Consider the following 70,672-nt stretch of genomic DNA (forward strand, 5'->3'; position numbering starts at 1 on the left):
GTCTTTGTTACTTGGTGTCATTGTATGTCTGTGTTACTTGGTGAAAGTGTGTGTCTGTGTTACTTGGTATCAGTCTATGTCTTTGTTACTTGGTGTCAGTGTATGTCAAAATACTTGGTGTAATTGTATGTCTTTGTTACTTGGTGTAATTGTCTGTCTTTGTTACTTGGTGTCAATGTATGTCTGTGTTACTTGGTGTAAGTATGTGTCTTTGTTACTTGGTGTAAGTGCATGTCTTTGTTACTTGGTGTCAGTGTATGTCTTTGTTACTTGGTGTCAATGTGTGTCTGTGTTACTGGGCATCAGTGTATGTCTTTGTGACTTGGTATCAGAGTATGTCTTTGTGACTTGGTGTCAGTGTATGTCTTTTTTGTTGGGTGTCAGTGTGTGTCTGTGTTAACTTGGTGTCAGTGTATGTCTTTGTTACTTGGTGTCAGTGTATGTCTTTGTTTCTTGGTGTCAGTGTGTGTCTGTGTTACTGGGTGTAAGTGTGTGTCTGCGTTACTGGGTATCAGTGTATGTCTTTGTTACTTGGTGTCAGTGTATGTCAAAATACCTGGTGTAAGTGTATGTCTTTGTTACTTGGTGTAATTGTCTGTCTTTGTTACTTGATGTCAGTGTACGTCTGTGTTACTTGGTGTAAGTGTGTGTCTTTGTTACTGGGCATCAGTGTATGTCTTTGTGACTTGGTATCAGTGTATGTCTTTGTGACCTGGTGTCAGTGTTTGTCTTTTTTACTGGGTGTCAGTGTGTGTCTGCGTTACTTGGTATCAGTGTCTGTCTTTGTTACTGTGTATCAGTGTTTCTCTGTGTTACTGGGTGTCAGAGTATGTCTGTGTTACTGGGTATCTGTGCATGTCTTTGTTACTTGGTGTCATTGTATGTCTGTGTTATTTCGTGTAAGTGTGTGCCTGTGTTACTGGGTATCAGTGTATGTCTTTGTTACTTCGTGTCAGTGGATGTCAATATACTTGGTGTAAGTGTATGTCTTTGTTACTTGGTGTCAGTGTATGTCTGTGTTACTTGGTGTAAGTGTGCGTCTGTGTTACTGCGTATCAGTGTATGCCTTTGTTACTTGGTATCAGTGTATGTCTTTGTGACTGGGTGTCAGTTTATGTCTGTGATACTGGGTATCTGTGCATGTCTTTGTTACTTGGTGTCATTGTATGTCTGTGTTACTTGGTGTAAGTGTGTGCCTGTGTTACTGGATATCAGTGTATGTCTTTGTTACTTGGTGTCAGTGGATGTCAAAATACTTGGTGTAAGTGTATGTCTTTGTTACTTGGTGTCAGTTTATGTCTGTGATACTGGGTATCTGTGCATGTCTTTGTTACTTGGTGTCATTGTATGTCTGTGTTACTTGGTGTAAGTGTGTGCCTGTGTTACTGGATATCAGTGTATGTCTTTGTTACTTGGTGTCAGTGGATGTCAAAATACTTGGTGTAAGTGTATGTCTTTGTTACTTGGTGTCAGTGTATGTCTGTGTTACATGGTGTAAGTGTGTGTCTGTGTTACTGGGTATCAGTGTATGTCTTTGTTACTTGGTATCAGTGTATGTCTTTGTGACTGGTTCTCAGTGTATGTCTGCGTTACTGGGTATCAGTGCATGTCTTTGTTACTTGGTGTCATAGTATGTCTGTGTTACTTGGTGTAAGTGTGTGCCTGTGTTACTGGGTATCAGTGTATGTCTTTGTTACTTGGTGTCAGTGGATGTCAAAATACTTGGTGTAAGTGTATGTCTTTTTTACTTGGTGTCAGTGTATGTCTGTGTTACTTGGTGTAAATGTGTGACTGTGTTACTGGGTATCAGTGTATGTCTTTGTTACTTGGTATCAGTGTATGTCTGTGTTACTTGGTGTCAGTGTATGTGTTTGTGTTACTGGGTGTCAGTGTATGTCTTTGTTACTTGGTGTCAGTGCATGTCTTTGTTACTTGGTGTCAATGTGTGTCTGTGTTACTGGGCATCAGTGTATGTCTTTGTGACTTGGTATCAGTGTATGTCTTTGTGACTTGGTGTCAGTGTATGTCTTTGTGACTTGGTGTCAGTGTAGGTCTGCGTTACTGGGTATCAGTGCATGTCTTTGTTACTTGGTGTCATTGTATGTCTGTGTTACTTGGTGTAAGTGTGTGCCTGTGTGACTGGGTATCAGTGTATGTCTTTGTTACTTGGTGTCAGTGGATGTCAAAATACTTGGTGTAAGTGTATGTCTTTGTTACTTGGTGTAATTGTCTGTCTTTTTTACTTGGTGTCAGTGTATGTCTGTGTTACTTGGTGTAAGTGTGTGTTTGTGTTTCTGGGTATCAGTGTATGTCTTTGTTACTTGGTATCAGTGTATGTCTTGGTGACTTAGTGTCAGTGTATGTCTTTTTTACTGGGTGTCAGTGTGTGTCTGTGTTACTTGGTGTCAGTGTATTTCTTTGTTACTGTGTATCAGTGTTTCTCTGTGCTACTGGGTGTCAGTGTATGTTTGTTTGTGTGACTGGGTGTCAGTGTGTGTATGTGACACTAGGTGTCAGTATTTAGTTTAGTTTGGAGATACAGCACTTCAACAGGCCCTTCGGCCCACCGAGTCTGTGCCGACCATCAACAACCCATTTATACTAATCCTACACTAATCCCGTATTCCTATCACATCCCCACCGGTCCCTATATATTTCGCTACCACCTACCTGTACGAGGGGCAATATATAATGGTCAATTAACCTATCAACCTGCAAGTCTTTGGCATGCGATAGGAAACCGGAGCACCCGGAGGAAACCCACGCAGACACAGGGAGAACTTGCAAACTCCGCACAGGCAGTACCCAGAATCGAACCCGGGTCCCTGGAGCTGAGAGGCTGCGGTGCTAACCACTGCGCCAATGTGCCCCCGCCACCCCAGTGTGTGCCTGTGTTACTGGGTATTAGTGCATGTCTTTGTTACTTGGTGTCAGTGTATGTCAAAATACTTGCTGTAAGTGTATGTCTTTGTTACTTGGTGTAATTGTCTGTCTATGTTACTTGGAGTCAGTGTATGTCTGTGTTACCTGGTGTAAGTGTGTGTCTTTGTTACTTGGTATAATTGTCTGTCTTTGTTACTTGATGTCAGTGTATGTCTGTGTTACTTGGTGTAAGTGTGTGTCTTTGTTACTGGGCATCAGTGTATGTATTTGTGACTTGGCATCAGTGTATGTCTTTGTGACTTGGTGTCAGTGTATGTCTTTTTTACTGGGTATCAGTGTATGTCTTTGTTACTTGCTGTCAGTGTATGTCTGTGTTACTTGGTGTAAGTGTGTGTCTTTGTTACTTGATGTCAGTGCATGTCTGTGTTACTGGGTGTCAGAGTATGTCTGTGTTACTTGGTGTAAGTGTGTGAATGTGTTACTGGATATCAGTGTATGTCTTTGTTACTTGGTGTCAGTGGATGTCAAAATACTTGGTGTAAGTGTATGTCTTTGTTACTTGGTGTCAGTGTATGTCTGTGTTACATGGTGTAAGTGTGTGTCTGTGTTACTGGGTATCAGTGTATGTCTTTGTTACTTGGTATCAGTGTATGTCTTTGTGACTGGGTGTCAGTGTATGTCTGCGTTACTGGGTATCAGTGCATGTCTTTGTTACTTGGTGTCATTGTATGTCTGTGTTACTTGGTGTAAGTGTGTGCCTGTGTTACTTGGTATCAGTGTATGTCTTTGTTACTTGGTGTCAGTGGATGTCAAAATACTTGGTGTAAGTGTATGTCTTTTTTACTTGGTGTCAGTGCATGTCTGTGTTACTTGATGTAAATGTGTGACTGTGTTAATGGGTATCAGTATGTGTTTGTTACTTGGTGTCAGTGTATGTCTTTTTTACTGGGTGTCAGTGTGTGTCTGTGTTACTTGGTGTCAGTGTATGTCTTTTTTACTGTGTATCAGTGTTTCTCTGTGTTACTGGGTGTCAGTGTGTGTTTGTTTGTGTTACTGGGTGTCAGTGTGTGTCTGAGACACCAGGTGTCAGTATTTAGTTTAGTTCAGAGATACTGCACTTAAACAGGCCCTTCGGCCCACCGAGTCTGTGCCGACCATCAACAACCCATTTATACTAATCCTACACTAATCCCGTATTCCTATCACATCCCCACCGGTCCCTATACATTTCGCTACCACCTACCTGTACGAGGAGAAATATATAACGGTCAACTAACCTATCAATCTGCAAGTCTTTGGCATGTGGGAGGAAACCGGAGCACCGGGAGGAAACCCACGCAGACAGAGGGAGAACTTGCAAACTCCACACAGGCTGTACCCTGAAACGAACCCGGGTCCCTGAATCTGTGAGGCTGCGGTGCTAACCACTGCGCCAATGTGCCCCCCCCCTCTCCGTGTGTGCCTGTGTTACTGGGTGTCAGTGTATGTCTTTGTTACTTGGAGTCAGTGTATGTCTGTGTTACTTGGTGTCAGTGTATGTGTTTGTGTTACTGGGTGTCAGTGTGTGTCTTTGTTACTTGGTGTAAGTGTGTGTCTTTGTTACTTGGTGTCCGTGTGTGTCTGTGTTACTGGGTGTCAGTGTATGTCTTTGTTACTGGGTGTCAGTGTATGTCATTGTTACTTGGTGCAAGTGTGTGTCTGTGTTACTGGGTATCAGTGTCTGTCTTTGTTACTTGGTGTAAGTGTGTGTCTGTGTTACTGGGTATCAGTGCATGTCTTTGTTACTTGGTGTCATTGTATGTCTGTGTTACTTGGTGAAAGTGTGTGTCTGTGTTACTTGGTATCAGTGTATGTCTTTGTTACTTGGTGTCAGTGTATGTCAAAATACTTGGTGTAATTGTATGTCTTTGTTACTTGGTGTAATTGTCTGTCTTTGTTACTTGGTGTCAATGTATGTCTGTGTTACTTGGTGTAAGTATGTGTCTTTGTTACTTGGTGTAAGTGCATGCCTTTGTTACTTGGTGTCAGTGTATGTCTTTGTTACTTGGTGTCAATGTGTGTCTGTGTTACTGGGCATCAGTGTATGTCTTTGTGACTTGGTATCAGAGTATGCCTTTGTTACTTGGTGTCAGTTTATGTCTTTTTTGTTGGGTGTCAGTGTGTGTCTGTGCTACTTGGTGTCAGTGTATGTCTTTGTTACTTGGAGTCAGTGTATGTCTGTGTTACTTGTTGTCAGTGTATGTGTTTGTGTTACTGGGTGTCAGTGTGTGTCTTTGTTACTTGGTGTAAGTGTGTGTCTTTGTTACTTGGTGTCCGTGTGTGTCTGTGTTACTGGGTGTCAGTGTATGTCTTTGTTACTGGGTGTCAGTGTATGTCTATGTTACTTGGTGCAAGTGTGTGTCTGTGTTACTGGGTATCAGTGTCTGTCTTTGTTACTTGGTGTAAGTGTGTGTCTGTGTTACTGGGTATCAGTGCATGTCTTTGTTACTTGGTGTCATTGTATGTCTGTGTTACTTGGTGAAGGTGTGTGTCTGTGTTACTTGGTATCAGTGTATGTCTTTGTTACTTGGTGTCAGTGTATGTCAAAATACTTGGTGTAATTGTATGTCTTTGTTACTTGGTGTAATTGTCTGTCTTTGTTACTTGGTGTCAATGTATGTCTGTGTTACTTGGTGTAAGTATGTGTCTTTGTTACTTGGTGTAAGTGCATGTCTTTGTTACTTGGTGTCAGTGTATGTCTTTGTTACTTGGTGTCAATGTGTGTCTGTGTTACTGGGCATCAGTGTATGTCTTTGTGACTTGGTATCAGAGTATGTCTTTGTGACTTGGTGTCAGTGTATGTCTTTTTTGTTGGGTGTCAGTGTGTGTCTGTGTTACTTGGTGTCAGTGTATGTCTTTGTTACTTGGTGTCAGTGTATTTCTTTGTTTCTTGGTGTCAGTGTGTGTCTGTGTTACTGGGTGTAAGTGTGTGTCTGCGTTACTGGGTATCAGTGTATGTCTTTGTTACTTGGTGTCAGTGTATGTCAAAATACCTGGTGTACGTGTATGTCTTTGTTACTTGGTGTAATTGTCTGTCTTTGTTACTTGATGTCAGTGTACGTCTGTGTTACTTGGTGTAAGTGTGTGTCTTTGTTACTGGGCATCAGTGTATGTCTTTGTGACTTGGTATCAGTGTATGTCTTTGTGACCTGGTGTCAGTGTTTGTCTTTTTTACTGGGTGTCAGTGTATGTCTGCGTTACTTGGTATCAGTGTCTGTCTTTGTTACTGTGTATCAGTGTTTCTCTGTGTTACTGGGTGTCAGTGTATGTCTGTGTTACTGGGTATCTGTGCATGTCTTTGTTACTTGGTGTCATTGTATGTCTGTGTTATTTCGTGTAAGTGTGTGCCTGTGTTACTGGGTATCAGTGTATGTCTTTGTTACTTCGTGTCAGTGGATGTCAAAATACTTGGTGTAAGTGTATGTCTTTGTTACTTGGTGTCAGTGTATGTCTGTGTTACTTGGTGTAAGTGTGCGTCTGTGTTACTGCGTATCAGTGTATGCCTTTGTTACTTGGTATCAGTGTATGTCTTTGTGACTGGGTGTCAGTTTATGTCTGTGATACTGGGTATCTGTGCATGTCTTTGTTACTTGGTGTCATTGTATGTCTGTGTTACTTGGTGTAAGTGTGTGCCTGTGTTACTGGATATCAGTGTATGTCTTTGTTACTTGGTGTCAGTGGATGTCAAAATACTTGGTGTAAGTGTATGTCTTTGTTACTTGGTGTCAGTGTATGTCTGTGTTACATGGTGTAAGTGTGTGTCTGTGTTACTGGGTATCAGTGTATGTCTTTGTTACTTGGTATCAGTGTATGTCTTTGTGACTGGTTGTCAGTGTATGTCTGCGTTACTGGGTATCAGTGCATGTCTTTGTTACTTGGTGTCATAGTATGTCTGTGTTACTTGGTGTAAGTGTGTGCCTGTGTTACTGGGTATCAGTGTATTTCTTTGTTACTTGGTGTCAGTGGATGTCAAAATACTTGGTGTAAGTGTATGTCTTTTTTACTTGGTGTCAGTGTATGTCTGTGTTACTTGGTGTAAATGTGTGACTGTGTTACTGGGTATCAGTGTATGTCTTTGTTACTTGGTATCAGTGTATGTCTGTGTTACTTGGTGTCAGTGTATGTGTTTGTGTTACTGGGTGTCAGTGTATGTCTTTGTTACTTGGTGTCAGTGCATGTCTTTTTTACTTGTTGTCAATGTGTGTCTGTGTTACTGGGCATCAGTGTATGTCTTTGTGACTTGGTATCAGTGTATGTCTTTGTGACTTGGTGTCAGTGTATGTCTTTGTGACTTGGTGTCAGTGTAGGTCTGCGTTACTGGGTATCAGTGCATGTCTTTGTTACTTGGTGTCATTGTATGTCTGTGTTACTTGGTGTAAGTGTGTGCCTGTGTTACTGGGTATCAGTGTATGTCTTTGTTACTTGGTGTCAGTGGATGTCAAAATACTTGGTGTAAGTGTATGTCTTTGTTACTTGGTGTAATTGTCTGTCTTTTTTACTTGGTGTCAGTGTATGTCTGTGTTACTTGGTGTAAGTGTGTGTTTGTGTTTCTGGGTATCAGTGTATGTCTTTGTTACTTGGTATCAGTGTATGTCTTGGTGACTTAGTGTCAGTGTATGTCTTTTTTACTGGGTGTCAGTGTGTGTCTGTGTTACTTGGTGTCAGTGTATTTCTTTGTTACTGTGTATCAGTGTTTCTCTGTGCTACTGGGTGTCAGTGTATGTTTGTTTGTGTGACTGGGTGTCAGTGTGTGTAAATGACACTAGGTGTCAGTATTTAATTTAGTTTGGAGATACAGCACTTCAACAGGCCCTTCGGCCCACCGAGTCTTTGCCGACCATCAACAACCCATTTATACTAATCCTACACTAATCCCGTATTCCTATCACATCCCCACCGGTCCCTATATATTGCGCTACCACCTACCTGTACGAGGGGCAATATATAATGGTCAATTAACCTATCAACCTGCAAGTCTTTGGCATGTGATAGGAGACCGGAGCACCCGGAGGAAACCCACGCAGACACAGGGAGAACTTGCAAACTCCGCACAGGCAGTACCCAGAATCGAACCCGGGTCCCTGGAGCTGAGAGGCTGCGGTGCTAACCACTGCGCCAATGTGCCCCCCCCCCCCCCCCCCACCCCACCCCACCCCAGTGTGTGCCTGTGTTACTGGGTATTAGTGCATGTCTTTGTTATTTGGTGTCAGTGTATGTCAAAATACTTGGTGTAAGTGTATGTCTTTGTTACTTGGTGTAATTGTCTGTCTATGTTACTTGGAGTCAGTGTATGTCTGTGTTACCTGGTGTAAGTGTGTGTCTTTGTTACTTGGTGTAATTGTCTGTCTTTGTTACTTGACGTCAGTGTATGTCTGTGTTACTTGGTGTAAGTGTGTGTCTTTGTTACTGGGCATCAGTGTATGTCTTTGTGACTTGGCATCAGTGTATGTCTTTGTGATTTGGTGTCAGTGTATGTCTTTTTTACTGGGTATCAGTGTATGTCTTTGTTACTTGCTGTCAGTGTATGTCTGTGTTACTTGGTGTAAGTGTGTGTCTTTGTTACTTGATGTCAGTGCATGTCTGTGTTACTGGGTGTCAGAGTATGTCTTTGTTACTGGGTGTCAGTGTATGTCTGCGTTACTGGGTATCAGTGCATGTCTTTGTTACTTGGTGTCATTGTATGTCTGTGTTACTTGGTGTAAGTGTGTGCCTGTGTTACTGGGTATCAGTGTATGTCTTTGTTACTTGGTGTCAGTGGATGTCAAAATACTTGGTGTAAGTGTATGTCTTTGTTACTTGGTGTAATTGTCTGTCTTTGTTACTTGATGTCAGTGTATGTCTGTGTTACTTGGTGGAAGTGTGTGTCTTTGTTACTGGGTATCAGTGTATGTCTTTGTGACTTGGTATCAGTGTATGTCTTTGTGACTTTGTGTCAGTGCATGTCTTTTTTACTGGGTGTCAGTGAGTGTCTGTGTTACTTGGTGTCAGTGTATGTCTTTGTTACTGTGTATCAGTGTTTCTCTGTGTTACTGGGTGTCAGTGTGTGTCTGTGACACTAGGTGTCAGTATTTAGTTTAGTTTAGAGATACAGCACTTAAACAGGCCCTTCGGCCCACCGGGTCTGTGTCGACCATCAACAACCCATTTATACAAATCCTACACTAATCCCGTATTCCTATCACATCCCCACCTATCCCTATATATTTCCCTACCATCTACCTATAGTAGGGGCAATTTATAATGGCCAATTAACCTATCAACCTGCAAGTCTTTGGCATGTGGGAGGAAACCGGAGCACCCGGAGGAAACCCACGCAGACACAGGGAGAACTTGCAAACTCCGCACAGGCAGTACCCAGAATCGAACCCGGGTCCCTGGAGCTGTGAGGCCGCGGTGCCAACCACTGCGCCAATGTGCCCCACACCCCCCCACCCCCACCCCAGTGTGTGCCTGTGTTACTGGGTATCAGTGTATGTCTTTGTTACTTGGTGTCAGAGAATGTCAAAATACTTGGTGTCAGTGTGTGTCTTTGTTATTTGGTGTAATTGTCTGTCTTTGTTACTTGGTGTCAGTGTATGTCTGTGTCACTTGGTGTCAGTGTGTGTCTTTGTTACTTGGTGTCCGTGTGTGTCTGTGTTACTGGGTGTCAGAGTATGTCTTTGTTACTGGGTGTCAGTGTATGTCTTTGTTACTTGGTGTAAGTGTGTGTCTTTGTTACTTGGTGTCAATGTGTGTATGTGTTACTGGGCATCAGTGTATGTCTTTGTGACTTGGTATCAGAGTATGTCTTTGTGACTTGGTGTCAGTGTATGTCTTTTTTACTGGGTGGCAGTGTGTGTCTGTGTTACTTGGTGTCAGTGTATGTCTTTGTTACTTGGTGTCAGTGTATGTCTTTGTTACTTGGTGTCAGTGTGTGTCTGTGTTACTGGGTATAAGTGTGTGTCTGCGTTACTGGGTATCATTGTATGTCTTTGTACTTGGTGTCAGTTTATGTCAAAATACTTGGTGTCAGTGTATGTCTCTGTTACTTGGTCTAATTGTCTGTCTTTTTTACTTGGTGTCAGTGTATGTCTGTGTTACTTGGTGTAAGTGGGTGTCTTTGTTCCTGGGCATCAGTGTATGTCTTTGTGACTTGGAATCAGTGTATGCCTTTGTGACTTGGTGTCAGTGTATGTCTTCTTTACTGGGTGTCAGTGTGTGTCTGTCTTACTCGGTTTCAGTGTATGTCTTTGTTACTGTGTATCAGTGTTTTCTGTGTTACTGGGTGTCAGTGTGTGTTTGTTTGTGTTACTGGGTGTCAGTGTGTGTCTGTGACACTCGGTGTCAGTATTTAGTTTAGTTTAGAGATACAGCACTTAAACAGGCCCTTCGGCCCACCGGGTCTGTGTCGACCATCAACAACCCATTTATACAAATCCTACACGAATCCCGTATTCCGATCACATCCCCACCTATCCCTATATATTTCCCTACCAACTACCTATAGTAGGGGCAATTTATAATGGCCAATTAACCTATCAACCTGCAAGTCTTTGGCATGTGGGAGGAAACCGGAGCACCCGGAGGAAACCCACGCAGACACAGGGAGAACTTGCAAACTCCGCACAGGCAGTACCCAGAATCGAACCCGGGTCCCTGGAGCTGTGAGGCCGCGGTGCCAACCACTGCGCCAATGTGCCCCCCCCCCCCAACCCAACCCCAGTGTGTGCCTGTGTTACTGGGTATCAGTGTATGTCTTTGTTACTTGGTGTCAGAGAATGTCAAAATACTTGGTGTCAGTGTGTGTCTTTGTTATTTGGTGTAATTGTCTGTCTTTGTTACTTGGTGTCAGTGTATGTCTGTGTCACTTGGTGTCAGTGTGTGTCTTTGTTACTTGGTGTCCGTGTGTGTCTGTGTTACTGGGTGTCAGAGTATGTCTTTGTTACTGGGTGTCAGTGTATGTCTTTGTTACTTGGTGTAAGTGTGTGTCTTTGTTACTTGGTGTCAATGTTTGTCTGTGTTACTGGGCATCAGTGTATGTCTTTGTGACTTGGTATCAGAGTATGTCTTTGTGACTTGGTGTCAGTGTATGTCTTTTTTACTGGGTGGCAGTGTGTGTCTGTGTTACTTGGTGTCAGTGTATGTCTTTGTTACTTGGTGTCAGTGTATGTCTTTGTTACTTGGTGTCAGTGTGTGTCTGTGTTACTGGGTGTAAGTGTGTGTCTGCGTGACTGGGTATCATTGTATGTCTTTGTTACTTGGTGTCAGTTTATGTCAAAATACTTGGTGTAAGTGTATGTCTTTGTTACTTGGTCTAATTGTCTGTCTTTGTTACTTGGTGTCAGTGTATGTCTGTGTTACTTGCTGTAACTGGGTGTCTTTGTACCTGGGCATCAGTGTATGTCTTTGTGACCTGGTATCAGTGTATGCCTTTGTGACTTGGTGTCAGTTTATGTCTTTTTTACTGGGTGTAAGTGTATGTCTGCGTTACTGTGTATCAGTGTATGTCTTTGTTACTGGGTGTCAGTGTATGTCTTTGTTACTGGGTGTCAGTGTGAGTCTGTGTTACTTGGTGTCAGTGTATGTCTGTGTTACTTGGTGTAAGTGTGTGTCTGTGATACTGTGTGTCAGTGTATGTCTTTGTTACTGGGTGTCAGTGTATGTCTTTGTTACTGGGTGTAAGTGTGTGTCTGTGTTACTGGGTATCAATGCCTTTCTTTTTTACTTGGTGTCAGAGTGTGTCTGTGCTACTGGGTATCAGTGCATGTCTTTGATACTTGGTGTCATTGTATGTCTGTGTTACTTGGTGTAAGTGTGTGTCTGTGTTACTGTGTATCATTGTATGTCTTTGTTACTTGGTGTCAGTGTATGTCAAAATATTTGGTGTAAGTGTATGTCTTTGTTACTTGATGTAACTGTCTGTCTTTGGTACTTGGCGTCAGTGTATGTCTTTGTGACTTGGTGTCAGTGTATGTCTTTTTTCCTGGGTGTCAGTGTGTGTCTGTGTTACTTCGTGTCAGTGTATGTCTTTGTTACAGTGCATCAGTGTTTCTCTGTGTTACTGGGTTTCAGTGTGTGTTTGCTTGTGGTATTGGGTGTCTGTGTCTGTCTGTGACACAAGCTGTCAGTATTTAGTTTAGTTTGGAGATGCAGCACTTCAACAGGCCCTTCGGCCCACCGTGTCTGTGCCGACCATCAAACACCCATTTATACTAATCCTACACTAATCCCGTATTCCTATCACATCCCCACCTATCCCTATATATTTCCCTACCACCTACCTGTACTAGGGGCAATTTATGACGGCCAATTAACCTATCAACCTGCAAGTCTTTGGCATGTGGGAGGAAACCGGAGCACCGGTAGGCAACCCACGCAGACACAGGGAGAACTTGCAAACTCCGCACAGGCAGTACCCAGAATCGAACCCGAGTCCCTGGAGCTGTGAGGCTGCGGTGCTAACCACTGCGCCAATGTGCACCCCACCCCCAGTGTCTGCCTGTGTTACTGGGTTTCTGTGTATGTCTTTGTTACTTGGTGTCAGTGTATGTCTGTGTTACTTGGTGTCAGTGTGTTTGTCTGTGTTCCTGGGTGTCAGTGCGTTTGTCTGTGTTACTAGGTGTCAGTGTGTGAATGTGTTACTTGGTGTAAGTGAGTGTCTTTGTTACTTGGTGTCCTTGTGTGTCTGTGTTGCTGGGTGTAAGGGTGTGTCTGTGTTCCTGGGTGTCAGTTCGTGTGTCTGTGTTACTAGGTGTCAGTGTGTGAATGTGTTAATGGTGTAAGTGAGTGTCTTGATTACTTGGTGTCCTTGTGTGTCTTTGTTACTTGGTGTAAGTGTGTGTCTGTGTTACTGGGTATCAATGTCTGTCTTTTTTACTTGGTGTAAGTGTGTGTCTTTGTTACTGGGTATCAGTGCATGTCTTTGTTACTTGGTGTCGTTGTATGTCTGTGTTACTTGGTGTAAGTGTGTATCTGTGTTACTGGGTATCAGTGCATTTCTTTGTTACTTTGTGTCAGTGTATGTCAAAATACTTGGTGCAAATGTATGTCTTTGTTACATGGTGTAATTGTCTGTCTTTGTTACTTGGTGTAAGTGTGTGTCTTTGTTACTTGGTGTAAGTGCATGTCTTTGTTACTTGGTGTCAGTGTATGTCTTTGTTACTTGGTGTCAGTGTGTGTCTGTGTTACTGGGCATCAGTGTATGTCTGTGTTACTTGGTGTCAGTGCATGTCTTTGTTACTGTGTCTCATTGTTTCTCTGTGTCACTGGGTGTCAGTGTGTGTTTGTTTGTGTTACTGGGTGTCAGTGTGTGTCTGTGACACTAGGTGTCAGTATTTAGTTTAGTTTGGAGATACAGCACTGAAACAGGCACTTCGGCCCACCGAGTGTGTGCCGACCATCAACCACCCATTTATACTCATCCTACACTAATCCCGTATTCCTATCACATCCGCACCTATCCCTATATATTTCCCTTCCTCCTACCTATACTAGGGGCAATTTATGATGGCCAATTAACCTATCAACCTGCAAGTCTTTGGCATGTGGGAGGTAACCGGAGCACCGGGAGGAAACGCACGCAGACACAGGGAGAACTTGCAAACTCCGCACAGGCAGTACCCAGAATCGAACCCGGGTTCCTGGAGCTGTGAGGCTGCGGTGCGAACCACTGCGCCAATGTGCCGCCCACCCCCAGTGTGTGCCTGTGTTACTGGGTATCAGTGTATGTCTTTGTTACTTGGTGTCAGTGTATGTCTTTGTTACTTGGTGTAATTGTCTGTCTTTGTTACTTGGTGTCAGTGTATGTCTGTGTTACTTGGTGTAAGTGTGTGTCTTTGTTACTTGGTGTAAGTGTATGCCTTTGTTACTTGGTGTCAGTGTATGTCTTTGTTACTTGGTGTCACTGTGTGCCAGTGTTACTGGGCATCAGTGTATGTCTTTGTGATTTGGTATCAGTGTATGTCTATGTGACTTGGTAACAGTGTATGTTTTTTTTACTGGGTGTAAGCGTGTGTCTGCGTTACTGGCTATCAGTGTATGTCTTTGTTACTTGGTGTAAGTGTATGTCTTTGTTACTTGGTGAAATTGTCTGTCTTTGTTACTTGGTGTCCGTGGATGTCTGTGTTACTTGGTGTAAGTGGATGTCTTTTTTACTGGGTGTCAATGTGTGTCTGTGTTCCTGGGTGTCAGTGTGTGTTTGTTTGTGTTACTGGGTGTCAGTGTGTGTCTGTGACACTAGGTGTCAGTATTTAGTTTAGTTTAGAGATACAGCACTTAAACAGGCCCTTCGGCCCACAGAGTCTGTGCCGACCATCAACAACCCATTTATACTAATCCTACACTAATCCCGTATTCCTATCACATCCCCACCTATCGCTATATATTTCCCTACCACCTACCTGTACTAGGGGCAATTTATGACGGCCAATTAACCTATCAACCTGCAAGTCTTTGGCATGTGGGAGGAAACCGGAGCACCGGGAGGCAACCCACGCAGACACAGGGAGAACTTGCAAACTCCGCACAGGCAGTACCCAGAATCGAACCCGGGTCCCTGGAGCTGTGAGGCTGCGGTGCTAACCACTGCGCCAATGTGCCCCCCAACCCCAGTGTGTGCCTGTGTTACTGGGTTTCAGTGTATGTCTTTGTTACTTGGTGTCAGTGTATGTCTGTGTTACTTGGTGTCAGTGTGTTTGTCTGTGTTACTGGGTGTCATTGTGTTTGTCTGTGTTACTGGGTGTCAGTGTGTGTCTGTGTTTCTGGCTATCAGTGTATGTCTGTGTTACTTGGTGTAAGTGTGTATCTGTGTTACTGGGTATCAGTGCATGTCTTTGTTACTTTGTGTCAGTGTATGTCAAAATACTTGGTGCAAGTGTATGTCTTTGTTACATGGTGTAATTGTCTGTCTTTGTTACTTGGTGTAAGTGTGTGTCTTTGTTACTTGGTGTCAGTGTGTGTCTGTGTTACTGGGCATCAGTGTATGTCTGTGTTACTTGGTGTCAGTGCATGTCTTTGTTACTGTGTCTCATTGTTTCTCTGTGTCACTGGGTGTCAGTGTGTGTTTGTTTGTGTTACTGGGTGTCAGTGTGTGTCTGTGACACTAGGTGTCAGTATTTAGTTTAGTTTGGAGATACAGCACTGAAACAGGCACTTCGGCCCACCGAGTGTGTGCCGACCATCTACCACCCATTTATACTCATCCTACACTAATCCCGTATTCCTATCACATCTGCACCTATCCCTATATATTTCCCTACCTCCTACCTATACTCGGGGCAATTTATGATGGCCAATTAACCTATCAACCTGCAAGACTTTGGCATGTGGGAGGTAACCGGAGCACCGGGAGGAAACGCACGCAGACAAAGGGAGAACTTGCAAACTCCGCACAGGCAGTACCCAGAATCGAACCCGGGTTCCTGGAGCTGTGAGGCTGCGGTGCGAACCACTGCGCCAATGTGCCGCCCACCCCCAGTGTGTGCCTGTGTTACGGGGTATCAGTGTATGTCTTTGTTACTTGGTGTCAGTGTATGTCAAAATACTTGGTGTAAGTGTATGTCTTTGTTACTTGGTGTAATTGTCTGTCTTTGTTACTTGGTGTCAGTGTATGTCTGTGTTACTTGGTGTAAGTGTGTGTCTTTGTTACTTGGTGTAAGTGTATGTCTTTGTTACTTGGTGTCAGTGTATGTCTGTGTTACTTGCTGTCAGTGTGTGTCTGTGTTACTGGGCATCAGTGTATGTCTTTGTGACTTGGTATCAGTGTATGTCTTTGTGACTTGGTATAAGTGCATGTCTTTTTTACTGGGTGTAAGTGTGTGTCTGCGTTACTGGCTATCAGTGTATGTCTTTGTTACTTGGTGTCAGTGTATGTCAAAATACTTGGTGTAAGTGTATGTCTTTGTTACTTGGTGTAATTGTCTGCCTTTGTTACTTGGTGTCAGTGTATGTCTGTGTTACTTGGTGTAAGTGTGTGTCTTTGTTACTGGGCATCAGTGTATGTCTTTGTGACTTGGTATCAGTGTATGTCTTTGTGACTTGGTGTCAGTGTATGTCTTTTTTACTGGGTGTCAGTGTGTGTCTGTGTTACTGGGTGTCAGTGTGTGTTTGTTTGTGTTACTGGGTGTCAGTGTGTGTCTGTGACAATAGGTGTCAGTATTTAGTTTAGTTTAGAGATACAGCACTTAAACAGGCCCTTCGGCCCACAGAGTCTGTGCCGACCATCAACAACCCATTTATACTAATCCTACACGAATCCCGTATTCCTATCACATCCCCACCTATCCCTATATATTTCCCTACCACCTACCTGTACTAGGGGCAATTTATGACGGCCAATTAACCTATCAACCTGCAAGTCTTTGGCATGTGGGAGGAAACCGGAGCACCGGGAGGCAAACAACGCAGACACAGGGAGAACTTGCAAACTCCGCACAGGCAGTACCCAGAATCGAACCCGGGTTCCTGGAGCTGTGAGGCTGCGGTGCTAACCACTGCGCCAATGTGCCCCCCACTCCCAGTGTGTGCCTGTGTTACTGGGTTTCAATGTATGTCTTTGTTACTTGGTGTCAGTGTATGTCTGTGTTACTTGGTGTCAGTGTGTTTGCCTATGTTACTGGGTGTCAGTGTGTGTCTGTGTTACTTGGTGTAAGTGTGTGTCTTTGTTATTGGGTATCAGTGTCTGTCTTCTTTACTTGGTGTAAGTGTGTGTCTTTGTTACTGGGTATCAGTGCATGTCTTTGTTACTTGGTGTCATTGTCTGTCTGTGTTACTTGGTGTAAGTGTGTGTCTGTGTTACTGGGTATCAGTGTATGTCTTTGTTACTTTGTGTCAGTGTATGTCAAAATACTTGGTGCAAGTGTATGTCTTTGTTACTTGGTGTAATTGTCTGTCTTTGTTACTTGGTGTCAGTGTATGTCTGTGTTACTTAGTGTAAGTGTGTGTCTTTGTTACTTGGTGTAAGTGTATGTCTTTGTTACTTGGTGTCAGTGTGTGTCTGTGTTACTGGGCATCAGTGTATGTCTTTGTGACTTGGGATCAGTGTATGTCTTTGTGACTTGGTGTCAGTGTATGTCTTTTTTACTGGGTGTCAGTGTGTGTCTGTGTTACTTGGTGTCAGTGCATGACTTTGTTACTGTGTATCAGTGTTTCTCTACGTTACTGGGTGTCAGTGTCTGTTTGTGTTACTGGGTGTCAGTGTGTGTCTGTGACACTAGGTGTGAGTATTTAGTTTAGTTTAGAAATACAGCACTTAAACAGGCCCTTCGGCCCACCGAGTGTGTGCCGACCATCAACCACCCATTTATACTAATCCTTCACTAATCCCGTATTCCTATCACATCGCCACCTATCCCTATATATTTCCCTACCTCCTACCTATACTAGGGGCAATTTATGATGGCCAATTAACCTATCAACCTGCATGTCTTTGGCTTGTGGGAGGAAACAGGAGCACCGGGAGGAAACGCACGCAGACACAGGATGAACTTGCAAACTCCGCACAGGCAGTACCCAGAATCGAACCCGGGTTCCTGGAGCTGTGAGGCTGCGGTGCTAACCACTGCGCCAATGTGCACCCACCCGCTCCCCAGTGTGTGCCTGTGTTACTGGGTATCAGTGTATGTCTTTGTTACTTGGTGTCAGTGTATGTCAAAATACTTGGTGTAAGTGTATGTCTTTGTTACTTGGTGTAATTGTCTGTCTTTGTTACTTGGTGTCAGTGTATGTCTGTGTTACTTGGTGTAAGTGTGTGTCTTTGTTACTTGGTGTAAGTGTATGTCTTTGTTACTTGGTGTCAGTGTATGTCTTTGTTACTTGGTGTCAGTGTGTGTCTGTGTTACTGGGCATCAGTGTATGTCTTTGTGACTTGGTATCAGTGTATGTCTTTGTGATTTGGTGTCAGTGTATGTCTTTTTTACTGGGTGTAAGTGTGTGTCTGCGTTACTGGCTATCAGTGTATGTCTTTGTTACTTGGTGTCAGTGTATGTCAAAATAGTTGGTGTAAGTGTATGTCTTTGTTACTTGGTGTAATTGTCTGTCTGTGTGACTGGGTGTCAGTGTATGTCTTTGTTACTTGGTGTAAGTGTGTGTCTTTGTTACTGGGCATCAGTGTATGTCTTTGTGACTTGGTATCAGTGTATGTCTTTGTGACTTGGTGTCAGTGTATTTCTTTTTTACTGGGTGTCAGTGTGTCTCTGTGTTACTGGGTGTCAGTGTGTGTTTGTTTGTGTTACTGGGTGTCAGTGTGTGTCTGTGACACTAGGTGTCAGTAATTAGTTTTATTTAGAGATACAGCACTTAAACAGGCCCTTCGGCCCACAGAGTCTGTGCTGACCATCAACAACCCATTTATACTAATCCTACACTAATCCCGTATTCCGATCACATACCCACCTATCCCTATATATTTCCCTACCACCTACCTGTACTAGGGGCAATTTATGACGGCCAATTAACCTATCAACCTGCAAGTCTTTGGCATGTGGGAGGAAACCGGCGCACCCGGAAGAAACTCACGTAGTTAGAGAGACAACTTGCAAACTCCGCACAGGCAGTACCCGGCATCGAACCCGGGTCCCTGGAGCTGTGAGGCTGCGGTGCTCACCACTGCGCCAATCTGCACCCGCCGACCCCCGCCCCCAGTGTGTGCCTGCGTTACTGGATATCAGTGTATGTCTTTGTTACTTGGTGTCAGTGCATGTCTGTGTTACTTGGTGTAAGTGTGTGTCTGTGTTACTGGGTATCAGTGTATGTCTTTGTTACTTGGTGTTAGTGTGTGTCTGTGTTACTGGGTATCAGTGTATGTCTTTGTTACTTGGTGTCAGTGTATGTCTGTGTTATTTGGCGTAAGTGCATGTCTCTGTTACTTGGTGTAATTGTATCTCTTTGTTACTTGGTGCCAGTGTATGTCTGTGTTACTTGGTGTAAGTGTATGTCTTTGTTACTTGGTGTCAGTGTATGTCTTTGTTACTTGGAGTAATTGTGTGTCTGTGTTACTGGGTATCAGTGTCAGTCTTTGTTACTTTGTGTAAGCGTGTGTCTGTATTACTGGGTATCAGTGTATGTCTTTGTTACTTGGTGTCAGTGTATGTCTTTGTTACTGGGTGTCAGTTTATGACTTTGTGACTTGGTGTCAGTGTATGTCTTTGTTACTTGGTGTCAGTGTATGTCTCTGTTACTTGGTATAAGTGCGTGTCTTTGTTACTTGGTGTAAGTGTGTGTCAGTGTTACTGGGTATCAGTGTATGTCTTTGTTACTTGGTGTCAGTGTATGTCTTTGTTACTTGGTGTAAGTTTGTGTCTGTGTTACTGGGTATCAGTGTATGTCTTTGTTACTGGGTATCAGTGTATGTCTTTGTGACTTGTTGTCAGTGTATGTCTGTGCTACTTGGTGTAAGTGTGTGCCTGTGTTACTGCGTATCAGTGTATGTCTTTGTTACTTGGTGTCAGTGTATGTTTGTGTTACTTGGTGTAAGTGTGTGTCTGTGTTACTGGGTGTCAGTGTGTGTCTGTGTTACTTGGTGCAAGTGTGTGTCTTTGTTACTTGGTGTCCGTGTGCGTCTGTGTTACTAGTTGTCAGTGTATGTCTTTGTTACTGGGTGTCAGTGTATGTCTTTTTTACTGGGTGTCAGTGTATGTCTTTGTTACTTGGTGTAATTGTGTGTCTGTGTTACTGGGTATCAGTGTCTGTCTATGTTACTTTGTGTAAGCGTGTGTCTGTATTACTGGGTATCAGTGTATCTCTTTGTTACTTGGTGTCAGTGTATGTCTGTGTTACTTGCTGTAAGTGTATGTCTTTGTTACTTGGTGTCAGTCTATGTCTGTGTTACTTGGTATAGGTGTGTGTCTTTGTTACTTGGTGTCAGTGTATGTCAAAATACTTGGTGTAAGTGTATGTCTTTGTTACTTGGTGTAATTGTCTGTCTTTGTTACTTGGTTTCAGTGTATGTCTGGGTTACTTGGTGTAGGTGTGTGTCTTTGTTACTTGTTGTAAGTGTATGTCTTTGTTACTTGGTGTCAGTGTATGTCTTTGTTACTTGGTGTCAGTGTATGTCTGTGTTACTTGGTGTTAGTGTGTGCCTGTGTTACTGGGTATAAGTGTATGTCGTTGTTACTTGGTGTCAGTGTATGTCTGTGTTAATTGGTGTAAGTGTGTGTCTGTATTACTGGGTGTCAGTGTGTGTCTGTGTTACTTGGTGTAAGTGTGTGTCTTTGTTACTTGGTTTCCGTGTGTGACTGTGTTACTGGGTGTCAGTGTATGTCTTTGTTACTGGGTGTCAGTTTATGTCTTTGTTACTTGGTGTAAGTGTGTGTCTGTGTTACTGTGTATCAGTGTATGTCTTTGTGACTTGGTGTCAGTGTATGTCTTTGTTACTGGGTGTCAGTGTGTGTCTTTGTGACTTGGTGTCAGTGTCTGTCTTTGCTACTTGGTGTAAGTGTGTGTCTGTGTTGCTGGGGATCAGTGTATGTCTTTGTTACTTGATGTCAGTGAATGTCAAAATACTTGGTGTAAGTGTATGTCTTTGTTACTTGGTGTCAGTGTTTGTCTGTGTTACTTGGTGTAATTGTGTGTCTTTGTTACTTGGTTTAATGTATGCCTCTGTTACTTGGTTTCAGTGTATGTCTTTGTTACTTGGTGTCAGTGTGTGTCTGTGTTACTGGGTATCAGTGTCTGTCTTTGTGACTTGGTATCAGTGTATGTCTTTGTGACTTGTTGTCAGTGTATGTCTTTGTTACTGGGTGTCAGTGTGTGTCTGTGTTACATGGTGTCAGTGGATGTCTTTGTTCCTGTGTTTCAGTTGTTCTCTGTGTTACTGGGTGTCAGTGTGTGTTTGTTTGTGTTAGAATTAGAATTAGAATATTACAGCGCAGTACAGGCCCTTCGGCCCTCGATGTTGCGCCGATCATCTGACCTACTATTCCATTTACATCCATATGTCTATCCCCTTAAAGTTGGCGAGTCTACTACTGTTGCAGGCAGGGCGTTCCACGCCCCTACTACTCTCTGCGTAAAGAAACTACCTCCGACATCTGTCCTATATCTTTCACCCCTCAACTTAAAGCTATGTCCCCTCGTGTTTGCCATCCTCATCCGAGGAAAAAGACTCTCACTATCCTCCCTATCTAACCCTCTGATTATCTTGTATGTCTCTATTAAGTCACCTCTCCTCCTCCTTCTCTCTAACGAAAACAACCCCAAGTCCCTCAGCCTTTCCTCGTAAGACCTTCCTTCCATACCAGGCAACATCCTAGTAAATCTCCTCTGCACCCTTTCCAAAGCTTCGACATCCTTCCTATAATGCGGTGACCAGAACTGCACGCAATACTCCAGGTGCGGCCTCACCAGAGTTTTGTACAGCTGCATCATGACCCCTTGGCTCCGAAACTCGATCCCCCGACTAATAAAGGCTCACACACCATATGCCTTCTTAACAGCCCTATTAACCTGGGTAGCAACTTTCAGGGATTTATGTACATGGATACCAAGATCTCTCTGCTCATCTACACTACCAAGAATCTTCCCATTAGCCCAGTACTCTGCATTGCTGTTACTCCTTCCAAAGTGAATCACCTCACACTTCTCCGCATTAAACTCCATTTGCCATCTCTCAGCCCAGCTCTGCAGCCTATCTATGTCCCTCTGTACCCTACAACACCCTTCGACACTATCCACAACTCCACCGACCTTCGTGTCATCCGCAAATTTACTAACCCACCCTTCTACACCCTCATCCAGGTCGTTTATAAACATGACAAACAGCAGTGGCCCCAAAACAGAACCTTGCGGTACACCACTAGTAACTAAACTCCAGGATGAACATTTGCCATCAACCACCACCCTCTGTCTTCTTTCAGCTAGCCAATTTCTGATCCAAAGCTCTAAATCACCTTCAACCCCATACTTCCGTATTTTCTGCAATAGCCTACCGTGGGGAACCTTTTCAAGCGCCTTACTGAAATCCATATACACCACATCCACGGCTTTACCCCCATCCACCTGTTTGGTCACCTTCTCGAAAAACTCAATAAGGTTTGTGAGGCACGACCTACCTTTCACAAAACCGTGCTGACTATCGCAAATGAACTTATTCTTTTCAAGATGATTATAAATCCTGTCTCTTATAACCTTTTCCAACATTTTACCCACAACCGAAGTAAGGCTCACAGGTCTATAATTACCAGGACTGTCTCTACTCCCCTTCTTGAACAAGGGGACAACATTTGCTATCCTCCAGTCCTCCGGCACTACTCCTGTCGACAATGACGACTTAAAGATCAACAACAACGGCTCTGCAATCTCCTCCCTGGCTTCCCAGAGAATCCTAGGATAAATCCCATCTGGCCCAGGGGACTTATCTATTTTCACTCTTTCCAAAATTGCTAACACCTCCTACTTGTGAATCTCAATCCCATCTAGCCTAGTAGGCTGTATCTAAGTAATCTCCTCGGCAACAGTTTCTTTTTCTACTGTAAATACTGACGAAAAATATTCATTTAACGCTTCCCCTATCTCCTCTGATTCCGCACACAACTTCCCACTACTATCCTTGATTGGCCCTGTTCTAACTCTTACCATTCGTTTATTCCTGATATACCTATAGAAAGCCTTAGGGTTTTCTTTGATCCTATCCGCCAATGACTTCTCGTGTCCTCTCCTTGCTCTTCTTAGCCCTCCCTTTAGATCCTTCCTGGCTAGCTTGTAACTCTCAAGCGCCCTAACTGAGCCTTCACGTCTCATCCTAACATAAGCCGCCCTCTTCCTCTTGACAAGCGCTTCAACTTCTTGAGTAAACCACGGCTCCCTCGCTCGACAACTTGCTCCCTGCCTGACAGGTACATACTTATCAAGGACACGCATTAGCTGCTCCTTGAATAAGCTCCACATTTCGTTTGTGCCCATCCCCTGCAGTTTTCTTCCCCATCCTACACATCATAAATCTTGCCTAATCGCGTCATAATTTCCTTTCGCCCAGCTATAATTCTTGCCCTGCGGTATATACCTGTCCCTGCCCATCGCTAAGGTAAACCTAACCGAATTGTGATCACTATCGCCAAAGTGCTCACCTACATCTAAATCGAACACCTGGCCGGGTTCATTACCCAGTACCAAATCCAATGTGGCATCGCCCCTGGTTGGCCTGTCCACATACTGTGTCAGAAAACCCTCCTGCACACACTGGACAAAAACAGACCCATCTAAAGTACTCGAACTATAGTATTTCCAGTCAATATTTGGAAAGTTAAAGTCCCCCATAACCACTACCCTGTTACTCTCGCTCCTGTCGAGAATCATCTTCGCTATCCTTTCCTCTACATCTCTGGAACTATTCGGAGGTCTATAGAAAACTCCCAACAGGGTGACCTCTCCTCTCCTGTTTCTAACCTCGGCCCATACTACCTCAGTAGACGAGTCCTCAAACGTCCTTTCTGCCGCTGTAATACTTTCCTTGATTAACAATGCCACACCCCCCCCCCCCCCCCTCTTTTACCCTCTTCTCTGTTCTTTCTGAAACATCTAAATCCCGGAACCTGCAACATCTATTCCTGCCCCTGCTCTACCCATGTCTCTGAAATGGCCACAACATCAGGATCCCAGGTACCAACCCATGCTGCAAGCTCACCCACCTTATTCCGGATGCTCCTGGCGTTTAAGTAGACACACTTTAAACCAAGTTCTTGCTTGCCAGTGCTCTCTTGCGTCCATGTAACCTTATCCCCTACCTCCCTACTCTCAACAGCCTGTACACTGGAACTACAATTTAGGTTCCCATTCCCCTGCTGATTTAGTTTAAACCCCCCCGAAGAGCACTAACAAATCTCCCCCTCAGGATATTGGTACCCCTCTGGTTCAGGTGAAGACCATCCTGTTTGTAGAGGTCCCACCTACCCCAGAAAGAGCCCCAATTATCCAGGAAACCAAAACCCTCCCTCCAACACCATCCCTGCAGCCACGTGTTCAACTCCTCTCTCTCCCTATTCCTCTCTTCGCTAGCACGTGGCACAGGCAACAACCCAGAGATAACAACTCTGGTTGTTACTGGGTGTCAGTGTGTGTCTGTGACACTAGGTGTCAGTATTTAGTTTAGTTTCGAGATACAGCACTTAAACAGGCCCTTCGGCCCACCGAGACTGTGCGGACCATCAACCACCCATTTATGCTCATCCTACACTAATCCCGTATTCTTATCACATCCCCACCTGTCCCTATATATTTCCCTACCACCTACCTATACTAGGGGCAATTTATGATGGCCAATTAACCTATCAACCTGCAAGTCTTTGGCATGTGGGAGGAAACCGGAGCACCCGGAGGAAACTGACGCAGACACAGGGAGAACTTGCAAACTCCGCACAGGCAGTACCCAGAAACGAACCCGGGTCCCTGGAGCTGTGAGGCTCCGGTGCTAACCACTGCGCCAATGTGCCCCACGCCCCCCCCCCCCCCCTCCGCACAGTGTGTGCCTGTGTTACTGGGTATCAGTATATGTCTTTGTTACTTGGTGTCAGTGCATGTCTGTGTTACTTGGTTTAAGTGTGTGTCTGTGTTACTGGGTATCAGTGTATGTCTTTGTTACTTGGTGTAAGTGTGTGTCTGTGTTCCTGGGTATCAGTGTATGTCTTTGTTACTTGGTGTCAGTGTATGTCTTTGTTACTTGGTGTAATTGTATGTCTTTGTTACTTGGTGTCAGTTTCTGTCTTTGTTACTTGGTGTAAGTGTGTGTCTGTGTTAGTGGGTGTCAGTGTGTGTCTTTGTTACTTGGTGTAAGTGTGTGTCTGTGTTACTGGGTATCAGTGTATGTCTTTGTGACTTGGTATCAATGTATGTCTGTGTTACTTGGTGTAAGTTTGTGTTTGTGTTACAGGATATGAGTGTATGTCTTTGTTACTTGGTGTGAGTGTTTGTCTGTGTTACTGGGTATCAGTGTATGTCTTTGTTTCTTGGTGTAATTGTTTGTCTTTGTTACTTGGTGTCAGTGTATGTCTTTGTTACTTGGTGTAAGTGTACGCGTTTGTTACTTGGTGTCAGTGTATATCTTTGTAACTTGGTGTCATTGTGTGTCTGTGTTACTGGCTATCAGTGCATGTCTTTGTGACTTGGTGTCAGTGTATGTCTTTGTTTCTGGGTGTCAGTGTGTGTCTGTGTTACTTGGTGTCAGTGTATGTCTTTGTTACTGTGTATCAGTGGTTCTCTGTGTTACTGGTTGTCAGTGTGTGTTTGTTTGTCTTACTGGGTGTCAGTGTGTGTCTGTGACACTAGGTGTCAGTATTTAGTTTAGTTTAGAGATACAGCACTGAAACAGGCCATTCTGCCCACCAATTGTTTGCCGACCATCAACCACCCATTTACTTGCTGTAAGTGTGTGTCTGTGTTACTGGGTATCAGTGTCTGTCTTTGTTACTGGGTGTCAGTGTGTGCCTTTGTGACTTGGTGTAAGTGTGTGTCTGTGTTACTGGGAATCAGTGTCTGACTTTGTTACTTGGTGTAAGTGTGTGTCTGTGTTACTGGGTATCAGTGTATGTCTTTGTTACTTGGTGTCAGTGTATGTCTTTGTTACTTGTTGTAAGTGCATGTCTGTGTTACTTGGTGTAAGTGTATGTCTTAGTTACTTGGTGTCAGTGTATGTCTTTGTTACTTGGTGTAAGTGTATGTCTTTGTTACTTGGTGTCAGTGTATGTCTTTGTTACTTGGTGTAAGTTTATGTCTTGGTTACTTGGTGTCAGTGTATGTCTTTGATACTTGGTGTAAGTGTGTGTCTGTGTTACTGGGTATCAGTGTCTGTCTTTTTTACTTGGTGTAAGAGTGCGTCTGTGTTGCTGGGTATCAGTGTATGTCTTTGTTACTTGGTGTCAGTGTAGGTCTGTGTTACTTGGTGTAAGTGTGCGTCTTTCTTACTTGGTGTAAGTGCATGTCTTTGTTACTTGGTGTCAGTGTATGTCTGTGTTACTTGGTGTAAGTGTGTGTCTTTGTTAGTTGGTGTCAGTGTATGTCTTTGTTACTTGGTGTCAGTGTATGTCTGTGTTATTTGGTGTAAGTTTATGTCTTTGTTACTTGGTGTCAGTGTTGTCTTTGTTACTTGGTGTAAGTGTGTGTCTGTGTTACTGGGTATCAGTGTATGTCTTTGTTAGTTGGTGTCTGTGTATGTCTGTGATACTTGGTGTAAGTGTGTCTGTGTTACTGGGTATCAGTGTATGCCTTTGTTACTTGGTGTAAGTGTGTGTCTGTGTTACTGGGTATCAGTGTATGTCTTTGTTACTTGGTGTCAGTGTATGTCTTTGTTACTAGGTGTAAGTGTATGTCTTTGTTACTTCGTGTAAGTGTGTGTCTGTTTTACTGGGTATCAGTGTATGTCTTTGTTACTTGGTGTCAGTGTATGTCTTTGTTACTTGGTGTAAGTTTATGTCTTGGTTACTTGGTGTCAGTGTATGTCTTTGATACTTGGTGTAAGTGTGTGTCTGTGTTACTGGGTATCAGTGTCTGTCTTTTTTACTTGGTGTAAGAGTGCGTCTGTGTTGCTGGGTATCAGTGTATGTCTTTGTTACTTGGTGTCAGTGTAGGTCTGTGTTACTTGGTGTAAGTGTGCGTCTTTCTTACTTGGTGTAAGTGCATGTCTTTGTTACTTGGTGTCAGTGTATGTCTGTGTTACTTGGTGTAAGTGTGTGTCTTTGTTAGTTGGTGTCAGTGTATGTCTTTGTTACTTGGTGTCAGTGTATGTCTGTGTTATTTGGTGTAAGTTTATGTCTTTGTTACTTGGTGTCAGTGTTGTCTTTGTTACTTGGTGTAAGTGTGTGTCTGTGTTACTGGGTATCAGTGTATGTCTTTGTTAGTTGGTGTCTGTGTATGTCTGTGATACTTGGTGTAAGTGTGTCTGTGTTACTGGGTATCAGTGTATGCATTTGTTACTTGGTGTAAGTGTGTGTCTGTGTTACTGGGTATCAGTGTATGTCTTTGTTACTTGGTGTCAGTGTATGTCTTTGTTACTAGGTGTAAGTGTATGTCTTTGTTACTTGGTGTAAGTGTGTGTCTGTTTTACTGGGTATCAGTGTATGTCTTTGTTACTTGGTGTCAGTGTGTGTCTTTGATGCTTGGTGTCAGTGCGTGTCTTTGTTACTGGGTGTCAGTGTATGTCTTTGTTACTGGGTGTCACTGTATCTCTTTGTTACTTTGTGTCAGTGTATGTCTGTGTTAGTTGGTGTAAGTGTCTGTCTGTGTTATTGGGTATCAGTGTATGTCTTTGTTACTTGGTGTAAGTGTGTGTCTGTGTTACTATGTATCAGTGTATGTCCTTGTTACTTGGCGTAAGTGCATGTCTTTGTTCCTTGTTGTAAGTGTTTATCTTTGTTACTTTGTGTCAGTGTATGTCTTTGTTACTTGGTGTAAGTGTGTGTCTTGTTACTGGGTATCAGTGTATGTCTTTGTTAATTGGTGCAAGTGTGAGTCTGTGTTACTGGGTGTCATTGCGTGTCTGTGTTACTGGGTATCATTGTATGTCTTTGTTACTTGGTGTCAGTGTCTGTCTTTTTTACTTGGTGTCAGTGTTTCTCTGTGTTACTGGGTGTCAGTGTGTATCTGTGTTCCTGGGTGTCACTGTATGTCTGTGTTACTTGGTGCAAGTGTGTGTCTGTGTTACTGGTTATCAGTGTCTGTCTTTGTTACTGGGTGTCTGTGTATGTCTGTGTTACTTGGTGTAAGTGTGTGTCAGTGTAACTTGGTATCAGTGTATGTCTTTGTTACTTGGTGTCAGTGTGTGTCTTTGTTACTGGGTGTCAGTGTATTCTTTGTTACTTGGTGTCAGTGTGTGTTTGTGTTACTGAGTATCTGTGTCTGTCTTTGTTACTTGGTATAAGTGTGTCTCTGTGTTCTTGGGTATCAGTGTATATCTTTGTTGCTTGGTGTCAGTGTATGTCTGTCTTACTTGATGTAAGTGTGTGTCTTTGTTACTGGGTATAAGTGTATGTCTTTGTGACTTGGTGTCAGTGTATGTCTTTGTTTCTGGGTGTCAGTGTGTGTCTTTGTGACTTGGTGTCAGTGTATGTCTTTGTGACTTGGTGTAAGTGTGTGTCTGTGTTGTTGGGTATCAGTGTATGTCTTTGTTACCTGGTGTCAGTGTATGCCTGTGTTACTTGGTGTAAGTGCGTGTCTTTGTTACTTGGTGTTAGTGTATGTCTTTGTTACTTGGTGTCAGTGTATGTCTTTGTTACTTGGTGTCAGTGTATGTCTGTGTTACTTGGTGTAAGTGTGTGCCTGTGTTACTGGGTATCAGTGTATGTCTATGTTACTTGGTGTAAGTGTGTGTCTGTGTTACTGGGTGTCAGTGTGTATCTGTGCTACTTGGTGCAAGTGTGTGTCTTTGTTACTTGGTGTCCGTATGTGTCTGTGTTACTGGGTGTCAGTGTATGTCTTTGATACTGGGTGTCAGTGTATGTCTTTGTTAATTGGTGTAAGTGTGTGACTGTGTTACTGGGTATAATGGTCTGTCTTTGTTACTTGGTGTCAGTGTATGTCTGCGTTACTTGGTTTAAGTGTGTGTCTGTGTTACTGGGTATCAGTGTATGTCTTTGTTACTTGGTGTAAGTGTGTGTCTGTGTTCCTGGGTATCAGTGTATGTCTTTGTTACTTGGTGTCAGTGTATGTCTTTGTTACTTGGTGTAATTGTATGTCTTTGTTACTTGGTGTCAGTTTATGTCTTTGTTACTTGGTGTAAGTGTGTGTCTGTGTTACTGGGTGTCAGTGTGTGTCTGTGTTACTTGGTGTAAGTGTGTGTCTTTGTAACTTGGTGTCCGTGTGTCTGTGTTACTGGGTGTCAGTTTATGTCTTTGTTACTTGGTGTCAGTGTATGTCTTTGTTACTTGGTGTAAGTGTATGTCTGTGTTACTGGGTATCAGTGTATGTCTTTGTTACTTGGTGTCAGTGCATGTCAAAATACTTGGTGTCACTGTATGTCTTTGTTACTTGGTGTAAGTGTGTGTCTGTGTTACTGGGTATCAGTGTATGTCTTTGTGACTTGGTATCAATGTATGTCTGTGTTACTTGGTGTAAGTTTGTGTCTGTGTTACAGGATATGAGTGTATGTCTTTGTTACTTGGTGTGAGTGTTTGTCTGTGTTACTGGGTATCAGTGTATGTCTTTGTTACTTGGTGTAATTGTCTGTCTTTGTTACTTGGTGTCAGTGTATGGCTTTGTTACTTGGTGTAAGTGTACGCGTTTGTTACTTGGTGTCAGTGTATATCTTTGTAACTTGGTGTCATTGTGCGTCTGTGTTACTGGCTATCAGTGCTTGTCTTTGTGACTTGGTGTCAGTGTATGTCTTTGTTTCTGGGTGTCAGTGTGTGTCTGTGTTACTTGGTGTCAGTGTATGTCTTTGTTACTGTGTATCAGTGGTTCTCTGTGTTACTGGTTGTCAGTGTGTGTTTGTTTGTGTTACTGGGTGTCAGTGTGTGTCTGTGACACTAGGTGTCAGTATTTAGTTTAGTTTAGAGATACAGCACTGAAACAGGCCCTTCTGCCCACCAATTGTTTGCCGACCATCAACCACCCATTTACTTGCTGTAAGTGTGTGTCTGTGTTACTGGGTATCAGTGTCTGTCTTTGTTACTGGGTGTCAGTGTGTGCCTTTGTGACTTGGTGTAAGTGTGTGTCTGTGTTACTGGGAATCAGTGTCTGACTTTGTTACTTGGTGTAAGTGTGTGTCTGTGTTACTGGGTATCAGTGTATGTCTTTGTTACTTGGTGTCAGTGTATGTCTTTGTTACTTGTTGTAAGTGCATGTCTGTGTTACTTGGTGTCAGTGTATGTCTTAGTTACTTGGTGTCAGTGTATGTCTTTGTTACTTGTTGTAAGTGTATGTCTTTGTTACTTGGTGTCAGTGTATGTCTTTGTTACTTGGTGTAAGTGTATGTCTTGGTTACTTGGTGTCAGTGTATGTCTTTGATACTTGGTGTAAGTGTGTGTCTGTGTTACTGGGTATCAGTGTATGTCTTTTTTACTTGGTGTAAGAGTGCGTCTGTGTTGCTGGGTATCAGTGTATGTCTTTGTTACTTGGTGTCAGTGTAGGTCTGTGTTACTTGGTGTAAGTGTGTGTCTTTCTTACTTGGTGTAAGTGCATGTCTTTGTTACTTGGTGTCAGTGTATGTCTGTGTTACTAGGTGTAAGTGTGTGTCTTTGTTAGTTGGTGTCAGTGTATGTCTTTGTTACTTGGTGTCAGTGTATGTCTGTGTTATTTGGTGTAAGTTTATGTCTTTGTTACTTGGAGTCAGTGTGTGTCTGTGTTACTGGGTATCAGTGTATGTCTTTGTTAGTTGGTGTCTGTGTATGTCTGTGATACTTGGTGTAAGTGTGTCTGTGTTACTGGGTATCAGTGTTTGCCTTTGTTACTTGGTGTAAGTGTGTGTCTGTGTTACTGGGTATCAGTGTATTTCTTTGTTACTTGGTGTCAGTGTATGTCTTTGTTACTAGGTGTAAGTGTATGTCTTTGTTACTTGGTGTCAGTGCATGTATTTGTTACTTCGTGTAATTGTGTGTCTGTGTTACTATGTATCAGTGTATGTCTTTGTTACTTGGTGTCAGTGTATGTCTTTGTTACTTGGTGTAAGTGTGTGTCTGTTTTACTGGGTATCAGTGTATGTCTTTGTTACTTGGTGTCAGTGTGTGTCTTTGATGCTTGGTGTCAGTGCGTGTCTTTGTGACTGGGTGTCAGTGTATGTCTTTGTTACTTGGTGTCAGTGTATGTCTGTGTTAGTTGGTGTAAGTGTTTGTCTGTGTTATTGGGTATCAGTGTATGCCTTTGTTACTTGGTGTAAGTGTGTGTCTGTGTTACTATGTATCAGTGTATGTCCTTGTTACTTGGCGTAAGTGCATGTCTTTGTTACTTGTTGTAAGTGTTTATCTTTGTTACTTTGTGTCAGTGTATGTCTTTGTTACTTGGTGTAAGTGTGTGTCTCGTTACTGGGTATCAGTGTATGTCTTTGTTACTTCGTGTAAGTGTGAGTCTGTGTTACTGGGTGTCAGTGCGTGTCTGTGTTACTGGGTATCATTGTATGTCTTTGTTACTTGGTGTCAGTGTCTGTCTTTGTTACTTGGTGTCAGTGTTTCTCTGTGTTACTGGGTGTCAGTGTGTATCTGTGTTCCTGGGTGTCACTGTATGTCTTTGTTACTTGGTGCAAGTGTGTGTCTGTGTTACTGGGTATCAGTGTCTGTCTTTGTTACTGGGTGTCTGTGTATGTCTGTTTTACTTGGTGTAAGTGTGTGTCTGTGTAACTTGGTATCAGTGTATGTCTTTGTTACTGGGTGTCAGTGTATTCTTTGTTACTTGGTGTCAGTGTGTGTTTGTGTTACTGAGTATCTGTGTCTGTCTTTGTTACTTGGTGTAAGTGTGTCTCTGTGTTCTTGGGTATCAGTGTATATCTTTGTTGCTTGGTGTCAGTGTATGTCTGTCTTACTTGATGTAAGTGTGTGTCTTTGTTACTGGGTATCAGTGTATGTCTTTGTGACTTGGTGTCAGTGTATGTCTTTGTTTCTGGGTGTCAGTGTGTGTCTTTGTGACTTGGTGTCAGTGTATGTCTTAGTGACTTGGTGTAAGTGTGTGTCTGTGTTGTTGGGTATCAGTGTATGTCTTTGTTACCTGGTGTCAGTGTATGCCTGTGTTACTTGGTGTAAGTGCGTGTCTTTGTTACTTGGTGTAAGTGTATGTCTTTGTTACTTGGTGTCAGTGTATGTCTTTGTTACTTGGTATCAGTGTATGTCTGTGTTACTTGGTGTAAGTGTGTGCCTGTGTTACTGGGTATCAGTGTATGTCTATGTTACTTGATGCAAGTGTGTTTCTTTGTTACTGGGTGTCAGTGTGTATCTGCGCTACTTGGTGTAAGTGTGTGTCTTTGTTACTTGGTGTCCGTATGTGTCTGTGTTACTGGGTGACAGTGTATGTCTTTGATACTGGGTGTCAGTGTATGTCTTTGTTAATTGGTGTAAGTGTGTGACTGTGTTACTGGGTATAATGGTCTGTCTTTGTTACTTGGTGTAAGTGTGTGTCTTTGTTACTGTGTATCAGTGTATGTCTGTGTTACTTGGTGTAAGTGTGTGTCTGTGTTACTGGGTATCAGTGTATGCCTTTGTTACATCGTGTCAGTGTATGTCTTTGTTACTTGGTGTCAGTGTATGTCAAAATACTTGGTGTAAGTGTATGTCTTTGTTACTTGGTGTAATTGTCTGTCTTTGTTACCTGGTGTCAGTGTATGTCTGTGTTACTTGGTGTAAGTGTGTGTCTTTGTTACTTTGTGCAAGTGTATGTCTGTGTTACATGCTGTAAGTGTGTGTCTGTGTTACTGGTTATCAGTGTATGTCTTTGTTACTTGGTGTAAGTCTGTGTCTGTGTTTCTGCGTATCAGTGTATGTCTTTGTTACTTGGTGTCAGTGTATGTCTTTGTTACTTGGTGTCAGTGTATGTCTTTGTTACTTGGTGTAGGTGTATGTCTTTGTTACTTGGTGTCAGTGTATGTCTTTGTTACTTGGTGTCAGTGTATGTCTGTGTTACATGGTGTAAGTGTGTGTCGGTGTTACTGGGTATCAGTGTATGTCTTTGTTACTTGGTGTAAGTGTATGTCTTTGTTACTTGGTGTCAGTGTATGTCTTTGTTACTTGGTGTAAGTGTGTGTCTGTGTTACTGGGTGTCAGTGTGTGTCTGTGTTACTTGGTGTCCGTGTGTGTCTGTGATTTTGGGTGTCAGTGTATGTCTTTGTTACCTGGTGTCAGTGTATGTCTTTGTTACATGGTGTAAGTGTGTGTCTGTGTTACTGGGTGTCAGTGTGTGTCTGTGTTACTTGGTGTCCGTGTGTGTCTGTGATTTTATGTGTCAGTGTATGTCTTTGTTACCTCGTGTCAGTGTATGTCTTTGTTGCATGGTGTAAGTGTGTGTCGGTGTTACAGGGTATCAGTGTATGTCTTTGTTACTTGGTGTCAGTGCATGTCAAAATACTTGGTGTCACTGTATGTCTTTGTTACTTGGTGTAAGTGTGTGTCTGTGTTACTGGGTATCAGTGTATGTCTTTGTGACTTGGTATCAATGTATGTCTGTGTTACTTGGTGTAAGTTTGTGTCTGTGTTACAGGATATGAGTGTATGTCTTTGTTACTTGGTGTGAGTGTTTGTCTGTGTTACTGGGTATCAGTGTATGTCTTTGTTACTTGGTGTAATTGTCTGTCTTTGTTACTTGGTGTCAGTGTATGGCTTTGTTACTTGGTGTAAGTGTACGCGTTTGTTACTTGGTGTCAGTGTATATCTTTGTAACTTGGTGTCATTGTGTGTCTGTGTTACTGGCTATCAGTGCTTGTCTTTGTGACTTGGTGTCAGTGTATGTCTTTGTTTCTGGGTGTCAGTGTGTGTCTGTGTTACTTGGTGTCAGTGTATGTCTTTGTTACTGTGTATCAGTGGTTCTCTGTGTTACTGGTTGTCAGTGTGTGTTTGTTTGTGTTACTGGGTGTCAGTGTGTGTCTGTGACACTAGGTGTCAGTATTTAGTTTAGTTTAGAGATACAGCACTGAAACAGGCCCTTCTGCCCACCGATTGTTTGCCGACCATCAACCACCCATTTACTTGCTGTAAGTGTGTGTCTGTGTTACTGGGTATCAGTGTCTGTCTTTGTTACTGGGTGTCAGTGTGTGCCTTTGTGACTTGGTGTAAATGTGTGTCTGTGATACTGGGAATCAGTGTCTGACTTTGTTACTTGGTGTAAGTGTGTGTCTGTGTTACTGGGTATCAGTGTATGTCTTTGTTACTTGGTGTCAGTGTATGTCTTCGTTACTTGTTGTAAGTGCATGTCTGTGTTACTTGGTGTCAGTGTATGTCTTAGTTACTTGGTGTCAGTGTATGTCTTTGTTACTTGTTGTAAGTGTATGTCTTTGTTACTTGGTGTCAGTGTATGTCTTTGTTACTTGGTGTAAGTGTATGTCTTGGTTACTTGGTGTCAGTGTATGTCTTTGATACTTGGTGTAAGTGTGTGTCTGTGTTACTGGGTATCAGTGTATGTCTTTTTTACTTGGTGTAAGAGTGCGTCTGTGTTGCTGGGTATCAGTGTATGTCTTTGTTACTTGGTGTCAGTGTAGGTCTGTGTTACTTGGTGTAAGTGTGTGTCTTTCTTACTTGGTGTAAGTGCATGTCTTTGTTACTTGGTGTCAGTGTATGTCTGTGTTACTAGGTGTAAGTGTGTGTCTTTGTTAGTTGGTGTCAGTGTATGTCTTTGTTACTTGGTGTCAGTGTATGTCTGTGTTATTTGGTGTAAGTTTATGTCTTTGTTACTTGGAGTCAGTGTGTGTCTGTGTTACTGGGTATCAGTGTATGTCTTTGTTAGTTGGTGTCTGTGTATGTCTGTGATACTTGGTGTAAGTGTGTCTGTGTTACTGGGTATCAGTGTTTGCCTTTGTTACTTGGTGTAAGTGTGTGTCTGTGTTACTGGGTATCAGTGTATTTCTTTGTTACTTGGTGTCAGTGTATGTCTTTGTTACTAGGTGTAAGTGTATGTCTTTGTTACTTGGTGTCAGTGCATGTATTTGTTACTTCGTGTAATTGTGTGTCTGTGTTACTATGTATCAGTGTATGTCTTTGTTAATTGGTGTCAGTGTATGTCTTTGTTACTTGGTGTCAGTGTATGTCTTTGTTACTTGGTGTAAGTGTGTGTCTGTTTTACTGGGTATCAGTGTATGTCTTTGTTACTTGGTGTCAGTGTGTGTCTTTGATGCTTGGTGTCAGTGCTTGTCTTTGTGACTGGGTGTCAGTGTATGTCTTTGTTACTGGGTGTCAGTGTATCTCTTTGTTACTTTGTGTCAGTGTATGTCTGTGTTAGTTGGTGTAAGTGTTTGTCTGTGTTATTGGGTATCAGTGTATGCCTTTGTTACTTGGTGTAAGTGTGTGTCTGTGTTACTATGTATCAGTGTATGTCCTTGTTACTTGGCGTAAGTGCATGTCTTTGTTACTTGTTGTAAGTGTTTATCTTTGTTACTTTGTGTCAGTGTATGTCTTTGTTACTTGGTGTAAGTGTGTGTCTCGTTACTGGGTATCAGTGTATGTCTTTGTTACTTGGTGTAAGTGTGAGTCTGTGTTACTGGGTGTCAGTGCGTGTCTGTGTTACTGGGTATCATTGTATGTCTTTGTTACTTGGTGTCAGTGTCTGTCTTTGTTACTTGGTGTCAGTGTTTCTCTGTGTTACTGGGTGTCAGTGAGTATCTGTGTTCCTGGGTGTCACTGTATGTCTTTGTTACTTGGTGCAAGTGTGTGTCTGTGTTACTGGGTATCAGTGTCTGTCTTTGTTACTGGGTGTCTGTGTATGTCTGTTTTACTTGGTGTAAGTGTGTGTCTGTGTAACTTGGTATCAGTGTATGTCTTTGTTACTGGGTGTCAGTGTATTCTTTGTTACTTGGTGTCAGTGTGTGTTTGTGTTACTGAGTATCTGTGTCTGTCTTTGTTACTTGGTGTAAGTGTGTCTCTGTGTTCTTGGGTATCAGTGTATATCTTTGTTGCTTGGTGTCAGTGTATGTCTGTCTTACTTGATGTAAGTGTGTGTCTTTGTTACTGGGTATCAGTGTATGTCTTTGTGACTTGGTGTCAGTGTATGTCTTTGTTTCTGGGTGTCAGTGTGTGTCTTTGTGACTTGGTGTCAGTGTATGTCTTCGTGACTTGGTGTAAGTGTGTGTCTGTGTTGTTGGGTATCAGTGTATGTCTTTGTTACCTGGTGTCAGTGTATGCCTGTGTTACTTGGTGTAAGTGCGTGTCTTTGTTACTTGGTGCAAGTGTATGTCTTTGTTACTTGGTGTCAGTGTATGTCTTTGTTACTTGGTATCAGTGTATGTCTGTGTTACTTGGTGTAAGTGTGTGCCTGTGTTACTGGGTATCAGTGTATGTCTATGTTACTTGATGCAAGTGTGTTTCTTTGTTACTGGGTGTCAGTGTGTATCTGCGCTACTTGGTGTAAGTGTGTGTCTTTGTTACTTGGTGTCCGTATGTGTCTGTGTTACTGGGTGACAGTGTATGTCTTTGATACTGGGTGTCAGTGTATGTCTTTGTTAATTGGTGTAAGTGTGTGACTGTGTTACTGGGTATAATGGTCTGTCTTTGTTACTTGGTGTAAGTGTGTGTCTTTGTTACTGTGTATCAGTGTATGTCTGTGTTACTTGGTGTAAGTGTGTGTCTGTGTTACTGGGTATCAGTGTATGCCTTTGTTACATCGTGTCAGTGTATGTCTTTGTTACTTGGTGTCAGTGTATGTCAAAATACTTGGTGTAAGTGTATGTCTTTGTTACTTGGTGTAATTGTCTGTCTTTGTTACCTGGTGTCAGTGTATGTCTGTGTTACTTGGTGTAAGTGTGTGTCTTTGTTACTTTGTGCAAGTGTATGTCTGTGTTACATGCTGTAAGTGTGTGTCTGTGTTACTGGTTATCAGTGTATGTCTTTGTTACTTGGTGTAAGTCTGTGTCTGTGTTTCTGCGTATCAGTGTATGTCTTTGTTACTTGGTGTCAGTGTATGTCTTTGTTACTTGGTGTAGGTGTATGTCTTTGTTACTTGGTGTCAGTGTATGTCTTTGTTACTTGGTGTCAGTGTATGTCTGTGTTACATGGTGTAAGTGTGTGTCGGTGTTACTGGGTATCAGTGTATGTCTTTGTTACTTGGTGTAAGTGTATGTCTTTGTTACTTGGTGTCAGTGTATGTCTTTGTTACTTGGTGTAAGTGTGAGTCTGTGTTACTGGGTGTCAGTGTGTGTCTGTGTTACTTGGTGTCCGTGTGTGTCTGTGATTTTGGGTGTCAGTGTATGTCTTTGTTACCTGGTGTCAGTGTATGTCTTTGTTACATGGTGTAAGTGTGTGTCTGTGTTACTGGGTGTCAGTGTGTGTCTGTGTTACTTGGTGTCCGTGTGTGCCTGTGATTTTATGTGTCAGTGTATGTCTTTGTTACCTGGTGTCAGTGTATGTCTTTGTTGCATGGTGTAAGTGTGTGTCGGTGTTACAGGGTATCAGTGTATGTCTTTGTTACTTGGTGTAAGTGTATGTCTTTGTTACTTGGTGTTAGTGTATGTCTTTGTTGCTTGGTGTAAGTGTGTGTCTGTGTTACTGGGTGTCAGTGTGTGTCTGTGTTACTTGGTGTCCGTGTGTGTCTGTGATTTTGGGTGTCAGTGTATGTCTTTGTTACCTGGTGTCAGTGTATGTCTTTGTTACATGGTGTAAGTGTGTGTCTGTGTTACTGGGTATCAATGTATGTCTTTGTTACCTGGTGTCAGTGTATGTCTTTGTTACTTGGTGTAAGTGTATGACTTTGTTACTTGGTGTAAGTGTGTGTCTGTGTTCCTGGGTGTAAGTGTGTGTCTGTGTTACTGGGTATCAGTGTATGTCTTTCTTACTTGGTGTCAGTTTATGTCAAAATACTTGGTGTAAGTGTATGTCTTTGTTACTTGGTGTAATTGTCTGTCTTTGTTATTTGGTGTCAGAGTATGTCTGTGTTACTTGGTGTAAGTGTGTGTCTTTGTTACTTGGTGTCCGTGTGTGTCTGTGTTACTGGGTGTCAGTTTATGTCTTTGTTACTTGGTGTCAGTGTATGTCTTTGTTACTTGGTGTAAGTGTATGTCTGTGTTACTGGGTATCAGTGTATGTCTTTGTTACTTGGTGTCAGTGTATGTCAAAATACTTGGTGTCACTGTATGTCTTTGTTACTTGGTGGAAGTGTGTGTCTGTGTTACTGGGTATCAGTGTATGTCTTTGTGACTTGGTATCAATGTATGTCTGTGTTACTTGGTGTAAGTTTGTGTCTGTGTTACTGGGTATCAGTGTATGTCTTTGTTACTTGGTGTGAGTGTTTGTCTGTGTTAATGGGTATCAGTGTATGTCTTTGTTACTTGGTGTCAGTGTATGTCAAAATACTTGGTGTAAGTGTATGTCTTTGTTACTTGGTGTCAGTGTACGCGTTTGTTACTTGGTGTCAGTGTATATCTTTGTAACTTGGTGTCATTGTGTGTCTGTGTTACTGGCTATCAGTGCATGTCTTTGTGACTTGGTGTCAGTGTATGTCTTTGTTACTGGGTGTCAGTGTGTGTCTGTGTTACTTGGTGTCAGTGTATGTCTTTGTTACTGTGTATCAGTGGTTCTCTGTGTTACTGGTTGTCAGTGTGTGTTTGTTTGTGTTACTGGGTGTCAGTGTGTGTCTGTGACACTAGATGTCAGTATTTAGTTTAGTTTAGAGATACTGCCCTGAAACAGGCCCTTCGGCCCACCGATTGTTTGCCGACCATCAACCACCCATTTACTTGCTGTAAGTGTGTTTCTGTGTTACTGGGTATCAGTGTATGTCTTTGTTACTTGGTGTCAGTGTGTGTCTTTGATGCTTGGTGTCAGTGCGTGTCTTTGTTACTGGGTGTCAGTGTATGTCTTTGTTACTGGGTGTCAGTGTATCTATTTGTTACTTTGTGTCAGTGTATGTCTGTGTTAGTTGGTGTAAGTGTTTGTCTGTGTTATTGGGTATCAGTGTATGTCTTTGTTACTTGGTGTAAGTGTGTGTCTGTGTTACTATGTATCAGTGTATGTCCTTGTTACTTGGCGTAAGTGCATGTCTTTGTTACTTGTTGTAAGTGTGTGTCTTGTTACTGGGTATCAGTGTATGTCTTTGTTACTTGGTGTAAGTGTGAGTCTGTGTTACTGGGCTTCAGTGTCTGTCTTTGTTACTTGGTGTAAGTGTGAGTCTGTGTTACTGGGTATCAGTGTCTGTCTTTGTTACTTGGTGTCAGTGTGTGTCTTGTTACTGGGTATCAGTGTATGTCTTTGTTACTTGGTGTAAGTGTGAGTCTGTGTTACTGGGTATCGGTGTCTGTCTTTGTTACTTGGTGTCAGTGTATGTCTTTGTTACTGGGTGTCAGTGCGTGTCTGTGTTACTGGGTATCATTGTATGTCTTTGTTACTTGGTGTCAGTGTCTGTCTTTGTTACTTGGTGTCAGTGTTTCTCTGTGTTACTGGGTGTCAGTGTGTATCTGTGTTCCTGGGTGTCACTGTATGTCTTTGTTACTTGGTGCAAGTGTGTGTCTGTGTTACTGGGTATCAGTGTCTGTCTTTGTTACTGGGTGTCTGTGTATGTCTGTGTTACTTGGTGCAAGTGTGTGTCTGTGTAACTTGGTATCAGTGTATGTCTTTGTTACTTGGTGTCAGTGTGTGTCTTTGTTACTGGGTGTCAGTGTATTCTTTGTTACTTGGTGTCAGTGTGTGTTTGTGTTACTGAGTATCTGTGTCTGTCTTTGTTACTTGGTGTAAGTGTGTCTCTGTGTTCTTGGGTATCAGTGTATATCTTTGTTGCTTGGTGTCAGTGTATGTCTGTCTTACTTGATGTAAGTGTGTGTCTTTGTTACTGGGTATCAGTGTATGTCTTTGTGACTTGGTGTCAGTGTATGTCTTTGTTTCTGGGTGTCAGTGTGTGACTGTGTTACTGGGTATAATGGTCTGTCTTTGTTACTTGGTGTAAGTGTGTGTCTTTGTTACTGTGTATCAGTGTATGTCTTTGTTACTGGGAGTCAGTTTGTGTCTTTGTGACTTGGTATCAGTGTATGTCTTTGTTACTTGGTGTAAGTGTGTGTCTGTGTTACTGGGTATCAGTGTATGTCTTTGTAACTTGGTGTGAGTGTATGTCAAAATACTTGGTGTAAGTGTATGTCATTGTTACTTGGTGTAATTGTCTGTCTGTGTTACTTGGTGTCAGTGTATGTCTGTGTTACTTGGTGTAAGTGTGTGTCTTTGTTACTTGGTGTAAGTGTATGTCTTTGTTACTTGGTGTCAGTGTATGTCTTTGTTACTTGGTGTCAGTGTATGTCTGTGTTACTTGGTGTAAGTGTGTGCCTGTGTTACTGGGTATCAGTGTATGTCTTTGTTACTTGGTGTCAGTGTATGTTTGTGTTACTTGGTGTAAGTGTGTGTCTGTGTTACTGGTTGTAAGTGTGTGTCTGTGTTACTTGGTGTAAGTGTGTGTCTTTGTTACTTGGTGTCCGTGAGTTTCTGTGTTACTGGGTGTCCGTGTATGTCTTTGTTACTGGGTGTCAGTGTATGTCTTTGTTAATTGGTGTAAGTGTGTGTCTGTGTTACTGGGTATCAGTGTCTGTCTTTGTTACTTGGTGTAAGTGTGTGTCTGTGTTACTGGGTATCAGTGTATGTCTTTGTTACTTGGTGTCAGTGTATGTCTGTGTTACTTGTTGTAACTGTGTGACTGTGTTACTGTTTATCAGTGTATGTCTTTGTGACTTGGTGTCAGTGTATGTCTTTGTTATTGGGTGTCAGTGTTGTCTTTGTGACTTGGTGTCAGTGTATGTATTTGTTACTTGGTGTAAGTGTATGTATGTGTTACTGGGTATTAGTGTATGTCTTTGTTACTTCGTGTCAGTGTATGTCAAAATACTTGGTGTAAGTGTATGTCTTTGTTACTTGGTGTAATTGTCTGTCTTTGTTACCTGGTGTCAGTGCATGCCTGTGTTACTTGGTGTAAGTGTGTGTCTTTGTTACTTTGTGTAAGTGTGTGTCTGTGTTACTGGGTATCAGTGTATGTCTTTGTTACTTGGTGTAAGTCTGTGTCTGTGTTTCTGGGTATCAGTGTATGTCTTTGTTACTTGGTGTCAGTGTATGTCTTTGTTACTTGGTGTCAGTGTATGTCTTTGTTACCTGGTGTCAGTGTATGTCTTTGTTACATGGTGTAAGTGTGTGTCGGTGTTACTGGGTATCAGTGTATGTCTTTGTTACTTGGTGTAAGTGTATGTCTTTGTTACTTGGTGTCAGTGTATGTCTTTGCTACTTGGTGTAAGTGTGTGTCTGTGTTACTGGGTGTCAGTGTGTGTCTGTGTTACTTGGTGTCCGTGTGTGTCTGTGATTTTGGGTGTCAGTGTATGTCTTTGTTACCTGGTGTCAGTGTATGTCTTTGTTACATGGTGTAAGTGTGTGTCTGTGTTACTGGGTATCAATGTATGTCTTTGTTACCTGGCGTCAGTGTATGTCTTTGTTACTTGGTGTAAGTGTATGACTTTGTTACTTGGTGTCAGTGTATGTCTTTGTTACATGGTGTAAGTGTGTGTCTGTGTTACTGGGTGTAAGTGTGTGTCTTTGTTCCTTGGTGTCAGTTTATGTCAAAATACTTGGTGTAAGTGTATGACTTTGTTACTTGGTGTAATTGTCTGTCTTTGTTACTTGGTGTCAGTGTATGTGTGTGTTACTTGGTGTAAGTGTGTGTCTTTGTTACTTGGTGTTCGTGTGTGTCTGTGTTACTGGGTGTCAGTTTATGTCTTTGTTACTTGATGTCAGTGTCTGTCTTTGTTACTTGGTGTAAGTGTATGTCTGTGTTACTGGGTATCAGTGTATGTCTTTGTTACTTGGTGTCAGTGTATGTCAAAATACGTGGTGTCACTGTATGTCTTTGTTACTTGGTGTAAGTGTGTGTCTGTGTGACTGGGTATCAGTGTATGTCTTTGTGACTTGGTATCAATGTATGTCTGTGTTACTTGGTGTAAGTTTGTGTCTGTGTTACTGGGTATCAGTGTATATCCTTGTTACGTGGTGTCAGTGTATGTCTGTCTTACTTGGTGTAAGTGTGTGTCTGTGTTACTGGGTATCAGTTTATGTCTTTGTGAATTGGTGTCAGTGTATGTCTTTGTTACTGGGAGTCAGTTTGTGTCTTTGTGACTTGGTATCAGTGTATGTCTTTGTTACTTGGAGTAAGTGTGTGTCTGTGTTACTGGGTATCAGTGCATGTCTTTGTAACTTGGTGTGAGTGTATGTCAAAATACTTGGTGTAAGTGTATGTCATTGTTACTTAGTGTAATTGTCTGTCTGTGTTACTTGGTGTCAGTGTATGTCTGTGTTACTTGGTGTAAGTGTGTGTCTTTGTTACTTGGTGTAAGTGTATGTCTTTGTTACTTGGTGTCAGTGTATGTCTTTGTTACTTGGTGTCAGTGTATGTCTGTGTTACTTGGTGTAAGTGTGTGCCTGTGATACTGGGTATCAGTATATGTCTTTGTTACTTGGTGTCAGTGTATGTTTGTGTTACTTGGTGTAAGTGTGTGTCTGTGTTACTGTGTGTAAGTGTGTGTCTGTGTTACTTGGTGTAAGTGTGTGTCTTTGTTACTTGGTGTCCGTGAGTTTCTGTGTTACTGGGTGTCCGTGTATGTCTTTGTTACTGGGTGTCAGTGTATGTCTTTGTTAATTGGTGTAAGTGTGTGTCTGTGTTACTGGGTGTCAGTGTCTGTCTTTGTTACTTGGTGTAACTGTGTGTCTGTGTTACTGGGTGTAAGTGTGTGTCTGTGTTACTGGGTATCAGTGTATGTCTTTGTTACTTGGTGTCAGTTTATGTCAAAATACTTGGTGTAAGTGTATGACTTTGTTACTTGGTGTAATTGTCTGTCTTTGTTACTTGGTGTCAGTGTATGTCTGTGTTACTTGGTGTAAGTGTGTGTCTTTGTTACTTGGTGTCCGTGTGTGTCTGTGTTACTGGGTGTCAGTTTATGTCTTTGTTACTTGGTGTCAGTGTCTGTCTTTGTTACTTGGTGTAAGTGTATGTCTGTGTTACTGGGTATCAGTGTATGTCTTTGTTACTTGGTGTCAGTGTATGTCAAAATACTTGGTGTCACTGTATGTCTTTGTTACTTGGTGTAAGTGTGTGTCTGTGTTACTGGGTATCAGTGTATGTCTTTGTGACTTGGTATCAATGTATGTCTGTGTTACCTGGTGTAAGTTTGTGTCTGTGTTACTGGGTATCAGTGTATATCCTTGTTACTTGGTGTCAGTGTATGTCTGTCTTACTTGGTGTAAGTGTGTGTCTGTGTTACTGGGTATCAGTGTATGTCTTTGTGACTTGGTGTCAGTGTATGTCTTTGTTACTGGGAGTCAGTTTGTGTCTTTGTGACTTGGTATCAATGTATGTCTTTGTTACTTGGAGTAAGTGTGTGTCTGTGTTACTGGGTATCAGTGCATGTCTTTGTAACTTGGTGTGAGTGTATGTCAAAATACTTGGTCTAAGTGTATGTCATTGTTACTTAGTGTAATTGTCTGTCTGTGTTACTTGGTGTCAGTGTATGTCTGTGTTACTTGGTGTAAGTGTGTGTCTTTGTTACTTGGTGTAAGTGTATGTCTTTGTTACTTGGTGTCAGTGTATGTCTGTGTTACTTGGTGTAAGTGTGTGCCTGTGATACTGGGTATCAGTGTATGTCTTTGTTACTTGGTGTCAGTGTATGTTTGTGTTACTTGGTGTAAGTGTGTGTCTGTGTTACTGGGTGTAAGTGTGTGTCTGTGTTACTTGGTATAAGTGTGTGTCTTTGTTACTTGGTGTCCGTGAGTTTCTGTGTTACTGGGTGTCCGTGTATGTCTTTGTTACTGGGTGTCAGTGTATGTCTTTGTTAATTGGTGTAAGTGTGTGTCTGTGTTACTGGGTGTCAGTGTCTGTCTTTGTTACTTGGTGTCAGTGTATGTCTGTGTTACTTGTTGTAACTGTGTGACTGTGTTACTGTTTATCTGTGTATGTCTTTGTGACGTGGTGTCAGTGTATGTCTTTGTTTCTGGGTGTCAATGTTGTCTTTGTGACTTGGTGTCAGTGTATGTCTTTGTTACTTGGTGGAAGTGTATGTCTGTGTTACTGGGTATCAGTGTATGTCTTTGTTACTTGGTGTCAGTGTATGTCAAAATACTTGGTGTAAGTGTATGTCTTTGTTACTTGGTGTAATTGTCTGTCTTTGTTACCTGGTGTCAGTGTATGTCTGTGTTACTTGGTGTAAGTGTGTGTCTTTGTTACTTTGTGCAAGTGTATGTCTGTGTTACATGCTGTAAGTGTGTGTCTGTGTTACTGGGTATCAGTGTATGTCTTTGTTACTTGGTGTAAGTCTGTGTCTGTGTTTCTGCGTATCAGTGTATGTCTTTGTTACTTGGTGTCAGTGTATGTCTTTGTTACTTGGTGTAGGTGTATGTCTTTGTTACTTGGTGTCAGTGTATGTCTTTGTTACTTGGTGTCAGTGTATGTCTGTGTTACATGGTGTAAGTGTGTGTCGGTGTTACTGGGTATCAGTGTATGTCTTTGTTACTTGGTGTAAGTGTATGTCTTTGTTACTTGGTGTCAGTGTATGTCTTTGTTACTTGGTGTAAGTGTGTGTCTGTGTTACTGGGTGTCAGTGTGTGTCTGTGTTACTTGGTGTCCGTGTGTGTCTGTGATTTTGGGTGTCAGTGTATGTCTTTGTTACCTGGTGTCAGTGTATGTCTTTGTTGCATGGTGTAAGTGTGTGTCGGTGTTACAGGGTATCAGTGCATGTCTTTGTTACTTGGTGTAAGTGTATGTCTTTGTTACTTGGTATTAGTGTATGTCTTTGTTGCTTGGTGTAAGTGTGTGTCTGTGTTACTGGGTGTCAGTGTGTGTCTGTGTTACTTGGTGTCCGTGTGTGTCTGTGATTTTGGGTGTCAGTGTATGTCTTTGTTACCTGGTGTCAGTGTATGTCTTTGTTACATGGTGTAAGTGTGTGTCTGTGTTACTGGGTATCAATGTATGTCTTTGTTACCTGGTGTCAGTGTATGTCTTTGTTACTTGGTGTAAGTGTATGACTTTGTTACTTGGTGTCAGTGTATGTCTTTGTTACTTGGTGTAAGTGTGTGTCTGTGTTCCTGGGTGTAAGTGTGTGTCTGCGTTACTGGGTATCAGTGTATGTCTTTCTTACTTGGTGTCAGTTTATGTCAAAATACTTGGTGTAAGTGTATGTCTTTGTTACTTGGTGTAATTGTCTGTCTTTGTTACTTGGTGTCAGAGTATGTCTGTGTTACTTGGTGTAAGTGTGTGTCTTTGTTACTTGGTGTCCGTGTGTGTCTGTGTTACTGGGTGTCAGTTTATGTCTTTGTTACTTGGTGTCAGTGTATGTCTTTGTTACTTGGTGTAAGTGTATGTCTGTGTTACTGGGTATCAGTGTATGTCTTTGTTACTTGGTGTCAGTGTATGTCAAAATACTTGGTGTCACTGTATGTCTTTGTTACTTGGTGGAAGTGTGTGTCTGTGTTACTGGGTATCAGTGTATGTCTTTGTGACTTGGTATCAATGTATGTCTGTGTTACTTGGTGTAAGTTTGTGTCTGTGTTACTGGGTATCAGTGTATGTCTTTGTTACTTGGTGTGAGTGTTTGTCTGTGTTAATGGGTATCAGTGTATGTCTTTGTTACTTGGTGTCAGTGTATGTCAAAATACTTGGTGTAAGTGTATGTCTTTGTTACTTGGTGTAATTGTCTGTCTTTGTTACTTGGTGTCAGTGTATGTCTTTGTTACTTGGTGTCAGTGTACGCGTTTGTTACTTGGTGTCAGTGTATATTTTTGTAACTTGGTGTCATTGTGTGTCTGTGTTACTGGCTATCAGTGCATGTCTTTGTGACTTGGTGTCAGTGTATGTCTTTGTTACTCGGTGTCAGTGTGTGTCTGTGTTACTTGGTGTCAGTGTATGTCTTTTTTACTGTGTATCAGTGGTTCTCTGTGTTACTGGTTGTCAGTGTGTGTTTGTTTGTGTTACTGGGTGTCAGTGTGTGTCTGGGACACTAGGTGTCAGTATTTAGTTTAGTTTAGAGATACAGCACTGAAACAGGCCCTTTGGCCCACCGATTGTTTGCCGACCATCAACCACCCATTTACTTGCTGTAAGTGTGTGTCTGTGTTACTGGGTATCAGTGTATGTCTTTGTTACTTGGTGTCAGTGTGTGTCTTTGATGCTTGGTGTCAGTGCGTGTCTTTGTTACTGGGTGTCAGTGCATGTCTTTGTTACTGGGTGTCAGTGTATCTCTTTGTTACTTTGTGTCAGTGTATGTCTGTGTTAGTTGGTGTAAGTGGTTGTCTGTGTTATTGGGTATCAGTGTATGTCTTTGTTACTTGGTGTAAGTGTGTGTCTGTGTTACTATGTATCAGTGTATGTCCTTGTTACTTGGCGTAAGTGCATGTCTTTGTTACTTGTTGTAAGTGTGTGTCTTGTTACTGGGTATCAGTGTATGTCTTTGTTACTTGGTGTAAGTGTGAGTCTGTGTTACTGGGTTTCAGTGTCTGTCTTTGTTACTTGGTGTAAGTGTGAGTCTGTGTTACTGGGTATCAGTGTCTGTCTTTGTTACTTGGTGTCAGTGTATGTCTTTGTTACTTGGTGTAAGTGTGTGTCTTGTTACTGGGTATCAGTGTATGTCTTTGTTACTTGGTGTAAGTGTGAGTCTGTGTTACTGGGTATCAGTGTCTGTCTTTGTTACTTGGTGTCAGTGTATGTCTTTGTTACTGGGTGTCAGTGCGTGTCTGTGTTACTGGGTATCATTGTATGTCTTTGTTACTTGGTGTCAGTGTCTGTCTTTGTTACTTGGTGTCAGTGTGTATCTGTGTTCCTGGGTGTCACTGTATGTCTTTGTTACTTGGTGCAAGTGTGTGTCTGTGTTACTGGGTATCAGTGTCTGTCTTTGTTACTGGGTGTCTGTGTATGTCTGTGTTACTTGGTGTAAGTGTGTGTCTGTGTAACTTGGTATCAGTGTATGTCTTTGTTACTTGGTGTCAGTGTGTGTCTTTGTTACTGGGTGTCAGTGTATTCTTTGTTACTTGGTGTCAGTGTGTGTTTCTGTTACTGAGTATCTGTGTCTGTCTTTGTTACTTGGTGTAAGTGTGTCTCTGTGTTCTTGGGTATCAGTGTATATCTTTGTTGCTTGGTGTCAGTGTATGTCTGTCTTACTTGATGTAAGTGTGTGTCTTTGTTACTGGGTATCAGTGTATGTCTTTGTGACTTGGTGTCAGTGTATGTCTTTGTTTCTGGGTGTCAGTGTGTGACTGTGTTACTGGGTATAATGGTCTGTCTTTGTTACTTGGTGTAAGTGTGTGTCTTTGTTACTGTGTATCAGTGTATGTCTTTGTTACTGGGAGTCAGTTTGTGTCTTTGTGACTTGGTATCAGTGTTTGTCTTTGTTACTTGGAGTAAGAGTGTGTCTGTGTTACTTGGTGTCAGTGTATGTCTGTGTTACTTGGTGTAAGTGTGTGTCTTTGTTACTTGGTGTAAGTGTGTGCCTGTGTTACTGGGTATCAGTGTATGTCTGTGTTACTTGGTGTCAGTGTATGTTTGTGTTACTTGGTGTAAGTGTGTGTCTGTGTTACTGGGTGTAAGTGTGTGTCTGTGTTACTTGTTGTAAGTGTGTGTCTTTGTTACTTGGTGTCCGTGAGTTTCTGTGTTACTGGGTGTCCGTGTATGTCTTTGTTACTGGGTGTCAGTGTATGTCTTTGTTAATTGGTGTAAGTGTGTGTCTGTGTTACTGGGTATCAGTGTCTGTCTTTGTTACTTGGTGTAAGTGTGTGTCTGTGTTACTGGGTATCAGTGTATGTCTTTGTTACTTGGTGTCAGTGTATGTCTGTGTTACTTGTTGTAACTGTGTGACTGTGTTACTGTTTATCAGTGTATGTCTTTGTGACTTGGTGTCAGTGTATGTCTTTGTTACTGGGTGTCAGTGTTGTCTTTGTGACTTGGTGTCAGTGTATGTATTTGTTACTTGGTGTAAGTGTATGTATGTGTTACTGGGTATCAGTGTATGTCTTTGTTACTTGGTGTCAGTGTATGTCAAAATACTTGGTGTAAGTGTATGTCTTTGTTACTTGGTGTAATTGTCTGTCTTTGTTACCTGGTGTCAGTGTATGTCTGTGTTACTTGGTGTAAGTGTCTGTCTTTGTTACTTTGTGTAAGTGTATGTCTGTGTTACATGGTGTAAGTGTGTGTCTGTGTTACTGGGTGTCAGTGTATGTCTTTGTTACTTGGTGTAAGTCTGTGTCTGTGTTTCTGGGTATCAGTGTATGTCTTTGTTACTTGGTGTCAGTGTATGTCTTTGTTACTTGGTGTAAGTGTATGTCTTTGTTACTTGGTGTCAGTGTATGTCTTTGTTACTTGGTGTCAGTGTATGTCTGTGTTTCATGGTGTAAGTGTGTTTCGGTGTTACTGGGTATCAGTGTATGTCTTTGTTACTTGGTGTAAGTGTATGTCTTTGTTACTTGGTGTCAGTGTATGTCTTTGTTACTTGGTGTAAGTGTGTGTCTGTGTTACTGGGTGTCAGTGTGTGTCTGTGTTACTTGGTGTCCGTGTGTGTCTGTGATTTTGGGTGTCAGTGTATGTCTTTGTTACCTGGTGTCAGTGTATGTCTTTGTTACATGGTGTAAGTGTGTGTCGGTGTTACTGGGTATCAGTGTATGTCTTTGTTACTTGGTGTAAGTGTATGTCTTTGTTACTTGGTGTAAGTGTATGACTTTGTTACTTGGTGTCAGTGTATGTCTTTGTTACTTGGTGTAAGTGTGTGTCTTTGTTACATGGTGTAAGTGTGTGTCGGTGTTACTGGGTATCAGTGTATGTCTTTGTTACTTGGTGTCAGTGTATGTCTTTGTTACTTGGTGTAAGTGTATGTCTGTGTTACTGGGTGTCAGTGTGTGTCTGTGTTACTTGGTGTCCGTGTGTGTCTGTGATTTTGGGTGTCAGTGTATGTCTTTGTTACCTGTTGTCAGTGTATGTCTTTGTTACATAGTGTAAGTGTATGACTTTGTTACTTGGTGTCAGTGTATGTCTTTGTTACTTGGTGTAAGTGTGTGTCTGTGTTACTGGGTGTAAGTGTGTGTCTGTGTTACTGGGTATCAGTGTATGTCTTTGTTCCTTGGTGTCAGTTTATGTCAAAATACTTGGTGTAAGTGTATGTCTTTGTTACTTGGTGTAATTGTATGTCTTTGTTACTTGGTGTAATTGTCTGTCTTTGTTACTTGGTGTCAGTGTATGTCTGTGTTACTTGGTGTAAGTGTGTTTCTTTGTTACTTGGTGTCCGTGTGTGTCTGCGTTACTGGGTGTCAGTTTATGTCTTTGTTACTTGGTGTCAGTGTATGTCTTTGTTACTTGGTGTAAGTGTATGTCTGTGTTACTGGGTATCAGTGTATGTCTTTGTTACTTGGTGTCAGTGTATGTCAAAATACTTGGTGTCACTGTATGTCTTTGTTACTTGGTGTAAGTGTGTGTCTGTGTTACTGGGTATCAGTGTATGTCTTTGTGACTTGGTATCAATGTATGTCTGTGTTACTTGGTGTAAGTTTGTGTCTGTGTTACTGGGTATCAGTGTATGTCTTTGTTACTTGGTGTGAGTGTTTGTCTGTGTTATTGGGTATCAGTGTATGTCTTTGTTACTTGGTGTCAGTGTATGTCAAAATACTTGGTGTAAGTGTATGTCTTTGTTACTTGGTGTAATTGTCTGTCTTTGTTACTTGGTGTCAGTGTATGTCTTTGTTACTTGGTGTAAGTGTACGCGTTTGTTACTTGGTGTCAGTGTATATCTTTGTAACTTGGTGTCATTGTGTGTCTGTGTTACTGGCTATCAGTGCATGTCTTTGTGACTTGGTGTCAGTGTATGTCTTTGTTACTGGTTGTCAGTGTGTGTTTGTTTGTGTTACTGGGTGTCAGTGTGTGCCTGTGACACTAGGTGTCAGTATTTAGTTTAGTTTAGAGATACAGCACTGAAACAGGCCCTTCGGCCCACCGATTGTTTGCCGACCATCAACCACCCATTTACTTGCTGTAAGTGTGTGTCTGTGTTACTGGGTATCAGTGTCTGTCTTTGTTACTGGGTGTCAGTGTGTGTCTTTGTGACTTGGTGTAAGTGTGTGTCTGTGTTACTGGGAATCAGTGTCTGTCTTTGTTACTTGGTGTAAGTGTGTGTCTGTGTTACTGGGTATAAGTGTATGTCTTTGTTACTTGGTGTCAGTGTATGTCTTTGTTACTTGTTGTAAGTGCATGTCTGTGTTACTTGGTGTAAGTGTATGTCTTAGTTACTTGGTGTCAGTGTATGTCTTTGTTACTTGGTGTAAGTGTATGTCTTTGTTACTTGGTGTCAGTGTATGTCTTTGTCACTTGGTGTAAGTGTATGTCTTGGTTACTTGGTGTCAGTGTATGTCTTTGATACTTGGTGTAAGTGTGTGTCTGTGTTACAGGGTATCAGTGTCTGTGTTTTTTACTTGGTGTCAGTGTAGGTCTGTGTTACTTGGTGTAAGTGTGTGTCTTTCGTACTTGGTGTAAGTGCATGTCTTTGTTACTTGGTGTCAGTGTATGTCTGTGTTACTTGGTGTAAGTGTGTGTCTTTGTTAGTTGGTTTCAGTGTATGTCTTTGTTACTTGGTGTCAGTGTATGTCTGTGTTAGTTGGTGTCTGTGTATGTCTGTGATACTTGGTGTAAGTGTGTCTGTGTTACTGGGTATCAGTGTTTGCCTTTGTTACTTGGTGTAAGTGTGTGTATGTGTTACTGGGTATCAGTGTATGTCTTTGTTACTTGGTGTCAGTGTATGTCTTTGTTACTAGGTGTAAGTGTATGTCTTTGTTACTTGGTGTCAGTGCATGTATTTGTTACTTCGTGTAATTGTGTGTCTGTGTTACTATGTATCAGTGTATGTCTTTGTTAATTGGTGTCAGTGTATGTCTTTGTTACTTGGTGTCAGTGTATGTCTTTGTTACTTGGTGTAAGTGTGTGTCTGTTTTACTGGGTATCAGTGTATGTCTTTGTTACTTGGTGTCAGTGTGTGTCTTTGATGCTTGGTGTCAGTGTGTGTCTTTGTTACTGGGTGTCAGTGTATCTCTTTGTTACTTTGTGTCAGTGTATGTCTGTGTTAGTTGGTGTAAGTGTTTGTCTGTGTTATTGGGTATCAGTGTATGTCTTTGTTACTTGGTGTAAGTGTGTGTCTTTGTTACTTGTTGTAAGTGTTTATCTTTGTTACTTTGTGTCAGTGTATGTCTTTGTTACTTGGTGTAAGTGTGTGTCTTGTTACTGGGTATCAGTGTATGTCTTTGTTACTTGGTGTAAGTGTGAGTCTGTGTTACTGGGTATCAGTGTCTGTCTTTGTTACTTGGTGTCAGTGTATGTCTTTGTTACTAGGTGTCAGTGCGTGTCTGTGTTACTGTGTATCATTGTATGTCTTTGTTACTTGGTGTCAGTGTCTGTCTTTGTTACTTGGTGTCAGTGTTTCTCTGTGTTACTGGGTGTCAGTGTGTATCTGTGTTCCTGGGTGTCACTGTATGTCTTTGTTACTTGGTGCAAGTGTGTGTCTGTGTTACTGGGTATCAGTGTCTGTCTTTGTTACTGGGTGTCTGTGTATGTCTGTGTTACTTGGTGTAAGTGTGTGTCTGTGTAACTTGGTATCAGTGTATGTCTTTGTAACTTGGTGTCAGTGTGTGTCTTTGTTACTGGGTGTCAGTGTATTCTTTGTTACTTGGTGTAAGTGTGTCTCTGTGTCTCTGGGTATCAGTGTATGTCTTTGTTACTTGGTGTAAGTCTGTGTCTGTGTTTCTGTGTATCAGTGTATGTCTTTGTTACTTGGTGTCAGTGTATGTCTTTGTTACTTGGTGTAAGTGTATGTCTTTGTTACTTGGTGTCAGTGTATGTCTTTGTTACTTGGTGTCAGTGTATGTCTGTGTTACATGGTGTAAGTGTGTGTCGGTGTTACTGGGTATCAGTGTTTGTCTTTGTTACTTGGTGTAAGTGTATGTCTTTGTTACTTGGTGTCAGTGTATGTCTTTGTTACTTGGGGTAAGTGTGTGTCTGTGTTACTGGGTGTCAGTGTGTGTCTGTGTTACTTGGTGTCCGTGTGTGTCTGTGATTTTGGGTGTCAGTGTATGTCTTTGTTACCTGGTGTCAGTGTATGTCTTTGTTACATGGTGTAAGTGTGTGTCGGTGTTACTGGGTATCAGTGTATGTCTTTGTTACTTGGTGTAAGTGTATGTCTTTGTTACTTGGTGTCAGTGTATGTCTTTGCTACTTGGTGTAAGTGTGTGTCTGTGTTACTGCGTGTCAGTGTGTGTCTGTGTTACTTGGTGTCCGTGTGTGTCTGTGATTTTGGGTGTCAGTGTATGTCTTTGTTACCTGGTGTCAGTGTATGTCTTTGTTACATGGTGTAAGTGTGTGTCTGTGTTACTGGGTATCAATGTATGTCTTTGTTACCTGGCGTCAGTGTATGTCTTTGTTACTTGGTGTAAGTGTATGACTTTGTTACTTGGTGTCAGTGTATGTCTTTGTTACTTGGTGTAAGTGTGTGTCTGTGTTACTGGGTGTAAGTGTGTGTCTGTGTTACTGGGTATCAGTGTATGTCTTTGTTCCTTGGTGTCAGTTTATGTCAAAATACTTGGTGTAAGTGTATGACTTTGTTACTTGGTGTAATTGTCTGTCTTTGTTACTTGGTGTCAGTGTATGTCTGTGTTACTTGGTGTAAGTGTGTGTCTTTGTTACTTGGTGTCCGTGTGTGTCTGTGTTACTGGGTGTCAGTTTATGTCTTTGTTACTTGGTGTCAGTGTATGTCTTTGTTACTTGGTGTAAGTGTATGTCTGTGTTACTGGGTATCAGTGTATGTCTTTGTTACTTGGTGTCAGTGTATGTCAAAATACTTGGTGTCACTGTATGTCTTTGTTACTTGGTGTAAGTGTGTGTCTGTGTTACTGGGTATCAGTGTATGTCTTTGTGACTTGGTATGAATGTATGTCTGTGTTACTTGGTGTAAGTTTGTGTCTGTGTTACTGGGTATCAGTGTCTGTCTTTGTTACTTGGTGTCAGTGTATGTCTTTGTTACTTGGTGTAAGTGTATGTCTTTGTTACATGGTGTAAGTGTGTGTCTGTGTTACTGGGTATCAATGTATGTCTTTGTTACCTGGCGTCAGTGTATGTCTTTGTTACTTGGTGTAAGTGTATGACTTTGTTACTTGGTGTCAGTTTATGTCAAAATACTTGGTGTAAGTGTATGACTTTGTTACTTGGTGTAATTGTCTGTCTTTGTTACTTGGTGTCAGTGTATGTCTGTGTTACTTGGTGTAAGTGTGTGTCTTTGTTACTTGGTGTCCGTGTGTGTCTGTGTTACTGGGTGTCAGTTTATGTCTTTGTTACTTGGTGTCAGTGTATGTCTTTGTTACTTGGTGTAAGTGTATGTCTGTGTTACTGGGTATCAGTGTATGTCTTTGTTACTTGGTGTCAGTGTATGTCAAAATACTTGGTGTCACTGTATGTCTTTGTTACTTGGTGTAAGTGTGTGTCTGTGTTACTGGGTGTCAGTGTATGTCTTTGTGACTTGGTATCAATGTATGTCTGTGTTACTTGGTGTAAGTTTGTGTCTGTGTTACTGGGTATCAGTGTATGTCTTTGTTACTTGGTGTGAGTGTTTGTCTGTGTTAATGGGTAGCAGTGTATGTCTTTGTTACTTGGTTTCAGTGTATGTCAAAATACTTGGTGTAAGTGTATGTCTTTGTTACTTGGTGTAATTGTCTGTCTTTGTTACTTGGTGTCAGTGTATGTCTTTGTTACTTGGTGTAAGTGTACGCATTTGTTACTTGGTGTCAGTGTTTCTCTTTGTAACTTGGTGTCATTGTGTGTCTGTGTTACTGGCTATCAGTGCATGTCTTTGTGACTTGGTCTCAGTGTATGTCTTTGTTACTGGGTGTCAGTGTGTGTCTGTGTTACTTGGTGTCAGTGTATGTCTTTGTTACTGTGTATCAGTGGTTCTCTGTGTTACTGGTTGTCAGTGTGTGTTTGTTTGTGTTACTGGGTGTCAGTGTGTGTCTGTGACACTAGGTGTCAGTATTTAGTTTAGTTTAGAGATACAGCACTGAAACAGGCCCTTCGGCCCACCGATTGTTTGCCGACCATCAACCACCCATTTACTTGCTGTAAGTGTGTGTCTGTGTTACTGGGTATCAGTGTCTGTCTTTGTTACTGGGTGTCAGTGTGTGTCTTTGTGACTTGGTGTAAGTGTGTGTCTGTGTTACTGGGAATCAGTGTCTGTCTTTGTTACTTGGTGTAAGTGTGTGTCTGTGTTACTGGGTATAAGTGTATGTCTTTGTTACTTGGTGTCAGTGTATGTCTTTGTTACTTGTTGTAAGTGCATGTCTGTGTTACTTGGTGTAAGTGTATGTCTTAGTTACTTGGTGTCAGTGTATGTCTTTGTTACTTGGTGTAAGTGTATGTCTTTGTTACTTGGTGTCAGTGTATGTCTTTGTCACTTGGTGTAAGTGTATGTCTTGGTTACTTGGTGTCAGTGTATGTCTTTGATACTTGGTGTAAGTGTGTGTCTGTGTTACAGGGTATCAGTGTCTGTGTTTTTTACTTGGTGTCAGTGTAGGTCTGTGTTACTTGGTGTAAGTGTGTGTCTTTCGTACTTGGTGTAAGTGCATGTCTTTGTTACTTGGTGTCAGTGTATGTCTGTGTTACTTGGTGTAAGTGTGTGTCTTTGTTAGTTGGTTTCAGTGTATGTCTTTGTTACTTGGTGTCAGTGTATGTCTGTGTTAGTTGGTGTCTGTGTATGTCTGTGATACTTGGTGTAAGTGTGTCTGTGTTACTGGGTATCAGTGTTTGCCTTTGTTACTTGGTGTAAGTGTGTGTCTGTGTTACTGGGTATCAGTGTCTGTCTTTGTTACTTGGTGTCAGTGTATGTCTTTGTTACTTGGTGTAAGTGTATGTCTTTGTTACATGGTGTAAGTGTGTGTCTGTGTTACTGGGTATCAATGTATGTCTTTGTTACCTGGCGTCAGTGTATGTCTTTGTTACTTGGTGTAAGTGTATGACTTTGTTACTTGGTGTCAGTTTATGTCAAAATACTTGGTGTAAGTGTATGACTTTGTTACTTGGTGTAATTGTCTGTCTTTGTTACTTGGTGTCAGTGTATGTCTGTGTTACTTGGTGTAAGTGTGTGTCTTTGTTACTTGGTGTCCGTGTGTGTCTGTGTTACTGGGTGTCAGTTTATGTCTTTGTTACTTGGTGTCAGTGTATGTCTTTGTTACTTGGTGTAAGTGTATGTCTGTGTTACTGGGTATCAGTGTATGTCTTTGTTACTTGGTGTCAGTGTATGTCAAAATACTTGGTGTCACTGTATGTCTTTGTTACTTGGTGTAAGTGTGTGTCTGTGTTACTGGGTGTCAGTGTATGTCTTTGTGACTTGGTATCAATGTATGTCTGTGTTACTTGGTGTAAGTTTGTGTCTGTGTTACTGGGTATCAGTGTATGTCTTTGTTACTTGGTGTGAGTGTTTGTCTGTGTTAATGGGTAGCAGTGTATGTCTTTGTTACTTGGTTTCAGTGTATGTCAAAATACTTGGTGTAAGTGTATGTCTTTGTTACTTGGTGTAATTGTCTGTCTTTGTTACTTGGTGTCAGTGTATGTCTTTGTTACTTGGTGTAAGTGTACGCATTTGTTACTTGGTGTCAGTGTTTCTCTTTGTAACTTGGTGTCATTGTGTGTCTGTGTTACTGGCTATCAGTGCATGTCTTTGTGACTTGGTCTCAGTGTATGTCTTTGTTACTGGGTGTCAGTGTGTGTCTGTGTTACTTGGTGTCAGTGTATGTCTTTGTTACTGTGTATCAGTGGTTCTCTGTGTTACTGGTTGTCAGTGTGTGTTTGTTTGTGTTACTGGGTGTCAGTGTGTGTCTGTGACACTAGGTGTCAGTATTTAGTTTAGTTTAGAGATACAGCACTGAAACAGGCCCTTCGGCCCACCGATTGTTTGCCGACCATCAACCACCCATTTACTTGCTGTAAGTGTGTGTCTGTGTTACTGGGTATCAGTGTCTGTCTTTGTTACTGGGTGTCAGTGTGTGTCTTTGTGACTTGGTGTAAGTGTGTGTCTGTGTTACTGGGAATCAGTGTCTGTCTTTGTAACTTGGTGTAAGTGTATGTCTTTGTTACTTGGTGTCAGTGTATGTCTTTGTTACTTGTTGTAAGTGCATGTCTGTGTTACTTGGTGTAAGTGTATGTCTTAGTTACTTGGTGTCAGTGTATGTCTTTGTTACTTGCTGTCAGTGTATGTCTTTGTTACTTGGTGTAAGTGTATGTCTTGGTTACTTGGTGTCAGTTTATGTCTTTGATACTTGGTGTAAGTGTGTGTCTGTGTTACAGGGTATCAGTGTCTGTGTTTTTTACTTGGTGTAAGAGTGCGTCTGTGTTGCTGGGTATCAGTGTATGTCTTTGTTACTTGGTGGCAGTGTAGGTCTGTGTTACTTGGTGTAAGTGTGTGTCTTTCTTACTTGGTGTAAGTGTTTATCTTAGTTACTTTGTGTCAGTGTATGTCTTTGTTTCTGTGTGTCAGTGTGTGTCTTTGTGACTTGGTGTCAGCGTATGTCTTTGTGACTTGGTGTAAGTGTGTGTCTGTGTTACTGGGTATCAGTGTATGTCTTTGTTACTTGGTGTCAGTGTCTGTCTTTGTTACTTGGTGTCAGTGTTTCTCTGTGTTACTGGGTGTCAGTGTGTATCTGTGTTCCTGGGTGTCACTGTATGTCTTTGTTACTTGGTGCAAGTGTGTGTCTGTGTTACTGGGTATCAGTGTCTGTCTTTGTTACTGGGTGTCTGTGTATGTCTGTGTTACTTGGTGTAAGTGTGTGTCTGTGTAACTTGGTATCAGTGTATGTCTTTGTAACTTGGTGTCAGTGTGTGTCTTTGTTACTGGGTGTCAGTGTATTCTTTGTTACTTGGTGTCAGTGTGTGTCCATGTTACTGAGTATCTGTGTCTGTCTTTGTTACTTGGTGTAAGTGTGTCTCTGTGTTCTTGGGTATCAGTGTATATCTTTGTTGCTTGGTGTCAGTGTATGTCTGTCTTACTTGATGTAAGTGTGTGTCTTTGTTACTGGGTATCAGTGTATGTCTTTGTGACTTGGTGTCAGTGTATGTCTTTGTTTCTGGGTGTCAGTGTGTGTCTTTGTGACTTGGTGTCAGCGTATGTCTTTGTGACTTGGTGTAAGTGTGTGTCTGTGTTATTGGGTATCAGTGTATGTCTTTGTTACTTGGTGCCAGTGTATGTCAAAATACTTGGTGTAAGTGTGTGACTTTGTTACTTGGTGTAAGTGCGTGTCTTTGTTACTTGGAGTAAGTGTATGTCTTTGTTACTTGCTGTCAGTGTATGTCTTTGTTACTTGGTGTCAGTGTATGTCTGTGTTACTTGGTGTAAGTGTGTGCCTGTGTTACTGGGTATCAGTGTATGTCTATGTTACTTGGTGTAAGTGTGTGTCTGTGTTACTGGGTGTCAGTGTGTATCTGTGCTACTTGGTGTAAGTGTGTGTCTTTGTTACTTGGTGTCCGTATGTGTCTGTGTTACTGGGTGTCAGTGTATGTCTTTGATACTGGGTGTCAGTGTATGTCTTTGTTAATTGGTGTAAGTGTGTGACTGTGTTACTGGGTATAAGGGTCTGTCTTTGTTACTTGGTGTAAATGTGTGTCTTTGTTACTGTGTATCAGTGCATGTCTGCGTTACTTGGTGTAAGTGTGTGTCTGTGTTACTGGGTATCTGTGTATGTCTTTGTTACTTGGTGTCAGTGCATGTCTGTGGTACTTTGTGTAAGTGTATGTCTTTGTTACATGGTGTCAGTGTATGTCTTTGTTACTTGGTGTAAGTGTGTGTCTGTGTTACTGGGTGTCAGTGTGTGTCTGTGTTACTTGGTGTAAGTGTGTGTCTTTGTTACTTGGTGTCCGTGTGTGTCTATGTTACTGGGTGTCAGTGTATGTCTTTGTTCCTGGGTGTCAGTGTATTCTTTGTTACTTGGTGCAAGTGTGTTTCTGTGTTACTGAGTATCAGTGTCTGTCTTTGTTACTTGGTGTAAGTGTTTGTCTGTGTTACTGGGTATCAGTGTATATCCTTGTTACTTGGTGTCAGTGTATGTCTGTCTTACTTGGTGTAAGTGTGTGTCTGTGTTACTGGGTATCATTGTATGTCTTTGTGACTTGGTGTCAGTGTATGTCTTTGTTACTGGGAGTCAGTTTGTGTCTTTGTGACTTGGTATCAGTGTATGTCTTTGTTACTTGGTGTAAGTGTGTGTCTGTGTTACTGGGTATCAGTGTATGTCTTTGTAACTTGGTGTGAGTGTATGTCTAAATACTTGGTGTAAGTGTATGTCATTGTTACTTGGTGAAATTGTCTGTCTGTGTTACTTGGTGTCAGTGTATGTCTGTGTTACTTGGTGTAAGTGTGTGTCTTTGTTACTTGGTGTAAGTGTATGTCTTTGTTACTTGGTGTCAGTGTATGTCTTTGTTACTTGGTGTCAGTGTATGTCTGTGTTTCTTGGTGTAAGTGTGTGCCTGTGTTACTGGGTATCAGTGTATGTCTTTGTTACTTGGTGTCAGTGTATGTTTGTGTTACTTGGTGTCCGTGAGTGTCTGTGTTACTGGGTGTCCGTGTATGTCTTTGTTACTGGGTGTCAGTGTATGTCTTTGTTAATTGGTGTAAGTGTGTGTCTGTGTTACTGGGTATCAGTGTCTGTCTTTGTTATTTGGTGTAAGTGTGTGTCTGTGTTACTGGGTATCAGTGTATGTCTTTGTTACTTGGTGTCAGTGTATGTGTTTGTTACTTGGTGTCAGTGTATGTCTGTGTTACATGGTGTAAGTGTGTGTCGGTGTTACTGGGTATCAGTGTATCTCTTTGTTACTTGGTGTAAGTGTATGTCTTTGTTACTTGGTGTCAGTGTATGTCTTTGTTACTTAGTGTAAGTGTGTGTCTGTGTTACTGGGTGTCAGTGTGTGTCTGTGTTACTTGGTGTCCGTGTGTGTCTGTGATTTTGGGTGTCAGTGTATGTCTTTGTTACCTGGTGTCAGTGTATGTCTTTGTTACATGGTGTAAGTGTGTGTCTGTGTTACTGGGTATCAATGTATGTCTTTGTGACTTGGTGTCATTGTATGTCTTTGTTACTTGGTGTAAGTGTATGTCTTTGTTATTGGTGTCAGTGTATATCTTTGTTACTTGGTGTAAGTGTGTGTCTGTGTTACTGGGTGTAAGTGTGTGTCTGTGTTACTGGGTATCAGTGTATGTCTTTGTTACTTGGTGTCAGTTTATGTCAAAATACTTGGTGTAAGTGTATGTCTTTGTTACTTGGTGTAATTGTCTGTCTTTGTTACTTGGTGTCAGTGTATGTCTGTGTTACTTGGTGTAAGTGTGTGTCTTTGTTACTTGGTGTCAGTGTATGTCTTTGTTACTTGATGTCAGTGTGTGTCTGTGTTACTGGGTATCAGTGTATGTCTTTGTGACTTGGTTTCAATGTATGTCTTTGTTACTTGGTGTCAGTGTATGTCCTTGTTACTGGGTATCAGTGGTTCGCTGTGTTACTGGGTGTCAGTGTGTGTTTGTTTGTGTTACTGGCTGTCAGTGTGTGTCTGTGACACTAGGTGTCAGTATTTAGTTTAGTTTAGAGATACAGCACTTAAACAGGCCCTTCGGCCCACCGAGTCTGTGCCGACCATCAACCAAACATTTATACTAATCCTACACTATTCCCGTATTTCTATCACATCCCCACCGGTCCCTATACATTTCCCTACCACCTACCTATACTAGGGGCAATTTATGATGGCCAATTAACCTATCAACCTGCAAGTCTTTGGCATGTGGGAGGAAACCGGAGCACACGGAGGAAACTCACGCAGACACAGGGAGAACTTGCAAACTCCGCACAGGCAGTGCCCAGATTCGAACCCGGGTCCCTGGAGCTGTGAGGCTGCGGTGCGAACCACTGCGCCAATGTGCCCCCACGCCCACGCCCCCCAGTGTGTGCCTGTGTTACTGGTTATCAGTGTATGTCTTTGTTACTTGTTGTCAGTGTATGTCTTTGTTACTTGGTGTAAGTGTATGTCTTTGTTACTTGGTGTAAGTGTATGTCTTTGTTACTTGGTGTCAGTGTATGTCGTTGTTACTTGGAGTCAGTGTGTGTCTGTGTTACTGGGTATCAGTGTATGTCTTTGTTACTTAGTGTCAGTGTATGTCTTTGTTACTTGGTGTAAGTGTATGTCTTTGTTACTTGGTGTCAGTGTATGTCGTTGTTACTTGGGGTAAGTGAGTGTCTGTGTTACTGGTTATCAGTGTATGTCTTTGTGACTCGGTGTCAGTATATGTCTTTGTTACTGGGTGTCAGTGTATGTCTTTGTTACTTGGTGACAGTGTGTGCCTGTGTGTCAGTGTATGTCTTTGTTACTGTGTGTCAGTGTTACTCTCTGTTACTCGGTGTCTGTGTGTGTTTATTTGTGTTACTGGGTGTCAGTATTTAGTTTAGTGATACAGCACTGAAACAGGCCCTTCGGCCAACCGAGTCTGTGCCGACCATCAACCACCCGTTTATACTAATCCTACACTGATCAATTATTCCAATCACATCCCCACCTGTCCCTATATATTTCCCAACCACCTACCTGTACTCGGGTCAATTATTAATGGCCAATTAACCTATCAACCTGCAAGTCTTTGGCATGTGGGAGGAAACCGGAGCACCCGGAGGAAACTCACGCAGACACAGGGTGAACTTGCAAACTCCGCACAGGCAGTACCCAGAATCGAGACCGGGTTCCTGGAGCTGTGAGGCTGCTAACCACTGTGCCAATGTGCCGCCCAGTGTGTGTCTGTGTTGCTGGGTATCAGTGTATGTCTTTGTTACTTGGTGTAAGTGTGTGTCTGTGTTACTGGGTAACAGTGCATGTCTTTGTTACTTGGTGTAAGTGTATGTCTGTGTTACTTGGTGTAAGTGTGTGTCTTTGTTACTTGGTGTAATTGTATGCCTTTGTTCCTTGGTGTGAGTGTGTTTCTGTGTTACTGGGTATCAGTGTATGTCTTTGTTACTTGGTGTCAGTGTATGTCTTTGTTAATTGGTGTAAGTGTATGTCTTTGTTTCTTGGTGTCAGTGTATGTCTTTGTTACTTGGTGTAACTGTGTGTCTGTGTTACTGGGTGTCAGTGTGTGTCTGTGTTACTTGGTGTCCGTGTGTGTCTGTGTTACTGGGTGTCAGTGTGATTGTCTTTGTTACCTGGTGTCAGTGTATGTCTTTGTTACATGGTGTAAGTGCGTTTCTGTGTTACTGGGTATCAGTGTCTATCTTTGTTACTTGGTGTAAGTGTGTGTCTGTGTTACTGGGTATCAGTGTATGTCTTTGTTACTTGGTGTCTGTGTATGTCTTTGTTACTGGGTGTCAGTGTGTGTCTTTGTGACTTGGTGTCAGTGTGTGTCTTTGTTACTTAGTGTAAGCGTATGTCTGTGTTACATGGTGTAAGTGTGTGTCTGTGTTACTGGGTATCAGGGTATGTCTTTGTTACTTGGTGTCAGTGTATGTCTGTGTTACTTGTTGTAACTGTGTGACTGTGTTACTGGGTATCAGTGTATGTCTTTGTGACTTGGTGTCAGTGTATGTCTTTGTTACTGGGTGTCAGTGTGTGTCTTTGTGACTTGGTGTCAGTGTGTGTCTTTGTTACTTCGTGTAAGCGTATGTCTGTGTTGCATGGTGTAAGTGTCTGTCTGTGTTACTGGGTATCAGTGTATGTCTTTGTTACTTGGTGTCAGTGTATGTCAAAATACTTGGTGTAAGTGTATGTCTTTGTTACTTGCTGTACTTGTCTGTCTTTGTTACCTGGTGTCAGTGTATGTCTGTGTTACTTGGTGTAAGTGTGTGTCTTTGCTCCTTAGTGTAAGCGTATGTCTTTGTTACATGGTGTAAGTGTGTGTCTGTGTTACTGGGTATCAGTGTATGTCTTTGTTACTTGGTGTAAGTGTGTGTCTGTGTTACTGGGTATCAGTGTATGTCTTTGTTACTGGGTGTCAGTGTATGTCTTTGTTACTTGGTGTAAGTGTATGTCTTTGTTACTTGGTGTCAGTGTATGTCTGTGTTACTTGGTGTAAGTGTGTTTCTGTGTTACTGGGTATCAGTGTATGTCTTTGTTACTTGGTGTCAGTGTATGTCTTTGTTACTTGGTGTAAGTGTATGTCTTTGTTACTTGGTGTCAGTGTATGTCTGTGTTACTTGGTGTAAGTGTGTTTCTGTGTTACTGGGTATCAGTGTATGTCTTTGTTACTTGTTGTCAGTGTATGTCTTTGTTACTTGGTGTAAGTGTATGTCTTTGTTACTTGGTATCAGTGTATGTCTTTGTTACTTGGTGTAAGTGTGTGTCTGTGTTACTGGGTATCAGTGTATGTCTTTGTTACTGGGTGTCAGTGTATGTCTTTGTTACTTGGTGTAAGTGTATGTCTTTGTTACTTGGTGTCAGTGTATGTCTGTGTTACTTGGTGTAAGTGTGTTTCTGTGTTACTCGGTGTCAGTATATGTCTTTGTTACTGGGTGTCAGTGTATGTCTTTGTTACTTGGTGACAGTGTGTGCCTGTGTGTCAGTGTATGTCTTTGTTACTGTGTATCAGTGTTACTCTATGTTACTCGGCGTCTGTGTGTGTTTATTTGTGTTACTGGGTGTCAGTATTTAGTTTAGTGATACAGCACTGAAACAGGCCCTTCGGCCAACCGAGTCTGTGCCGACCATCAACCACCCATTTATACTTTCTTTTTTCTTTTTGGGCCTCCTTATCTCGAGAGACAATGGATACGCGCCTGGAGGTGGTCAGTGGTTTGTGAAGCAGCGGCTGGAGTGGCTATAAAGGCCAATTCTGGAGTGACAGGCTCTTCCACAGGTGCTGCAGAGAAATTTGTTTGTTGGGGCTGTTGCACAGTTGGCTCTCCCCTTGCGCCTCTGTCTTTTTTCCTGCCAACTACTAAGTCTCTTCGACTCGCCACAATTTAGCCCTGTCTTTATGGCTGCCCGCCAGCTCTGGCGAATGCTGGCAACTGACTCCCACGACTTGTGATCAATGTCACACGATTTCATGTCGCGTTTGCAGACGTCTTTATAACGGAGACATGGACGGCCGGTGGGTCTGATACCAGTGGCGAGCTCACTGTACAATGTGTCTTTGGGGATCCTGCCATCTTCCATGCGGCTCACATGGCCAAGCCATCTCAAGCGCCGCTGACTCAGTAGTGTGTAATAGCTGGGGATGTTGGCCGCTTCAAGGACTTCTGTGTTGGAGATATAGTCCTGCCACCTGATGCCAAGTATTCTCCGAAGGCAGCGAAGATGGAATGAATTGAGACGTCGCTCTTGGCTGGCATACGTTGTCCAGGCCTCGCTGCCGTAGAGCAAGGTACTGAGGACACAGGCCTGATACACTCGGACTTTTGTGTTCCGTGTCAGTACGCCATTTTCCCACACTCTCTTGGCCAGTCTGGACATAGCAGTGGAAGCCTTACCCATGCGCTTGTTGATTTCTGCATCTAGAGACAGGTTACTGGTGATAGTTGAGCCTAGGTAGGTGAACTCTTGAACCACTTCCAGAGCGTGGTCGCCAATATTGATGGATGGAGCATTTCTGACATCCTGCCCCATGATGTTCGTTTTCTTGAGGCTGATGGTTAGGCCAAATTCATTGCAGGCAGACGCAAACCTGTCGATGAGACTCTGCAGGCATTCTTCAGTGTGAGATGTTAAAGCAGCATCGTCAGCAAAGAGGAGTTCTCTGATGAGGACTTTCCGTACTTTGGACTTCGCTCTTAGACGGGCAAGGTTGAACAACCTGCCCCCTGATCTTGTGTGGAGGAAAATTCCTTCTTCAGAGGATTTGAACGCATGTGAAAGCAGCAGGGAGAAGAAAATCCCAAAAAGTGTGGGTGCGAGAACACAGCCCTGTTTCACACCACTCAGGATAGGAAAGGGCTCTGATGAGGAGCCACCATGTTGAATTGTGCCTTTCATATTGTCATGGAATGAGGTGATGATACTTAGTAGCTTTGGTGGACATCCGATCTTTTCTAGTAGTCTGAAGAGACCACGTCTGCTGACGAGGTCAAAGGCTTTGGTGAGATCAATGAAAGCAATGTAGAGGGGCATCTGTTGTTCACGGCATTTCTCCTGTATCTGACGAAGGGAGAACAGCATGTCAATAGTCGATCTCTCTGCACGAAAGCCACACTGTGCCTCAGGGTAGACGCGCTCGGCCAGCTTCTGGAGCCTGTTCAGAGCGACTCGAGCAAAGACTTTCCCCACTATGCTGAGCAGGGAGATTCCACGGTAGTTGTTGCCGTCACCGCGGTCACCTTTGTTTTTATAGAGGGTGATGATGTTGGCATCGCGCATGTCCTGGGGTACTGCTCCCTCGTCCCAGCACAGGCATAGCAGTTCATGTAGTGCTGAGAGTATAGCAGGCTTGGCACTCTTGATTATTTCAGGGGTAATGCTGTCCTTCCCAGGGGCTTTTCCGCTGGCTAGGGAATCAATGGCATCACTGAGTTCCGATTTGGTTGGCTGTATGTCCAGCTCATCCATGACTGGTAGAGGCTGGGCTGCATTGAGGGCAGTCTCAGTGACAGCATTCTCCCTGGAGTACAGTTCTAGGTAGTGCTCAACCCAGCGGTCCATCTGTTTGCGTTGGTCAGTGATTATGTCCCCCGATTTAGATTTGAGGGGGGTGATCTTCTTGATGGTTGGCCCAAGAGCTCTCTTCATGCCATCATACATTCCTCTGATGTTTCCGGTGTCTGAGGCCAGCTGAATATGACTGCATAGGTGTTGCCAGTAGTCGTTTGTGCAACGCCTAGCTGTTCTTTGTGCAGTACTTCTGGCTGCTTTAAGTGCTGCGGATGTTAAATCGCTGGGGGCTTTCTTGTAGTTCAAAAGTGCAATGCGCTTAGCGGCTATGACAGGTTCCAGCTCTTCATTATGAGATTGAAACCAGTCTGCATTTCTCTTCGCACTTTTGCCGTAGGTGGTCAAAGCTGACTCATAGATGGCGTCTCTGATGTGGGCCCACTTGGTCTCAGTATCCCCTGTGGGAGTGTTTTGAAGGGCTGTTACAAGTGAATTTAGAAATTTTTGTAACAGCTGTGGGTGAGAAATTCTGCTCGTGTTGATGCGCGGGTGGCCCTTCTGCTTGGAATGATGCAACTTCTTTGGTCTGAGTCTAACCTTGCTGCACACCAGGGAGTGGTCGGTGTCGCAGTCCGCACTGTGGAAGCTGCGTGTGATTTGAACACTGTTTAAGGTGGCTCGCCTTGTGACAATGAGGTCGAGCTGGTGCCAACGACGTGATCATGGGTGCCTCCATGAAACCTGGTGACAGGGTTTAGTGTGAAAGAACGAGTTGGTGATGCAGAGGTTATGATAGGTACACAACTCAAGCAGTCTCTGCCCGTTCTCATTCATCCTTCCAACGCCATAGCGCCCAAGGCAGGAGGGCCAAGAGTCATGGTCGGCCCCAACCCTGGCATTAAAGTCCCCCAGCAGGAATAGGTGTTCGGTGTTGGGGATGCTGCTAATGATGTTATGGAGTTGTTCATAGAACTGGTCTTTAGCTTCAGGTGCGGAACAGAGTGTTGGAGCATAGATGCTGAGTAGGTGTACTGGACCAGAGGTGGTGAGCAGTCGGATGGACAGTATGCGTTCCGAGCCATTTGAGGGAGGCTCTATCATGCTGAGCAAGGAGTTTCTGATGGCGAAGCCCACTCCATGCTGTCTTGGTTCTTCAGGATCCCTGCCCTGCCAGAAGAAGGTGTAGTCTTGCTCTGCTAGAGAGCCATTTATACTAATCCTACACTAATCCCGTATTCCTATCACATCCCCACCTGTCCCTATATATTTCCCAACCACCTACCTATACTCGGGTCAATTTATAATGGCCAATTAACCTATCAACCTGCAAGTCTTTGGCATGTGGGAGGAAACCGGAGCACCCGGAGGAAACTCACGCAGACACAGGGAGAACTTGCAAACTCCGCACAGGCAGTACCCAGAATCGAGCCCGGGTTCCTGGAGCTGTGAGGCTGCTGACCACTGTGCCAATGTGCCGCCCGGTGTGTGTCTGTGTTACTGGGTATCAGTGTATGTCTTTGTTACATGGTGTAAGTGTGTGTCTGTGTTACTGGGTAACAGTGTATGTCTTTGTTACTTGGTATCAGTGTATGTCTGTGTTACTTGGTGTAAGTGTGTGTCTTTGTTACTTGGTGTGAGTGTGTTTCTGTGTTACTGGGTATCAGTGTATGTCTTTGTTACTTGGTGTAAGTGTATGTCTTTGTTTCTTGGTATCAGTGTCTATCTTTGTTACTTGGTGTAAGTGTGTGTCTGTGTTACCTGTTGTAACTGTGTGACTGTGTTACTGGGTATCAGTGTATGTCTTTGTGACTTGGTGTCTGTGTATGTCTTTGTTACTGGGTGTCAGTGTGTGTCTTTGTGACTTGGTGTCAGTGTGTGCCTTTGTTACTTAGTGTAAGCGTATGTCTGTGTTACATGGTGTAAGTGTGTGTCTGTGTTACTGGGTATCAGGGTATGTCTTTGTTACTTGGTGTCAGTGTATGTCTGTGTTACTTGTTGTAACTGTGTGACTGTGTTACTGGGTATCAGTGTATGTCTTTGTGACTTGGTGTCAGTGTATGTCTTTGTTACTGGGTGTCAGTGTGTGTCTTTGTTACTTAGTGTAAGCGTATGTCTGTGTTCCATGGTGTAAGTGTATGTCTGTGTTACTGGGTATCAGTGTATGTCTTTGTTACTTGGTGTCAGTGTATGTCAAAATACTTGGTGTAAGTGTATGTCTTTGTTACTTGCTGTAATTGTCTGTCTTTGTTACCTGGTGTCAGTGTATGTCTGTGTTACTTGGTGTAAGTGTGTGTCTTTGCTCCTTAGTGTAATCGTATGTCTTTGTTACATGGTGTACGTGTGTGTCTGTGTTACTGGGTATCAGGGTATGTCTTTGTTACTTGGTGTAAGTGTGTGTCTGTGTTACTGGGTATCAGTGTATGTCTTTGTTACTGGGTGTCAGTGTATGTCTTTGTTACTTGGTGAAAGTGTATGTCTTTGTTACTTGGTGTCAGTGTATGTCTGTGTTACATGGTGTAAGTGTGCTTCTGTGTTACTGGGTATCAATGTATGTGTTTGTTACTTGGTGTAAGTGTGTTTCTGTGTTACTGGGTTTCAGTGTATGTCTTTGTTACTTGGTGTCAGTGTATGTCTTTGTTACTTGGTGTAAGTGTATGTCTTTGTTTCTTGGTGTCAGTGTATGTCTTTGTTACTTGGTGTAAGTGTGTGTCTGTGTTACTGGGTGTCAGTGTGTGTCTGTGTTACTTGGTGTCCGTGTGTGTCTGTGTTACTGGGTGTCAGTGTGAATGTCTTTGTTACCTGGTGTCAGTGTATGTCTTTGTTACATGGTGTAAGTGCGTTTCTGTGTTACTGGGTATCAGTGTCTATCTTTGTTACTTGGTGTAAGTGTGTGTCAGTGTTACTGGGTATCAGTGTATGTCTTTGTTAACTGGTGTCAGTGTATGTCTGTGTTACTTGTTGTAACTGTGTGACTGTGTTACTGGGTATCAGTGTATGTCTGTGTTACTTGGTGTCCGTGTGTGTCTGTATTACTGGGTTTCAGTGTATGTCTTTGTTACTGGGTGTAAGTGTGTGTCTGTGTTACTGGGTATCAGTGTATGTCTTTGTTACTTGGTGTCAGTGTATGTCAAAATACTTGGTGTAAGTGTATGTCTTTGTTACTTGGTGTAATTGTCTGTCTTTGTTACTTGGTGTCAGTGTATGTCTGTGTTACTTGGTGTAAGTGTGTGTCTTTGTTACTTGGTGTAAGTGTATGCGTTTGTTACTTGGAGTCAGTGTATGTCTTTGTTACCTGGCGTCAGTGTATGTCTGTGTTACATGGTGTAAGTGTGTGTCTGTGTTACTGGGTATCAGCGTCTGTCTTTGTTACTTGGTGTAAGTGTGTGTCTGTGTTACTGGGTATCAGTGTATGTCTTTGTTACTTGGTGTCAGTGTATGTCTTTGTTACTTGGTGTAAGTGTATGTCTTTGTTACTTGGTGTCAGTGTATGTCTTTGTTACTTGGTGTAAGTGTGTGTCTGTGTTACTGGGTGTCAGTGTGTGTCTGTGTTACTTGGTGTCCGTGTGTGTCTGTGTCACTGGGTTTCAGTGTATGTCTTTGTTACTTGGTGTAAGTGCGTGTCTATGTTACTGGGTGTAAGTGTGTGTCTGTGTTGCTGGGTATCAGTGTATGTCTTTGTGACTTGGTGTCAGTGTATATCAAAATACTTGATGTAAGTGTATGTCTTTGTTACTTGGTGTAATTGTCATTCTTTGTTACTTTGTGTCAGTGTATGTCTGTGTTACTTGGTGTAAGTGTGTGTCTTTGTTACTTGGTGTAAGTGGATGCCTTTGTTACTTGGTGTCAGTGTATGTCTTTGTTCCTTGGTGTCAGTGTGTGTCTGTGTTACTGGGTATCAGTGTATGTCTTTGTGACTTAGTATCAATGTATGTCTTTGTTACTTGGTGTCAGTGTATGTCTTTGTTACTGGGTGTCAGTGTGTGTCTTTGTTACTGTTTATCAGTGGTTCTCTGTGTTCCTGGGTGTCAGTCTGTTTTTGTTTGTGTTACTGGCTGTCAGTGTGTGTCTGTGACACTAGGTGTCAGTATTTAGTTTAGTTTTGAGATACACCACTTAAACAGGCCTTTCGGCCCACCGAGTCTGTGCCAACCATCAACCAAACATTTATACTATTCCTACACTAATCCCGTATTTCTATCACATCCCCACCTGTCCCTATATATTTCCCTACCACCTACCTATACCAGGGGCAATTTATGATGGCCAATTAACCGATCAACCTGCAAGTCTTTGGCATGTGGGAGGAAACCGGAGCACCCGGAGGAAACTCACGCAGACACAGGGAGAACTTGCAAACGCCGCGCAGGCAGTGGCCAGAATCGACCCCGGGTCCCTGGAGCTGTGAGGCTGCGGTGCGAACCACTGCTCCAATGTGCCCCCCGCCACCCGCGCCCCCCCCCCCCCCCCCCACAGTGTGTGCCTGTGTTACTGGGTGTAAGTGTATGTCTTTGTTACTTGGTGTAAGTGTATGTCTTTGTTACTTGGTGTCAGTGTATGTCTTTGTTACTTGGTGTAAGTGTGTGTCTGTGTTATTGGGTGTCAGTGTGTGTCTGTGTTACTTGGTGTAAGTGTGTGCCTTTGTTTCTTGGTGTCCGTGTGTGTCTGTGTTACTGGGTGTCAGTTTATGTCTTTGTTACTTGGTGTAAGTGTGTGTCTGTGTTACTGGGTATCAGTGTATGTCTTTGTTGCTTGGTGTCAGTGTATGTCTGTGCTACTTGGTGTAAGTGTGTGTCTGTGTTACTGGGTATCAGTGTATGTCTTTGCTACTTGGTGTAAGTGTTTGTCTGTGTTACTGGGTATCAGTGTATGTCTTTGTTACTTGGTGTCAGTGTATGTCTTTGTTACTTGGTGTAAGTGTATGTCTTTGTTACTTCGTGTCAGTGTATGTCTTTGTTACTTGGTGTAAGTGTGTGTCTGTGTTACTGGGTGTCAGTGTGTGTCTGTGTTACTTGGTGTCCGTGTGTGTCTGTGTTACTGGGTGTCAGTTTATGTCTTTGTTACTTGGTGTCAGTGTATGTCTGTGTTACTGGGTATCATTGTATGTCATTGTTACTTGGTGTCAGTGGATGTCAAAATATTTGGTGTCAGTGTATGGCTTGTTACTGGGTGTCAGTGTATGTCTTTGTGACTTGGTGTCAGTGTATGTCTTTGTTACTTGGTGTTAGTGTGTGTCTGTGTTACTGGGTACTAGTGTATGTCTTTGTTACTTGGTGTCAGTGTATGTCTGTGTTACTTAGTGTAAGTGTGTATCTGTGTTACTGGGTATCAGTGTATGTCTGTGTTACTTGGTGTAAGAGTGTGTCTGTGTTACTGGGTATCAATGTATGTCTTTGTGACTTGGTGTCAGTGTATGTCTATGTTACTTGGTGTCAGTGCGTGTCTTTGTGACTTGGTGTCATTGTATGTCTGTGTTACTGGTGTAAGTGTGTGTCTGTGTTACTCGGTATCAGTGTATGTCTTTCTTACTTGGTGTCAGTGCATGTCAAAATACTTGGTGTAAGTGTTTGTCTGTGTTACTTTGTTTTAGTGTATGTCTGTGTTACTTGGTGTAAGTGTGTGTCTTTGTTACTTGGTGTAAGTGTATGCCTTTGTTACTTGGTGTCAGTGTATGTCTTTGTTACTTGGTGTCAGTGTGTGTCTGTGTTACTGGGTATCAGTGTATGTCTTTGTTACTTGGTGTCATTGTATGCCTTTGTAACTTGGTGTCAGTGTGTGTCTGTGTTACTGGGTATCAGTGTATGTCTTTGTTACTATGTGTCAATGTATGTCTTTGTTACTTGGTGTAAGTGTGTGTCTGTGTTATTGGGTGTCCGTGTGTGTCTGTGTTACTGGGTGTCAGTTTATGTCTTTGTTACTTGGTGTCAGTGTATGTCTTTGTTACTTGGTGTAAGTGTGTGTCTGTGTTACTGGGTATCAGTGTCTGTCTTTGTTACTTGGTGTAAGTGTGTGTCTGTGTTACTGGGTATCAGTGTATGTCTTTGTTACTTGGTGTCATTGTATGTCTGTGTTACTTGGTGTAAGTGAGTGTCTGTGTTACTGGGTATCAGTGTATGTCTTTGTTACTTGGTGTAAGTGTGTGTCTGTGTTACTGGGTATCAGTGTATGTCTTTGTTACTTGGTGTCAGTGTATGTCTTTGTTACTTGGTGTAAGTGTATGTCTTTGTTACTTGGTGTCAGTGTATGTCTTTGTTACTTGGTGTAAGAGTGTGTCGGTGTTACTGGGTGTCAGTGTGTGTCTGTGTTACTTGGTGTCCGTGTGTGTCTGTGTAACTGGGTGTCAGTTTATGTCTTTGTTACTTGGTGTCATTGTATGTCTTTGTTACTTGGTGTAAATGTGTGTCTGTGTTACTGGGTATGAGTGTCTCTCTTTGTTACTTGGTGGAAGTGTCTGTCTGTGTTACTGGGTATCAGTGTACGTCTTTGTTACTTGATGTCAGTGTATGTCTGTGTTACTTGGTGCAAGTGTGTGTCTGTGTTACTGGGTATCAGTGTATGTCTTTGTGACTTTGTGTCTGTGTATGTCTTTGTTACTGGGTGTCAGTGTGTGACTTTGTGACTTGGTGTCAGTGTATGT

This window comes from Heterodontus francisci, unplaced genomic scaffold, assembly GCF_036365525.1.
Source record: "Heterodontus francisci isolate sHetFra1 unplaced genomic scaffold, sHetFra1.hap1 HAP1_SCAFFOLD_54, whole genome shotgun sequence".
Classification (NCBI taxonomy): domain Eukaryota; kingdom Metazoa; phylum Chordata; class Chondrichthyes; order Heterodontiformes; family Heterodontidae; genus Heterodontus; species Heterodontus francisci.